Genomic DNA, 57,029 nt, shown 5'->3' with positions numbered 1-57,029 from the left:
CCAGTTTTTCCACCCATGCACTGGATGAAGTGAGAAAACAGGTATTGCCAGACAGCTGACATCCTATTTTTCTCAATCTTTGTGAGGGATTTGAGAGAAGCGTCGGAGTCCTTCTTCATTGGCCACTGGTAGCCAATAGCATCGAGGAAGGAAATGATCTCGGTAGTGGAGGGTTCGCTGTCGAAGGGACCCCTTGGAAGACGGAGAGCTGAGCGAAGTGTAGAAACTCCAAAATTCACTTCCATATGGTTGAAGGTGAAGTGGATTTTCTCCATAGTGCGTCCAGCTTCGTCTTGGACCTCTACCACCTCAGTAGTGTACCAGAACTACTGGAGAAGTTCCTTAACCATGAGAGGCTCATGGTTGAGAGCGTATCCAAGTGACGACTATTTGAGGAAGTCCGCCGCCTCTTGGTAGAAGGCTCTGGTGGAGGGTATCTTTAGCAAGGCAATGTGGTTGTTGGCCTTGATAGAGATCTCGTCAATATTGAAGTTGACGTTCTTGGCAGCCATCTGTATTTTGTTAAAGAAATAACATAAACAGGAAGATATAAGGTTAGAAATGTACCAAGAATGTATGGGTAAAGAGTATAGAAAAAATGTTTTTAAACAAAGAAAAAATTCATTTGAAAAAACCATAAAAAATTAGGGTTTTTCAAGTAGAATGTGTATAAAGAAATAGATTTGTTAATCCAGAAGGAAATGATTAACAATCTTTATAGTTTAATTCATTAAGAGAACAAAGTTCTTAATAAGATTAAACAGATTTCCTATAACGAAGAAGAAGAAAAGAAGATTCGGACCTTTGTGAATGTGAAGAGGAAAGGTCGAAAATGGAGAGTTTGAAGAGAGTTCTTGCTTTGGAAAAATATTAGCAGAGGTTCGTCTAATGATTTTTTAAAGCGTAAAGAGAAAAGTGAAGAAGAAATCTCATATTTATAGGTAAGAGTAGAAAGAGAAGAAATATGAGAGAGAGAAAAAGACGACGGTTCAAAAAGTGGTCATGATGAATAATGTGTCACGTTCTCATCTACGATTGGATGACATTTAATGAGGTAGCATAATGACAGGTCATTTTGTGCATCTCAAAGYKTCGCTCATAGAAAAYAGAGAATGTCGTCATAAAGACGATGCATTTAATATTTTCTTTTAAAAACAAAAAATTATTTTTAAGAATATGAAGAGTCATTCAGTTAAAAAGTATTGAGAGACTTCTTTTAAAACAATTTAACACTGAAAACGAGAAAGTATTCAGTGATGGTTTTAAGACATCATGTTTTAGTGAAAAAATCACTGAAACTGGCATTTAAAAAACTTTTTGATCCCTAAAGAAAAGAGTCAGTGATTGGTTTAGATTTTTTTTTTAAGATAAAGTATAAAGATATACTTTAAGATGTGGTGAGTGTTGAGAATCACTAAGACCACCTTGATGCGAACTTCGTTGCCAATTTTGTCGGTAAAAACCTGTCAAACCAAGAAAAGCACGTAAAGTAGTGAGTGAGGTTGGAGTTGGCCAATTTTGGATGGTTTGGAGTTTTTCGGGGGCTGCAGAAATGCATTTTTGGGAGATAATGTCGCCAAGAAATTGAATTTCTTGGACCCCAAAAGTACATTTGGAAAGCTTGGCATGGTATTGGTTTTGGTGGAGGGTTGTGAGAACGTAATCGAGGTGTGCATAGTGATTTTCCAATGAGTTACTATAGACAAGAATGTCATAGAAAACGATGACAAACCGTATAAGAACATCACAGAGAAGGTCATTCATGGCCGCTTGGAACGTGGACGGGGCGTTTGTAAGGACAAATGGCATGACCTGGAATTCATAGTGTCCATCTATGGTGTGAAAGGCGGCTTTTGGGATGTCATTTGTAGCCACTCGGATTTGATGGTAACTGGTACGGAGGTCAATTTTTGAAAGAAAAAAAAAAGAAGCTCCATGAAGTTCATCTAAGAGCTCGTCGATTGTGGGGATGGGAAAACGATCACGGATGGTGATTGCATTAAGGGCCCGGTAGTCAACACAAAACCTCCAGTTGCCATCTTTTTTGCAGACAAGGAGAACGGATTAGGAGTATAGGCTTTGTCTTAGTTGTATGGTTCCTTCTTTGAGCATTTCGGCAAATTAGATTGGTCATAATCTGCTTCTGAAAGTGAGGGTAACGATAAGGTTTGACGTTGATGGGTTTGGAGTTTGGGATAGTAGGAATGTGGTGGTCATGAGGTCGGGATGGGGGTAAGCCATGAGGAGGGTTGAAAAGGGTCGAAAATTGGGTTAATAGGGCTGTCATTTTTGGGTTGGTGTGGGTTAAAGGTTCTACCGGAGGGATGTTTGGTGGGGGAACATGGTCCACAATCATGGTATAAAGGGAGGCAACGACGTCTTTTTGGAGGAGGGCGGCAAGGGAGCTTGGAGAAACTTGGGTGGAGCGTGGTTTGCCATAAGGTGTGACGTGTGATCCACGATAGGTGAAAGTCATTTCGGGAATAGCGAAGTTGGCAGTGACCGTGCCAATGGTGCTTAGCCAAGCTAAACCAAGAACGAGTTAGGCTCCGGCAACCAGGAGGATGAAGGAGGGCGTGTAGAAGGTTGTGTGTTTGACGGTGAATTGGATGTCGGCGCAAAAACCCTCATAATGGAGAGAGTGATCGCTCCCAACCATGACAGCAAAGGGTGTGATCGGAGTAGTGGGGATGTGAAGGAGAGAGGCGAGACGTGGTTGAATAATGTTGTGGGTACTACTCGAGTCAATCAAGATGGTGAATGGGTGGTTGTCAATGGTTAGTTTGACACGGAAGGAGCGGGGAATTTGATGCCGAATACGGCAGTTGGAGAGAGAGAAAAAGGAATTGCGACAGAGAAATGTCGTGATTATAGGTAGTGGATATAATTGTTTTTGTTGACTATTGTTATCTACTTTTGTTTTTACATAAAATATTTTACTATTGTTTACAATCAATCTATTGTTCTTATAATTTATGACATGTTTTATGGTTTTGTAATTAATAAATAAATTTTTTCTACTAGATGTATTTAGTAATATCTCTTATATATGTAATGTTCCATAAACTTTTAATCTTAACATCTTATTTTAGTTGAGCAAAAAAAGAAGGGAAATAGAATTTAAATATTTTCATCAATTGTTTGACTTGTGTATCTTTCATTAAGATTCCACCATACCACAAGATTCTATTTAAGTGCTCAAACAATCATTTGTTGAGTTTGTAAATTATACGTTTAATTAATTATTTATTCTTATTGGATCTCAATAGATCATCTTTTCTTTCATATTTTTATTGATCCTCATTTGTTTTACTTGTCTAGAAAATCTTGATAATCTTCTTTATTATTGATCTCTCATTGACTCTCACGATTACTTCATTCACAAGATTCTCTTTTTGTATCAAAATAACATATATTTCTTGTTATGAACTAAAAAAATTCTTACTTTTTATAAAAAATTATCAAACATAGTTTCTATATTATTGTTTTCAAATTATCTAATAAGAAGTACGCAAATTTAAGTACTCTTTTATATAATAAAGATAAATAAGATTTCTTTCCTCAGTAAATTATTAGCATTTCTTGTACTCAATTTTATACTAATGAAAAACATTTATTGAATTTTTTTTTTGTACTTACCAAGGGCCAGTACAAGAAAAGTGAGCTTTGACAATGTGCTTTTTAGCTATGACATGTTTCCGCCACAAGTTATAGAGGCGACATGTTGTTATATACTCTTTTATGATGATAAATGGATTTTTAGCAATGACAAAAGTCGTTGCTAAAAGTCTTGTTTCTTGTAGTGGGCCATGTTTATACGTTCGCCCAGTGCCCATAAAATGTCAGGAACGGGCCTGGATAAACCTCATTGGGAAGAGACATGGCTATTATAGACTATGCACGAGTGTCTATAGCCACTTTCTTCCTATCTTCATCACTCCATTGATGAGGGAGCTTTGGAATCTGCCGTTCAGGAATCGCGGCAGTCGTAGCAGTTTCAGGAACCGCTCGAGATATAGCGTATGGAGCATAGGGTCCATTTTCTATAAGTGTGGAATCTCGGGATCCACACCTTCCAAGAAGAACGACATACGATTCTTCTAGAGACTGAAGTTGTCTCTAATGAATCGGGGAGGTTTGATAAGAGATCCATTGCTGTGAAAGTTGGTGCTAGTGTTTTGTAAAGCCATTTGATAAGCAGTAAATTATCTAAAGAAGAAGAGATAATAAAGTGCAGATAAATAACAAAACAATACAAAAGCAAGGTCTTCTCTTATACCACTTGTTGGTCCCAGCCGGATCTACAAGAGTTTAGAGGTGATCAGTTTGTAAGGGGGGGGGGATGAATACAAACACAGTAACTTTCACTTGTAAAAATATATATTGATATAGAAGGATCAATACATATTTTTATAGATTGTTTGCGGAATAGACAAGGTAAAGAAATATCTATCTAAAACAATCTATAGAAACACACAGATACTGTTGATCCCAGATCTCTCAATAACACTAATAATCTAGTTAAGAATAACCAAATTATGGTGATTTAATGAAGAAAGTTATGAACACTCAAGAAAGAATTGTAAACAATTAAGAACAATCTTGAGCATCAAATGTTTCACTTTTATTAAAGAGAAAACGTAAAAACAATGTTCGTGACTTTCGTGACTCTTTGTACAATAGGCCTAATCACCTATTTATACTAGAAGGCTAATAAGAAGATAACTATCTAATGCGACTTTTTAGCTAATCTTCTATTAACAGATATTGTTTATCTAATCTATGGATAAGCTTTAATATTTAGATAAACTCGAAGTCTAGCTGTTGATTTGTCATCTCCAGTTGTCATTCATGATATGATGAATTCATCCTTATCTTTGATTCTTCAACGCATGCTTCTGAATGAATTGCTGGATAATCTTCTAAGTGTTAGTTGACCAGAGGGTCGATGAAGATGCTCTTTCCATCGCATCCTTGGTCATCCATCGGTCCTCTGGTTGTGCTCCAGACTTGGCCAATTCTGCCTTGTTGTCTTCATCAGTCTTCTGGTTCTTCATCACTTGTTGTTTTTCATTACTTTTACACTTTATGAATTATGGGGTTTAACAGATACACTTAGCAAATATAAGAAGATTTGTCGATAAGAAATAAGACTAGACGAGTGTTCTTGGGAGAGCTTCTAAGAATTATAGAGAGAATTCTAATATGCTTGTGTCTTCCTTGTATGTGTATATGCTTGCTAGGTAGAGAGAGCACTCAGCTATTTATACCCATTGCATTAAATGCAATTCAGAAGAGGCAGAACACGCGTCAAGCTTTTAGAATAAAGCTTGTCCTTTGCTACAGTGAATAGTAATTTTGTCTATTCACTAACATACATTCTTTCATAGAGTTGGTGAGCACTAGAGTCGATTAATCAGCTTCGTGCAGTACTATACTCTTGAGAAGGTATGGGTTTGTCATTTGCGTATGGAAGGACAAGACAAAAACAATCGTGTTTCACCAATTCAATTTGTTTTCATGCAACATTCTATTTTAAATGCATTGCCTAAATCAACATGTCAAGGGACTGATCCAACCCCCGACATAATCCATGCCTATCCAAACTACTGTCCTCTCACCTGCACTATTGTGTTTGGCACAATCAGGGGATACCAATGAACTATCCAAGTTAGGTCAATCAATCGTAATAACACATTCAATTTAAACACATACAAATAGATCAATAACTAAATATTTAAAACCCAACAAAACCTGTCATGTTTTGTCCCAAATGACATATTCATACTCTTTATGCAAATTAAAACCAAAATATAACTAACAAAAACAAATCAGGATTGGATTACACATGAGTCTTCACATCTGGTCAACTTTGAAACAAATTTAGCTCATTATCGAGTTGGAAAATTCAACGATTTCTAGATATTTAAGCATTGTCATAACAGTTGAATGTAAGAACATAAACCTAAAATCACTATTGAAAGATCAAATCAATACCCAACAACCACGATATTCAAAGTACTCTCAATAATAACATGTATCTGCCCTTCAAATCAATAAAAACGAAATTCAACCACGAAATTGAACTTGTTAAATCCCGTTGGTTCCTATTATTTGTGGTTGTAGAAAAAGTCCTCCACAACACTCTCGTTACTGGTGTGTAAAATTCCTTAAAACTCAGAAAAGCTTATCTCTTTTTATGCTTGTGTTTGTACGTGTGTGTTGTGATCCAACGCCAACAGCCCTCAATCCCTCATGGGTGCTCTTCTCCTCCCTATATTGCGTCCCTACTTCATGGCGGCTGTATTAATGCATCCCCCCCACCATAGACTCCAATATATATATATATATACACACACACACACATTAAGATGGAGAAGAGGCCCTAAGGCCCACACCTTTTTTCTTTATTCACATGGGCTTCATAAACCAAATCCATTCTCCTTCGCTACGTTGTACCTCATGTTGTATAACTTGTACTTGATTTTTTTTCTAAAATTACTTCTTGTTGTCCAGCACCACTATTTCACCTTCAACATCAGTTTCGACCTAGATTCCTCCAAATTTTCAGAAACTCAAAACTTCAAAGTTGTAAGGCCGTTTGTTAGCTTTCTAGATGATCCCTTAAATCCGATCTCAGACGAGTGAGATATGCTCGAAGTAACATAGCCTCAGAAAGCTATAAAAAATTCTCCTTTTATCCCTTTCTCACTCCAAACTTTTTCGAACCTATCGAAATACAAAAACACATTAATGTAGTTTGGGTTTACCATTTTAACGCATTAATGAGGAATGATTGACAAAAAAAAAATAAACTAGAACGAAATGACCAATCAGCTGACATATTTACCAAAAGTCGATCTCGGCCACTCTTTCTTCTTTTTTGCTCCAAGCTCTGCGTTGGACGAGACACTACGGGCCTGTTTACTTGTGGCTTAATGAGCTTATCAGATAAATGGGCTTATTCTCACAGCCATTTTAGGCTGTTTACTTCGGGCTTATTCGCCCAGACATGGGCTTATTCGCACAGCAGGGTACCATGACTTGTCCACATTAAGCCAAGAAAATGACCTGCCTACCCTTCAACAAAACCACGCCTCTCTTTTCTCCTCCAGTAGTCGCTCCTTCAACAGAACCCTAATCGACAGATTGTGCTGCTCGTTATCCAATCTTCTCTTCTCCAAAGGTAACTCTTCTCCTTATCTATAGATTATACTCGATTTTGCTGCTCGTTGATGCTCGATTCGCATCTGAATATAATTGATTTTATCTGTTGATTTTGCTGCTCGTTGATGCTTGATTCGCATCTGAATATACTTGATTTTATTTGTTGATTTTGCTGCTCGTTGATGCTCGATTCGCATCTGAATATACTCGATTTTATTTGTTGATTTTGCTGCTCGTTGATGCTCGATTCGCATCTGAATATACTCGATTTTATCTGTTGATTTTGCTGCTCGTTGCTGCTCGATATTGCTTCTGATTTTACTCGATATTGCTTCTGATTTTACTCGATATTGCTTTTGATTTTACTCGATTTTATCTGTTGATTTTGCTTGATAACTTGGTTGCTGCTTGTTACACATTGGAGGGTCAACGAGCTCTGTATTAGTTTTCTCATGAGAAGTTATTAGTAGCCCCCTATTAAGGGATTCTAACAATCACAAATAATCTGGAATGTGGCTAGAAATTCTCACATTCAAATTTCTTACATCCTTGTCAAGTTTGAACCTAAACCCAAAATCCTCATCCCTGATAGTTGCAGGAGTCCAACTCATTACATTTTGAGGCCACAGCTCGAATATTGTATGTAAGGCTGCACAACCTAAGTTATAATTTGACCCAGATAACATCAACGTCAACTTAAACCATGCCCATAGTTAATACTCAGGGGTAAATTGGCCATTTCTGTTATTCAGACTGTTGATTCAGATAGAAAAGTAAACAACAACCYAAATTTATCCAGACAGCCAAATTTATCCAGACAGACAAATTTATCCATACAGGACTTAATAGAAAATTTGGTAAACAGCCCCTACGTCTCGCTTGGGGGGGATAGTAAGGATAATGATAGATGAAGTTAAATTTTGTTATGATTTGTTATTCTTGTTTAGATAGGATTATTTATTACATTTATTGTTATCCATTATGTACATATAAATATAAACCCACAACCACCAAAAAGGTGCATGGAGAGAATTCTATTAATAATTCTCGGTAAAGATATGTACTTTTATCAATGAATATATTCATCTATGCATATCTACTACTCCATGCAAGTATATATAATTGATACATTGTTGATCCTCTATCTCAGTAATTTGATGATGATCATTTTATCTAACGAATTTTTTTTCTCTTTATTAAGTTTCATCGATCATCCCTGAGTCTGTTCAGTGATCGCTGAACAAGTATTGTATCTCTCAAGAGATAAGTATTTTTGGAGAAGGCAAAACTCGCACCAAAAGAACCTTAAGTGATATCGAAGATAAAGCTGAAGACAAAGACAAGCAGTTCGTGATCTGATGTGGTTTCAGTGATAACAAGTCTGTCTACAAATGTGTGAAGTCTACTCAAAATTCAGCATACACTAAAGAAACCTTAGGGTTATTCCAATGTCAACAATCAAAATGAATCTTGTTGATGAAGTTTAGTTTTTGTCTTATCCTTGTACACACAAAGAACAAACTCATACCTCCCAAAGTAAAGCACTCGTGCAGAGTCACCTTATTGTCTCCAAACGTGTTTACCTACTTTGTGAAAGACCACTGTTTATATACAACAAAATCATGTATATCTGAAAACAAAGGACAAACTCACCTCTAGAAGCTTGCCACGTGCCTTGTACTGTCTGACTTGCATTTAATGCAATGAGTATAAATAGTTGAGAAGTCCCTCCTTCTTAGTTGCTCTAAGATAAAAAAAATCTACCCAAGAAGAGACACCTTGACAAGCACAAACTTGTTAACCTTGCGAAAGTATATTTACTTCAAGTGAAGAACATCAACTAAACTCTTCCTTTAGAGAAGTTATCGGTTCTTCTTTTTAGCAAGCCTTTCATTTCGTGTGTTGGTCCTAGCCGGATCTACAAGAGTTTAGAGGTGATCAGTTTGTAGAAGGGGGGGTGAATACAAACACGATAACTTTCACTTTTAAAAATATATATTGATATAGAAGGATCATTACAGATTGTTTGCGGAATAGACAAGGTAAAGAAATACCTATCTGAAACAATCTAGAGATACAGACAGATACAGTTAGCAAATATAAGAAGATTTGCCGATAAGAAATAAGACTAGAAGAGTGTTCATGGGAGAGTTTCTTAGAATTATAGAGAGAGAATTCTAATCTGCTTGTGTGTCTTCCTTGTATGTGTATATGCTTGGTGAGTAGAGAAAGCACTCAACTATTTATATCAATTGCATTAAATGCAATTCATTTTAAAGGAAAGCTTGTCCTTTGCTACAGTGAATAGTATTTTTTTCTATTTATGAGCAGATATCCTTTCATAGAGTTGGTGAGCACTAGAGTTGATTAATTGGCTCCATGCAGTACTATACTCTTGAGAGGGTATGTGTTTGTCCTTTGTGTATGGAATGACAAGACAAAAACAATCGTGCATGACAAGTTTCATTTGATCGCTGAATGCTGGAATGACGCTGGAGGTCTCTTCAGCATTCACAGAGGCTTATGCAGTCTTCACACATATGTTGAGTAGGTTGTAATCAGTGAATACCGCTTCAGATCACAAACACGCTAGTCACTAATCTTCAGTTTCATTCTTCGACTTTTGCTGAAAGTTCTTTGGTATAAGTTTAGTCTTCTTGAAATATAATTGTCAATGTAGAGTTACAATACATGTTTTAGCGATCACTAAACAGACTCAGTGACGATCGTTGGAACTGAATAGACATAAACATAATACTTCGATAGTTAAAGGGACTATCATCAAATCAATGAGAGAGGATCAACATCTTGCTTTTTGTATCTCGTGTGTTCCCTAAATTTTTTTAGATAAATTATGTATCTTATCTTATTCCGCAAATAGTCTGTAAATTATGTATTGATCTTCTTTATCAATAAAGGATTTTAAAAAATGAAAAAAATTGTGTGTTTGTATTCATCCCTCCTTCTACAAACTGTTACATTTAAACTCTTGTAAATCCGTCTGAGACCAACATACATAAACCGACTAAAATTCATTCAATATCATACATGATTACATTTCTTTGGATGTGTTTAATCATATATGATTAAACATTTGTGTGTTATGAATGCAACATGTGTGTAATGATATATGATATAGAAATTTCTCATTTTCTCATAAAATGTTTAGCTTCTCATTTGTATCTACCCTTATATTTTAATATATAAATTGTTATTTTTTTAAGGAAATAGGAATAAAATCAAAAGAACACCAAAATGGCCTTACTTAGCAGGATTTTCTTTAAACTGTATCTAACATGAAATCTGTAACCAATAAAATAAAATAAAACAAATGAAGTATAAGAAACCCAATCACAATTTCCACCAAACCAGAGGGACCATACTCAACGTTACGTGAACCGTTTTGCAATTGAAAGGAGTAATAAATACCCTGTGCTGTAAGTCGTCACAAAGCCCTTTTCTGTTGGGTGGGAATTCCTCTTGAAAACCACGTTTCATCAACAGCGACTGTAAAGACTACATGAATCATTCGGCACCATTGTAGATCAACAAAAGAAGAGCTAGAAAGAGAGAGGATCATTCAGCCCCCATTCCTCTTTCTTCTTCTCAAAAACCCACCAAAACTTCCAAACTCTTCACACCCAAATTCTCCAATTCTACCAGATCAGAGCTGTAGATTGATCTCCCCACAATAATATGCTATCGAACCATCTTCAGAACGGTGTGGAGACCGCCAAGCTAATTTGGTCTCGGTTGCCCAACGCGGAAGATGTTAGTGACGCCGAGCCTGATGAAGATGGGGTTTTGAGAAACGATGGATTTGGTGGTGTTGAAAGTCTTGATTATGAAGTCATTGAGAACTACGCCTATCGGCAAGAACAGGTTTCTTTTGGAATTTGTTATCTACTTCAATCGATATGGTAACCGTAAACTGTTAACAACTCTCTCTTGTTTTTTCAACTCCTCGTAACTGCAGGCGCGAAGAGGAAAGCTTTATGTTTGGTACTACGTGGGAGTTAAATGGTTCTTTGCTCTGCTGATTGGCATAGGTAGAGTGATCTTCTGCTTGATATACGTGTTCCATTGTTAGCTATGTTCAATTGATTTTATGCTCTATAGTTTGTGTTTGTAATTATGGCTATGCCATGTGATTGCTTATACTATGTTATACCACTGAACAAAGTTAAAAAGTGACTCCCAGGTATTAGTTCGAGCTTGTGAAGGTACTATTGCAATTTCTATTACAAGACTCATGTATATGCTCATTACAACTAGAATTAGTTAGAATTCTACCGGTATGTACACCCACTTAGCCATTTCAAACTAAAAGTGAGGTGTATCAGGCCAAGAAGGCCTTGGAATTGGTCCCATCCTTAACACTGCGAATGTTTGCTCTTCGCATAAGTTTCTTTTTCTCACTTCTTGCATCCACAGGGTCTACTATTGAGATGATCATCTTATGTCGAAAGGCGTCTATGCATCGATGCAGAATAGATTTGTGAAGAATTAGGAATGAACTATTAGTTGAAGAACAGTAAAATAAATAGGTCCTGGAAATATTGCCCCAAAGCAAACCTATGATCTCTTTATCATCACAATTAGGATAGACTTGGGGCACTATCTGAAAGGTGGACTGCATCACCCGAACAAAGAGAAACTCCCAAAATTTCATTCACATGGTTGTTGCATGATGCATCATAATGCTTGGAACTTGGCGAACGGCTATCATACGTTATATTAAGAAAGGAAACCATGAATTAGGATTCTGGGTCCAAAAATTAAAAGAATAGGATTAACTAAGATTATATAATTCTATCTCTTATGCATAAGCTTACTTGTAACTTTGATTATAAGAAACATGAGCAAAGTAAACTATCAATATCTTCAATTATCGAATAAAAACACTCCTATCCCGAAAGAATAAGCAGCATTCCCTTTGACACATAGTTTAGACTAACGATCAAAGACCTAAAATGGCTTTAATGAGACAACGTTGAGAAACTTTGAAACCACAATTAATCTCACCAATATCTTTTCATGACTGCTGACTGACAAGTAGGTAAACTTGCAAAAAGATCTTTGAGAAAATGAAACGTTGCATATTTGTTGGAACAACACAAAATAAAAGGTGTTGTATTTTTTGGGGATAGAAGGAGTACATAACTGTAGTGTTTTCAACTTAATTGGACATCTCGTATTTGCAAATGACAATCAAAAGTAATTCTTTATACCTGAAATCCAGGAAGGTTCACCTCTTCATGTTTGTTTTTAGGTTGCATGGTGTGCTAAATATTCCTTTTGATTTAATCTTAGCTTGTGATCGGAAGAAATCGTCAGCTTTTCTAGTGTTGTGGTGCTGATTAGGTGTTCGCTTGGTCCCTCACTTTCTACTATATTTCTGCAACCTAACATTCTCTTGTATATAGATTTCTAATCTCGTCATTTGCTGTAGGAACATATATTCACCTTATCCTTTGCATTTGGCTACATTGATCTTATGTTTGTGGTTCAGTGTAAAGATATTGGTTCTTAGATTAAGACAGGAGCCACCATCTTGTAAAACTTATGCTTCAATTTCACAGGGTTTTCACAGTCCTAAGGCCTTTGGGATCATTTATAACAGCTGTCAAACTAACCATGTTAGCACTCGAAGTAGAAATGCTAGTCTTAGAATAATACGGCTGATTGCGTGATTTGATAATAATATTTATGTATGTAGTCAACGCCCAGTTTCATGTAGGACTGTAAGTCCCAACTAGGGAATTGAACTGAACAAGTAGGTCTGCATGTTTGGGTTTTTTAGGCCTTGCTGTTCAGCTTTGATTTACAAAATTTTCGAACCAAATGGTTCAGTTTGGTATGTGGTTGTTGATACCGAACTAAATCAAAGTGAACCGAGCCGACAATGTATATGTATGTATTTTTATTATTTTCTAGATCATCAATAATTATCAGCCATTGGATCTAATACCTTACTAACCATTCATAATTCACAGAGTCTGGCTTATTGCTCCATGAGACTCCTGATTCAACAATTCCTTGTGATGAACTTTAAGCTAACTGCAAGTTCTGCTTTGTTGGATTTTAGTCTGTGTTGTGTTTTTTGATGCTTTTTTAGTTTGGATTCAATCTTCTTTTCTTTTTTTCCTCGTTTTTGTTCCTGGATTTGTACTGGGGAATCTCAAAATGTGGAGTCAAATGATGTTGTCGCCTTTGGTGCTGCTGTAATATTTTTAGTGCTTGGTTTTTTCTAAGTGGACGCATCTAAATGCCTTAAAAAAGAGGGAAAGGGAACTTCTTACTGGGGGCTTCACTTGATGACCAGCATCAGTTCCATCCCTGTTATCACTTTCTCTTGGAACCTGTCTTCTATAAACTACCCTTTCCATGCTGTGTTTGGTATGACTGAATGAAGTGAGGCTGGATTGGGATGATCCATTGAATAAAAATCCTTGTTTTTTGGTATATTTTTATTATTTTGGAATGAATGAATGGATATTTTTTTTATTGCAAGACTACTTTAACCTGCCATATTCTATCTTTTGCCTCATCAGCCTCAATGTGGTATCACATGAAGTCTTGGCTACAAAATTCACTGCCTCCTCTAAAAAAAGACGCTAGGAATTTGAAGCTGAAACTCATATTTAAACCTAAATAATCTTGTTTTAAGAACAATAAACAGTATATGCGATGTGATAAATGCATGTCAAAACCAAAGAAGAAAGAAGAAAGTAACATTGGCAAATAAGAACACCATTTAGGGTAAATGAGAATTTATTTTATGTTTAAGATTAGAGTCTCGTATGAATAGAGTTAACATATGATCTTTAGGACTGAAATGATTTTTATTCACTTACATTTTTTATCAGCTGTGAATGGAATTATGATTAGAATCTTCATCAAATTTTTAGCTCAATTTCTAATTCACGAAGATCGCGAGCCTGATTTCTAATTTGAGTTGGGTTTCTATATAATTTTTAACTGTCAGGCATTTGATGTGTTTGATTATAACTTTGGCTTGAAGAAAATTAGTTGAATATACTGTAAATACAATCTATTCATGAATGTACGAAAAAATCCTCTTCTAATTGAAAAAACCATGGAGTTGGTGGACTAGAGTTCCTTCCATTCCTTTGCATATGTGACCAAACAACATTTTAGGGGCTGTTTGTTTGTGGATTAATTGGCTTAATGCTATGGGGGGCTTATTCGTTCTATATCAGAGTGTTAGTTTGCGGCTTAATGTTTGAGCCCTCAGTTGGTTTGGCTTTATGGATTCAGCCCCGTCCCCTTGGCTTTATTGACTCAGCCATGCCATTTTACGCTCCATACCCTTGATAAAAAACTCGAACCTGATAAAAGAACAAAGTGTGCCATTGACCACTTGCTCTTCATCACACAACAACGCCTAATTCCTTGTGCGCCACCTGCTGTTGCCGTCTCTGCATCGCTGTTTATTCAGCACGAAAATAAAACAACAATTTATCTAAATCTATAGCTTGATTCATATTTATACAGGCCTTATTGAAAAAAAAAACATATCCTTATTTCTTTGAAACAATCCATTCCATTCAGTCTTGGTCCCACACTATGACACTACCTTACTCCTTGTTAGTGATGGGTGGATAATTAATTAATTTAGCTGTAAGGGTTACAATAATAACCTATTATTGTTAAGAAATCTAATAAAGCACTAACTTTAGATGCGAAGGAACTAGAATCCACATTTTCTTGGATTCATTCGTCATTTGTGGAATCTTTCGTTGAATATTGAACACAGAAGCATTTAACAACAATTAGTCATTCAAAAATGGTTCTATGCTTTACCTAATTTGCTACTTGTAAGAAAAAGAATTCCAAGATGGCTATTGCATTTGTTCAAGCATAAGTAGATAGAACCATGGGATCATGGTAGTGCCCCCACCCAATTAATCTCGACTGTTTGAGGTTCAAGCATCACAGGGAGCTATTGCATTTGTTTAGGCTATTAAATCAAAGAAGGTTCTCAAGAAAGCTATGATTTTTTAGTAAGCAATTGTTGCCTATTTTGGGTTTGGATGTTACTATAGTTTTTGTATTCTAGATATTGAAAATAAAGTAATTTTGGTCTTTATCCTGTCTTCTCACATGTTTTCCTTCTTGATTGGTTGAGTTTAGGCACTGGCTTAGCTGCTGTTCTCATCAATATCTCTGTTGAGAATTTTGCTGGATGGAAGTACTCGTTGACTTTTAGGATAATACAGAGTTCATATGTGGCTGGATTTATTGTATATACCGTGATCAACTTGGCTTTAGTCTTTTCATCCGTTTTTATCATTACACAATTTGCCCCAGCAGCAGCAGGATCTGGTATACCTGAAATCAAGGGTTATTTGAATGGTAAGCATTTGCATTTAATGTTCATTATGTTAAATGTTTGATGCTGGTGGCTTATGGACTGATTCTTGTGAAATTGTGCAGGGATTGATACTCGTGGTATCCTTCTCTTTAGAACGTTGATAGGAAAGGTGATAGTACTTTCTGATTTTGAGAAGATTAGTATGACTGTTCATTTTGAATGTTCTTAGAAGGAATTATGTATGCAATATTATAGATATCTGGAAGCATCGGATCTGTGGGTGGTGGACTGGCACTTGGTAAAGAAGGGCCTCTAGTTCATACTGGTGCTTGTATTGCTTCCTTACTTGGACAGGTAGGCACATCTTTCTTCATTTATTCTAATTATCCTAACTACGAATAAGCTATTGTGTTCTTTGATTGGTACGTTGATTTGGTGATCTTTATTGAAATGGTAGTTATTTTCATGGGCAGGTAACTGTTTTAGGATGGTGAAGCTTAACATGTTAACTTTAAAACATTGCTAACTGCAACTGAATATTATGTGGATATACTTTAATGATTATGCAAGTTCTACGCTTAATAATATAGAACTTTTGTACCCGTATTGTTTAGCCCTCGAGAACTTCTCCTTTAATCCAGTAAAATAGGTTTGCTTTGAATGGCAGTCCGATTAAATTCAGCTACAAAGCAGATTGGCACACATTGGTCACTTTCCAATTTCATTGGCATATAGCTAGCATAAGGAAGTTTGTTTACTTAATAACAAAGTATTTACAAAGTAATACATGGCAATATAAGGGGGTGTTTGGTTAGATGTATTAAATAGTCATTAATGGGAATGAATATGAAAGAAACTAATTGGTTATATATAATATAATGAGTTCATTCCTCCACGAACCCAAATTTTCATTCCTGGTTAATCTGGAGGGATTGAAAATTCATTTTCATTCCCATAAATTCATTTTCATTCCCATTCCATGTCATTTTCATTTTCATTCCTCTACCTAAACCTAACACCCCTTAGGTGAATGAAAATAGTTTGAAGTGATCTTGACCGTAAAGAATCACTTTAAAAGGTGAGTGATTTATGTAGAATAGTACAATCGAATAAAATAATTAAGTTAGAAGAAAATAGTGTTATGGTTTAAAATATTTGAAATTACATGTATTTTGAATGATGTAATGGGAGAGGAATGTGATATTCACACACTCACATATGTGATACGCTTTGCTGTTATGGCTGTCAAAATATGAAACCATGGTTAGGACCGCGATTTAAATTAGCGGTTATCGCAATGGTATAGCAGTTAATATAATAATTAGAATTATATATATATGCATATATAACTCAACAAATTATCTCTATTCAATAAAAACATCTAGGAATAATGATGTCCAAGTCCAAATAAAATAATTGAACAATGTGAATACTTTTATTCAAAGCCAGAGGTCAAACTGATGGTGTCCAAATTCAAAAAACAAGAATAATGGTGTCCAAGTCCAAAAAAATAAGAAAAATGAAGCCTTGTACTGCTGGGATAAAAATAAAATCTATTGTAGGTCCAAACTAAAAGCCCATAAAATTACTTTTTAAACACCAAAACAACCTATCTACAGATGGCGGTTATGCGACCGCTTTTTTGCATTCAAAGGGCTATCCTTTAGCGGTCAATAACGCCACTAATCGTGGGACCGTTGTTCAATACCGCTATTGTCCCATGACCGTGAACCGTGATAGCACCGCTATAGCAGCGCAATTAACAACATAGGTGATACGTAATTTGTGAACTCAGATAATGTATAATGCTTATAGAAGCTATATGCTCACACATTTAGCGCCCACTACTAACAGGGGCTTTTGTGGGATAAGGGTTCCGCTAACATCATCTATATGGGATTTGATAATTTTTATTTTCTTCCACGTATATATATATATGTACGTTGTGGATCTCTCTTCTATCTTTCTCTCCCTTACATGTATGAATATATCTATATATATATATATACTTGTATGAATGTATGCATGCATGTAAAATGCATATATATATATATATATATATTTTTTTTTTATGGATTACTGTTGGGCCATTTTGTGACCATGTCAATTTCAACCATAGATCAATAGTTAGAGACTCTAAAATGGATGCCCTGGTCATCTATGGTAGACTGCTTTCAAACAACGTTGGCAACCACCCTTACTTTGTATTTGACTAGCTATTGTGATAGGATGGAGGATGAAAGTTTATTGCATCAATTCACATTTCAAATTGTCATGGTTGTGTCATTATTGTCTCCTTGAACTTCTATTTGTTTTGCATGTTTGCCCCGTTAACCGATCTACCTCTACAAGTTTCTAATAGGAATTTAGTTTGATTACCTACATCTTAAAGATGTCCTCTCCAAGTATTAGGAGATTGGATTGTGCTTGAATTTATAAACGAGGGTAATTTTGTTCGAAGGTGCAACTTGTAGATGGTTGAAGACACATTCTTGAATTGATCTAATCCAACTAAAGAATAGCAGGTCTCAGACTGAATGTCAGTCATCTCTTGCTTTCTGTTGGTGTCTGTTATACACACACCCAATTGGCTAACTTCTGACCTCTCAACCTTAATTCACTGATCCATCCATAAAGAACACGTTATCCAACTGATGTTACCAAATTTGTGGTACATGTTGGTTTGTTTTATATGTAATTATATGTAAATGGTTCATGGGGGTAGTTACACATTCGTTATGCGGTACGTTAAACAATTCAGTTTTTAGGGTAGTTATTTGAAACTGGTTCATGGGGTAGCAACATTTAGATGGTACATCAAATAAATCGGTGGTGCAGTACTATAAATCTCTGTATAAATATATGCCGATTTGGTAATTATATATACCGAGATCCTAAAAGACTGTATATTTAATATAAAAAACTTAAGATAATTATACTAAGTTAGGAAATCAATTTTGTTTCTATTCTGAAGAAGGGAGAATTGATGGCTATTATATATTTAAAAATGTAGAGAAAATAATGTAATTACATTTTGAGATGAAATTATATAAGTTAGCTAAATTTGATTAATTTATGAAAATACAAAATATTTGATGAGCTAGGAAAAATCGAAGATAGTTTTTTGAGTATTTTGGAAATCTAATTGTGTGAAAACCTTGAGTCAATTTAATTAAGAGCAATATGGTTTAAAAATAAGAACAAGAAGAAAAGCAATTCAAACCTGTCTTGTATCTTACCTTCTTTGCGTCATATGAAGATTAGCTCTCGGATGAAGATTAAGATATAAGATACCCCTTTTCACAATGACAAATTTAATACCCAAATAATTGTAAAATTGTGAAAATCCCATATTAAAATTCAAATATGGAAAGGCGGTTACCCTCAAATCCTCCATGTACATGCATACCTCCCACATACATAACTTCATGCATGCTAATAAATTTATACGCACACACACACACACAATCACATACATTCTCATGCGTTCACATAATCACATTCCATGCATAATATATAAACATATGCACCTACATATTAAAATTATGCATATATTCCCATGCATGAAAATACACATACTCACATATTAAACTCATGTAAGCATGTATCCACATAATCAATTAATCACATATTCAGATAATAAATACCTCGAGTGATAACCAGGATCCGGTTATCACATTATCCACCCCTCAAAAGAATTCCGTCCCGGAATTCCTTTAATCAACAAGCCACGGATGCTCGGTTCTCATTTCATATTCAAATTCCCAGGTTGCTTCAAAACCCTTGTGGTAATGCCACTGAACCTTTACCAGACTGATCTCTTTATTCCGTAGAACCTTGGTTTTCCGATCAGTTATTGCTTTTGGTGATTCCACAAAATTTAGCTTACTGTCTAGCCTGACTTCTGGTAGTGGCACTGTCAAATTCGGATCTGCCAAACACTTCCACAGATTAGACACGTGGAAAGTGTTATGAATCGAACTAAGCTCCTGTGGTAGCTCCAACTGATGCACAACCATTCCGACTTGCTTACAGATTCTGGAAGAAACATTTCTCAAAATATAGTTCCATACCAAAACTGACTTATGTCACCACGCTCGGTAGGAACATTTTCCAAAATACAGTTTCATACCAAAATAGACTTACGTCACCACGCTTGGTAGAAACATTATATTCACTTTAAAAGATATAAAATACCCCTTTTCACAATGACAAATTTAATACCCAAATAATTGTTAAATTGTGAAAATCCCATATTAAAACTCAACAATATGACTTGTACGGATAAGGTGTTTCCGGACAAGTTATCCGGCCAACACATGTCCAGACAAGCTTGGCTGGATTCCAAACCCGGATAATACTGAACAACAAACACTCTATCCAGATGCATCCCTTAACCGGATAACAAGAAATAAGAGAATTAAATCAATAGAATCATAATCCTCTAATACGGTCAACACTTCGGCCGGATATACCTTTCTTCGGACAACACTACGGCCGGACTCACACTCATCTGGACAACACATTGACCGGACACTCTAATCCGGTCAACACTGTGTCCGAGCAATCTTCAGCCTAAAATACATAAAATCTAATCCAGACAACACTATGTTCGGATACCCTCAAATCCGGACGACCCAGTGACCGGATATCTTTAATCCGGTCAACACTATGGCGGAGACATTTCTAAAACCGGCTGTTGAATAAGCCAAGAACAGTATGTAATATTTTAAAACATCCACATATCAAATTCAAAACCAGTAGCAAATCGAATTGCAAAGGGTGTTTTAAAGAATACTCACCTTATGCAAAAACCCAGAATTTTGAAAGAAACGCCAAGATGAATCCAACTTCAGTTCCAAAATAATGCAAGCAATTCCCAGAACTCTTTTTCTCTCAAAACAATTTTATAAAAGAGGCAAGAAACTTTTGCCTTTACCTAAACCACTTATTTATACCTTTCCAAATATGGAAAGGTGGTTACCCTCAAATCCTCCATGTGCATGCATACCTCCCACATACATAACCTCATGCATGCTAATAAATTTATACGCACACACACACAGTCACATACATTCTCATGCATTCACATAATGACATTCCATGCATAATATATAAACATATGCACCCACATATTAAAATTATGAATATATTCCCATTAATGAAAATACACATACATATTAAACTCATGTAAGCATTTATCCACATAATCAATTAATCCTATATTCACATAATAAATACCTTGAGTGATAACCAGGACCCGGTTATCACAACACATTAGGGGTAGGGAGCAAACATAAATTGATTAATTACGCTTGCACAATATGAAATCTTTAGTCATGTAACACCTAGGTAATTAAGCTTCCCAATTAGACAAATACACTTTTTTCGTCCTCGCTTTAGCATCTTTCCTCTTTCAACCATGGGTAAGCCAACAAATTTCAACCTAAACACACATACTCTAATAGTAAATCCTAAAAATACCTTGATTGATATAAGAGAATACCTTTTATGAGACCTCAAAACCTCGATTCAAGAGAAACACAGAAGGCAATCTGAATTAGTAAGTTGGAACTGACTTCTAATAAGCAACTTCATTCTAGTTATACCCTATTTGAACATAAAGAACCAAAATGATCCTTTGCATCGTAGATACACTGAGTGATGGTTGTCACTACTAGTTTTACACGTACGTGGATAGAAGGCATTTGAGCAACAGGCGTCTTAGCGACATTGGATGTGTTCTCATAGCCAATACCATATGCTAGAGAACAACCCTTTGCAACAAGTTGCACCTTTAGGTGTTTTAAAGTTCCATTGTGGTACAATTTGACCATAAATTCCCACTTACAACTCACATACCGCTTCCGGACGAGTGTCATATTGTGTAGTAGGTATGGTAGTATTGGAGTAAGTGATGGTTATGGTTTTGGTTATAGAGCTGATAGTCCTCTGGCTTCGTATAAGGTGTGATAATATGCATGGGGCTAATTGGTGTAAAGAGGGTACCATAATCATGACCTAGATTACTGCGTCATGGTCGAGTGCAAACTCATGTGATTGAGATATGCCTCTTGAGATATTGATGATTACACTAGAATAAGTGGAACTAGATTATTAGAATAATCAAAATCATACACTAAAAGGAGATAGGCTAGGAGATGTAGAGGGATAATAAGAGTGTGACATGAAAATTGACATCATAGCACATAATATACACCTTTAGCCTTTCTAGACATGAAATAATCAATAAAGATGCCTTCTACAGACTTGGGATTGAACTTAGTTCTTTGAGGACCCACGTCTTGAGAGAAGCAAACACAACCGAAGGTTATTGGAACAAGATGAAAATGGAAGATACATAAATATAAAAAATGTATAGAGGTATTTTTCAATTTAGAATATAGGACGACATCCAATTGATTCAAAATTAGTTAATACCTCAACCCCTAAAATAGGTGAGGTACATTAGGATGAATGACTAATGTGTAGACAACATGAAGTAGATGCCAATATTTACATTTGGTGACACCATGTTGCTAAGGGGAAGATAAATGAATTTGTTTTATTTTATAATGAGAACTTTCATTATCTCTTTGTTAATTCTCCATCACTTTACCAATACCTGAGTATTCTTGTGTCATTTTCTGTTCTACCTCCATTTCTCTCTTAAACTCTACTCACATCAGAAATTAAGTTCAATAGATTCAAAATATCTTCTCTGTAAACTAATTGCTGAAGATTTATGTTTAGGAAACATGCTGCAGAGAAAATACACTGAAACATTTATATTGATTCCAGATAACCTCATCTTTCTTCTATTTTCTCTAAGTCATTCTAAACATATGTCTGTTGTTACTTCAAATTTTAGTGGTGTAAATGTTTTATTGTATAATTGTGACATTATATAGTGGTTCTTAGTTCGGATGTCACTATTAATTCTAAGGCAACTCTATTTGCTTAAATTTGCTGTTGTTGAATGTTAGTTGGAGGATCAAACATATATTCATCCATGTGTTTGTTTATCAGCCCATTTACTTTTAATGTAGCCCTATTGTTTAAATCTTTTATAATGGATGGTGAAAAGTGTCAGAAGTTACTTTAAGAAAGTGAAACCTGTTTATAAACTACCATGCTTTGCATTGTCACCCCACATGTTTCTCATGGTAATTGAAAGTTAGCAACATGATTTTTTTTACTCCCGTTTTCTGAATACTAAATTTCTCTGGATCTTCCAGCCTGGAAGTTTAAACTAGTTAATTTGCTCTTGCTTTGCACTTTGCAATTAATATAAATTTGTATTGCCATGGTTCTTTCACTCTTAACCTGCTAACGTCCTTTTGTTAATTAATGTGACATTCAGGGTGGATCAACAAAATATCATCTGAGTACTAGGTGGCTACAGGTCTTTAAGAGCGATCGTGATCGGCGTGATCTTGTGAGTGATGTTGATATTGAATTATTGATTTATGTTCTATATATTAGTTTTTGAATATTGAGAATTTAGAGTTGAAGATTTTTCACACAAGAGCAAACGAAAAAGAAAATGAAGACCTTCTATTTTTTATGTTTGATTCTAGATATGGTTTCCTCCTGTATGGACTCCAAAAACTGGAAAGTGCATAAAAACTAAATTATGTAAATTTATTTTCCATTGGTCCTTGGAGGGTATCCCTATATGAACACCCTATATAAGACTTCCACCACAGAGGAAAGGCTGGTTTAATCAAGGAATGGAGGGAAAATATTATCCTTAGAATAATTTTGATGATGTTCAGGTTAGGTAATTGGATGTCCTTCCAATTGAATGCTTTGACTTGCTTGGTCACTTCATTCTCTTGGAAGTAAGGTAGAATATATGTGTAGTATCCTAGCCATGTTTCTTTTAAGGTTGATGTTGCATTGGAAGCTCAGTGCAGGAATTGATCTATAGTTCAGATAGAGATATTAGTCCAGACAGGTCTTAATAAGAAGAAAAAACAAACAGCCCCTTAGTCTGGGTGACTTGTGGTGTAATATCTGTTCATGCCGAAATCATTTTTAGAATAAATGGATTGCGTATGTGTGTATAGGTGGCATATCTATATCAATAGTTTGCGTTACTGTCTGACATGACTTTTTCTTGACAAGAGGTTACCTTTCCTCCCATCTATCACTAAGAAATACCAAGAACAGTTCAGTAACAATACTTGCATGCTTAATAGCACCTCACATGTCACATGAAAATTGTAGAGTTGTTTTACCTTGCTATATAGTTGCCATGGTTCAATTTTTTTAATACCTTTTTATAGTATTTGTGATTGTGAGATGACTATATCCCTGTTTGTCGTGTTTGTGACTTGTGAGCTTAATGTCTTTGAAAGGTAACATGTGGATGTGCAGCTGGTGTGGCTGCTGCTTTCAGAGCTCCAGTTGGCGGTGTATTATTTGCTCTAGAGGAAGTTACATCTTGGTAGATTTGTCCTCTCTTTTGGTTCTAATTGTCAGACTCATATGCATAAATATTAAACATATATGTGGGACTTGCTTAAAGCACTGATCGGACAATGATAGGTCTATCTCCTAAGCAAACACATGTTTCTTGGCATAATTTTTGTATGTTTCTATCCAGTCAATCGATCGTTTAGGTTTTTTTTTGCATTGCGTATGCTTGTGGGTCTTATTGGTTTTAACAAATGTGGCTACATAATTCTGTAAAACTAGCTTGTAAATATGGGGAATGTGACCGTTTACTTTGTAATAACTGGCTTTGATCTTTTATTGAAGGTGGAGGAGTCAGCTTATGTGGCGTGTTTTCTTCACTTCTGCAGTTGTGGCTGTTGTAGTGCGTACTGCGATGGGCTGGTGTAAGAGTGGGAAGTGTGGGCATTTCGGTTCTGGAGGTTTCATAATATGGGATGTCTCAGAGTGAGAACCTGATATTCTCTTGTCTTTAATTTGATTCTACCTATGGGCGATTGTTGGTTTCTCATTAAATCCAATTTAGTGGTCAAGAGGATTACTCATTTGAGGAGTTATTGCCGATGGCTATTATTGGTGTTATAGGTGGCCTTCTTGGTATGTGATAAGTGTACTTATTGATTTCTCTTGCAAGAAAAGAGGGGTATGTATATATACATCTAAATTGGGAATCATGTTTTTCCAGGAGCGTTATTTAACCAGCTGACACTTTATATAACATATTGGCGTCGAAATTATCTACACAAGAAAGGAAACCGAGTCAAAGTAAGTTTTGTCAAGCGTAACTTTTACCCTATGGTTCTATTTGGTCATGTCTGTCTTCGGAATATATGATCGTAATCTTGATTCTGTGGCTTCTTAACAGATAATTGAAGCATGTCTTATCTCCGTGATAACCTCAGTAATCTCATTTGGATTGCCTCTTTTTAGAAAATGTAGTGCATGCCCCGACTCGGATGTTACTAGTGAATGTCCTCGTCCACCAGGAATGTACGGGAATTACGTAAATGTAAGTTGAATTGTTAAGCATTGTTTCTCTAGTATTACAACAAATGACATGGGTTTATAATTGGCTTTGTTATTCCCCAATGGCTATACCGTTTATATTTGCAGTTTTATTGTACCAAGGACAATGAATACAACGACCTTGCAACCATCTTCTTTAATACTCAGGTCCAGTAGATTCCAGGCAGATGCTATAATTTTTTTTTTCTTCAGTTTGTATGTTCAACCTCATCACTTGTTTTTATATCACTGCCATCTTTATCTGGATGCAGGATGACGCCATAAGAAATCTGTTCAGTGCGAAGACCATTCATGAGTACAGCGCCCAGAGCCTGCTGACTTTTTTGGTATAGCTTACCTCCACTTGTCACCTGTCTTCTATATCGTGAAAAGAATGTAATGTTCTTTGTAAAGAATGGCAATTGAAAATGAGATATCAATTGATATAAAGGAACCTTCTAAGCTTTGATATTGTTGGCTAATCTTGTGCATTCTGAAATAAGAATAATAAAATGTGGCACACAGTTTTTAGAATTGTGAAAGATAACACTTTGAAATGCTATGAAGTTTCTATTTATTTTGACATTTGACATTTGAAGGAAGTTTGAATCCAAAATAGTGGATTCTAAATAAAGGAGAAAAAATCTCTTGATTAACCAACCAAACAAATCCCAATTAGTGATACACTAACTAAATTAAAGATCAGCATCATTGTTTTTCCTTTTTGTAAATCCAGTTAGAAAATGGATGAACTGCCTGTAGGGTTTATGCATTCTTTTTCCTTAAATAGTTTAAATTAGGTTTCTTTTTGGAACACTGAGCTGGTTATCTTTTGATGCATGTATCTTGTCCTCAGGCTATGTTCTATAGCTTAGCCGTGGTGACATTTGGTACTGCTGTTCCAGCTGGACAATTTGTTCCTGGCATAATGATTGGATCGACGTATGGGCGCCTTGTTGGCATGTTTGTTGTTAGGCTATACAAAAAGCTGAACATTGAAGAAGGAACGTGAGTTGAAATATCTATTTCCAGTTTTTAGCTTTTGTTTCTAGTATTCTAGGAATATACTCGAATCACATTTCGACATGCTGCCACTTGATAATTTATGGTCTAGGTATATTGTCATTCTGTTACATTTACTTTGCACTCTTTGCTGTGCATTCATATATGTTCATTTGATAGTTGTTTAAGAAAAGTAAAATCTTGTAGCGTTGTTCAAAAACTTGTATGAGAAGGTTTTTGGGCCAGGAATATTTTGTTCCAAGTGTAGATCCCATTTACCTATGGGATTATTGCATCTATATGGCTTGTATCTGGTCGAATAAAATATTGAATGCTTTTCATGTGTAGGATTAGAATTTAGAAGAGCTTTTAAACAGTTTTAGAGCTTTTAGAGCTGAAAAACTTATGAGGTCAAGGGCAACTTAAACAGTTTACCGGAGATAATAAAAATTAAAGGAAGATATCGATAAGGTCCAGGGTCAGTTTGAATTCTTAGACACAAGAAATGGAGGGTTAGGATGAGTAGAGACACTAGCGTCTGAAGTATCTCTTCTGAATCTGTCCGTATGGAGTGGATAATTCTCCCAACAAAGTGATATTTCTGAAATTAACAAGACACCTGCTGGAGTGACAAGATACACAATATAAATAGTGAAGACTAATACAGTCCACAGATAAATAACCGACTCCTAAAAACTGCTCCACTAACCACACTTGTGCGATACTTTGTTCTCCACTAATCACCAACTTTACCACTCTTCCATCACTTTCTCTTCCCACTTTGACTTCTTCAATATCTTGAGATTGATGATATGCATGTTTGTTTCTCCTTACATACGTTTACCATGGTCGTCACCTATCAGATATCCATTATGCATTGTTGGTTAGATGATGGCCAACTTGCTCAAACAAAGTCCATCTGGGTCCTACAGGACTTTGTTAGAAAATTCACAAGTTTCTACGCCACATGAATATCCATGATTGAATATGTGTGTGTGTGTATGTTTGCTTTCTGGCTTCTGCTACTGCTTTTAATGTTCCCTGATGCATGGTTTTAAAAATCGTTTGAGGCTTATGCCTCGAGGCCCGCCTTACCTTAATCGCACCTGAGGCGGTACTTTTTATAAGCTTTGTGGCAATAGTAGTAATTCTCTTTATAGTATAAGAGTCTTCTTTTATTTAAAAAAACAAAGTCAAAGCACAATGGCCTGAATGTGTGCTTTTAGTATTTTAAAACCCAAAAAGCTATTACTTTCTCCCTTCAATCAAAAAGTGTGGTTGGACTCTACCCCTTCCTCCAAGCAACCTTTTTTTTACTCTCTCTCAGCCTCTCTCATGCTGAACCAACACCTCTAAGCCTCTTAGTAATCTAGTATTATAAAATATATATATATATATATGTGTGTGTGTGTAGTATATATACATATTTTGATGTATATATATTTCCACCTCGTTCTTACGCCTTGGACTGCCTCGAGGCTTACGCGTTGCCTCATTGAGGGAAAACGCCTCGAGGCCCGATTCCACCTTCTAAGACCTTGCCCTGATGTATACCTTTTCTTTTACTTTCTAAGCTGCTGTTGTATATTTTCACAGACTTACTTTTACTCTCTTATTTCACATTAGACAAGATTGAATACAGTTGTAGTTTTTGATTCTTGCCATGTGAAGGATTAAATTTAAAATGAGAACTAAAGAATTAGATTTATTTTCTTGGACTATATGGCCTACTGCCAAGTGCTAACATGTAAAATTTAGTACTGCAACATAGTCATTTATCTGAACGTTTGAGTGCATATATTTTTATAGTTTCTTTGTGCTATATATCTTCAATCTCATTAGTATTTAGTGGACTTGTAGTTTTATTAATGTATACATACACAATTATATATGTATTTTTTCTCTTTGAAATTCTTGTCCCTTGCCTCAAACTAGGACCTTTGCACCTCGGTGCATCTCACGCCTTAAAAATCAATGACCCATTATCCGGTAATAACTTGCGATTTATCATAGGTGAATCTACTTGTTCATAGCCCAATACCTCACACCCAGACAATAGATATAACACAAACTTCCTTTGACATATTTAAATCCTTTGTTATGATCATAATACTTTCATGCCCCAAAAGTATTAAAGACGCCCAAGATTGGTGACTTGAAACTAGTTGCCAATATCACTCTTCAATTGAGAGAAGCATTGATGATCTCATGATCATATCCGGTCTGAACCATGTCATCAACGTATACTACTGGCATAACATGCTTTCCATGTTAATGTCAACGGAACATTCAATAAATGTTATCACTCCTTGATAACCGAACTGATACTGAACCGATTGTGATGGACCAAAACAAGTCTAATCCTAGTATTTTAAAGGTGTATTCTAGAAGGCCCACAAGGGTAGAAAAGGAAAGTGGCTAAAGTCAGCTAGAGGAGAGCTGTTGTACCTCTAAAAAGGAGGGGAGGCATTACGTACGGGGTATTGTGAGATTTACATAGATTGTGATTGGCTTTAAGCTTAGCGCTTAGAGAGAGGGAGGCTTCCTTAATTTCCTTTCTGTTATTGTATTTGTTTTCCGTTTCAATCACATCATTTTCCATCTTTCTTTCTCAGATTGTTTAATCCTGTTTCTAGTTTCGACCATTGGTCCGACCTACCTGCCTTGACCTACCACTTTCATCCCAACAAACTCGTTTAGGTCAACATGAAGAACAACATCAGAAGCTTCAATCGGATGATCTGGAGATCAAAACTGTGATTCAAGCTTGGGAATCTGATCGTGCGGAAGAGGAGGAATTTTCGGAAAATTGTGATGTATTGGGTAAAACAAGGCAAACAGCCTAATCATGAAAGTGGAAGACTGTTGGTGGCTTTTGGCGGGTCTCATATTCCATCGACACTTCAGGGAGATGCTATTCCGAGGAGTCCGGGTGGCAGTTCTCCAATTCCACTGCTGCCTCGGGGAGATAATTCTTGGATTTCAGGATCGCATGGCTCTCTCCAGTTATTTCCTTGGGCTGCAAAGAAGATTAAACTTCCAAAGTTCTATGGCTTTGATCCTCAAGGATGGATTCAGAAGGCTGAGTTGTATTTCGATATTCATGGTACGCCCTCTCATCTTTGGATCCGATTGGCACAGTTGAATATAGTGGGCGTCGCTCAACACTGGTTCACGATTGTTAAGCAAATTTGTGATTCACTTACTTGGGAGCAATTGACAAACGAATTACTGCAATGCTTCAGTGGTCCCGAGATTTAGAATCCTTATGAACAGTTAGCCACGATTAAACATGTAGCTTCTATCCACGATTATATTGATGCTTTTGAATACCTGTTATCGTTGGTTCTCCGATTATCTGAATCTCAAGCTTTGGGTTATTTTATTCCTGGGTTACAGGAGGAGGTGAAGTGATCGGTACGTTTACTTCGTCCTCAGTCTCGTCTCGATGCTATGTATTTGGCTAAAGGCATCAAGGAGATGCTCTGACCTTTGTGAGGGAATATTTCTTAGTCTGAATTTCGTTATCAGGGAGGGAGCGGGCCTGGTTCTCTTTTCCGCCTGATGCGAGATCTGTTCCATTGGGCGGACATGAACAAAAAGGGCTAATTTTAATACTAGTGAGAAAAGCCCTACCCAACGGATGGATTCTGGTTGATCGTTCCCTTCGACTCGTACCCCAGGAGCTTCATCACACGCTTTGCCCAATTGTTCAATTGTAATCACAGGGTCTGATCGCTTACACGTAGTGAATGGGAAGAGAGGCGAAAAAAGGGGTTATGCTTTCGTTGTGGACAACAATTGATCCAGCTCATTAAGTGTCCAGAAGGGAAATTATGGATCCTCCTTTTGGGTGATGATGAGTCTATGAATGAGGAAGGAGAGATGCACATGTTGGATGGTCTCGAAGAACAAGTCGTTAAAGAAGCATATTCCCCGACCGGATTGTGTACAAAGTTGGAACTTTTGGGGGTGTCGGCTGATTTGTTGTCTGGTGGTAAGACATTGAAGTTTGAAGGGGTAATCGCAGGAATTCAAGTGGATAGTTGAGCCACCCATAATTTTGATATCGTGAAAATTGGTGACTGTGTTGGGTTTGTCCTCAATTTTTTTAGGCATCAACATTCAATTGGGTGATGGCCATAAAATTTTCATTAAACGATGCTGCTCGAATCTGAAAGTCTTAGTGGGAAATTGTGAATTCGAAATTGAGGCCTTGGTCTTTGATATAGGGTATTCGGATATGGTGTTGCGTATGGAAAGGCTCAAGACTTTGGGCGATGTGATTCATAATCGGGAACAACCATCCATGGGGTTTCTGTTGCAGGGCACTTCAGTGTGCATTCATGGTTTATTCAATCACTAGTTTCTCAGGCTTCCCTTCAAACGTGGTTATCTTTGGAAGATACTTCACACCCTCTTCTACCAGCGAATTCCTTGTCGAGTCTTCCACATCCTAAAATAGTGTTATCATTTTCGTAGCAAAATGATTTACAGATCTTGTTCGGTCGATTCGCTGCCATTTTTCTCGATCCTATCGGACTACCACCAGTCCGTACACATGATCATGGAATCTCATTAGTCACTCCACACAAACTGATTTGTGTTCATCCCTATCGTTATCTGCATATTCAGAAAGCTGAAATTGAGAAACAAGTACAAGAACTTCTTAATCTTTGGATGATCCGCCCAAGTAAGAGTGCGTTTTCAAGTTCAGTAATCTTGGTACGAAAGAAAGATCAATCGTGGCGAATGTGTGTCAATTATAGAGCTCTTAATACAAAGCTACGATACTCGATAAGTTTCCAATTCCGGTGGTCGATGAACTCATTGATGAGTTGAAAGGTGTTCAATACTTATCCAAACTAGATTTAAAATCTGGTTAAAATCAAATTAGGATGCGGCCGGACAGCATTGAAAAAAGGCTTTCCGCACCCGCGACGGTCATTGCAAATATTTGGTTATGTTGTTTGGGCTCACCAATGCCCCGACAACATTTCAAGCGGTTATGAATGATATTTTTCGAGCGTTTTTACGCAAATATGTCTTGGTTTTCTTCGATGATGTTCTCATAAATAGCCCGACGTGGTCGAAACATATGGAGGATTTGGAGGAGGTGTTGCACGTCTTGTTGGAAAACCAATTTGTGGTGAACCGCAAAAAAGTGTTCATTTGGCCAATCGTCGGTTGAATATTTGGGACATTATAATTGGTAATGGAGTAGCCATGGATCTCAAAAAAATTGAGGCTGTAGTAGCTTGCCATTCTCGAAATAGTTGAAAGGGTTGAGAGGATTTTTGGGTCTCACGTGGTATTACCGGAAGTTTATTCGTCACTACGGTAGCATTGTGAAACCCCTTAGTGATTTAACAAAAAAAGACACCTTCGGTTGGAATTCGGAAGCTTAACAAGCGTTTGAACGGTTAAAAACGCTATGGTCACGACTTCTTTGTAGGCATTACCGGATTTTCAACTTCCGTTTGTGGTGGAAGGCGATGCATCAGGCAAAGGAATTGGTGTTGTTCTAATGCAACAACAACGGCCAGTTGCTTAATTCACTAAGTCGTTGAGTGAACGTAATTTGGCCAAGTCTGCTTATGAAAGAGAGATCATGGTATTAGTGTTGGCGGTTCAACATTGGTGTTCTTATCTATTGGGAACTAGTTTCATTGTGTATATAGACCAAAAAAGTTCGCAATTTTTGTTACAACAAAGATAACCAACCTAGGTCAACAAAATTGGGTGGCTAAATTACTCGGGTATCAGTCTGAGATCTGTTATAAACTGGGTCTGGAGAATCACAAGGCAGATGCCTTGTCGTGGTGGGCTGATGATGGGGAGCTAAATTCGATTTTATCATGTCCAGTTTGGCTTCAAGGGGCCCAACTTATTAAAGAAGCTCGAATGGACGCGAATATCCAAAAAAATTATACAAGAGTGGCAAGTTGATCACACTAGCCATCCTGGATATGCGGTTCGCCAAGGCATATTGTATTACAAGGATTGATTGGTTATTCCTCGTACCTCGAAATTTAATCCCATGCTAATCGAAGAATTCCATAAATCAGCCTCCGGTTGTCACTCCGGTTACTATCGAACTTACCATCGAGTAGCTACTAATCTTTATTGGCCAGGGATGATTGTCGCTGTCCAATAGTTCGTTAAGGCTTGTGATGTGTGCCAACGTTGTAAAGCGAGTTCTACACTCTGGGAGGTCTTTTACAACCGCTGGATATTCCTAATGCAGTTTGGGAACTTCTCTTAATGGATTTTATTCTTGGATTGCCCAGGTCCAAGGGATACAATGCAGTCTTAGTGGTAGTGGATCGACTCTCATAATGCAGTCACTTATTCTCTTAAAACATCTGTATACCCCGAAATAGATAACGGATATTTTTGTTCGTGCTTGGTTTGGACGGTTTAATTCCATAGTGACTGAGTTTGGCTTACGGAGGAGCTCTTATGATCATTCAGTGTTCTTTACTACGTCATCTTCCGGATGTATTTCACTTTGTGATTATCGGGAGTGATGAGACTAGGATCAAGAAGGTAAAAGATTTCCTTGCGTCTAAGTTTCAAACAAAGGACCTAGGTCCTTTAAAATACTTCTTCAGAATTGAAGTATCTCGTACTCGGAAAGGGATATGTTCGTCTCAATGGACATATTGTCCGAATATATTGAATGACTCTGTTATGATTGAAACAAAACCTTTTGAGACCCCAATGATTCCAAATATGAAATTGAAAGCGGACGATGGAAATCTACTTGAGGATCCAGAAAAGTACAGAAGAATCGTTGGAAAGCTAAACTACTTGACAGTTACACGTCCTGACATCGCTTTTCTGGTGAGTGTAGTTAGTTTCGGTCATTTCCGAGAACTCCACATTGGGATGTTTGTTAGGCTTATACTGAAGTACCTAAAGGGTGCTTTTGGTCTTGGTATCCTTTATCAAAGTCACGGTCATCATGTTATAGAAGGGTTCACAGATGCCTACTATAATGGGGATCCTACTACTAGGCGGTCTACGACAGGCTATTGTATGTTGGTTTGTGGGAATCTAGTTTTGTGGAAAAGCAAGAAACATAATGTCGTTTCCCGATCAAGTGTTGAATCTGAATACAGGGCTATGGCCCAAACCACATGCGAGTTGATATGGTTGCGTAATCTTCTAGGTGAAATTGGCTTTGCTCAATCTAAACCAATGAACCTATATTGTGATAATGAGGCGGCTATTGACATTACAAACAATCTTGTGTTTCATGAAAGAACAAAACTCATCGAGGTTGACTGCCATTTCACTTGTGAAAAGCTGGAAGATGGAATCATCTCAACTCCCTTTGTTCGAACTAGAAGACAACTTGTTGATGACTTTACCAAAGCATTACCTGGTTCGCGAATCTCTTTTATTTGTAACAAGCTAGGCATGATTAACATCTATTCTCCAGCTTGAAGGGGAGTGTTAGAATGTAAATACGGTATATATTTTCTCAGGCCCATTAAGCCCATGGGTCTTTAGGGTTTCTCTTTTGTCTAGGTTTTCTGTCTATATATATCCTTGTATCCTTTCTTTGTAATATACAAGTTAAAAGCAATAATATAATCCCTGATTACAAGCACCAATGATAAGTAGCAGCAAGAGCTATACGAACAATGACAAGGATTAGCCTTAGGACTAGCCTTTTTCCGTAAGGTGAGCCTTCAATTTGTTAAGTGAGCCAAGGATTTAGGTTCACAGATATATCTACTTAAATCCAACCAATAGCCTTGGCAGTAAGTTTCTAGAACCAAACTCGCTTTTGGGTAACACGTAATAGTAGCTTATATGCCATGGGAAGGTTACAATTTTGAAGATGCACAATCATTGTTCTGTGGGAGATCAATTTTTTTCTGCATAGCCCTCTATCACTCGTGGATGCTATACAACTTCCCAAACATTTATGGGAATAGGATGACTATCTATGTTAGATGTAAAGGTACAAGATTTAGAAGATATTGCAGTGTAGTGTAGGTAGTTTTGTATTGGATGTTGGGTATATTTACGGGTGCCCTTTTGGTGTGGAAGGATCTATACCTCAAAAGGTTATAATGACAAAGTAAATCATGCAAGTATACATGGCTTACAAGTATCGTCCAAATCAAGTAATAATGGTAAGCAATACCAAATATCGTTCCTCAGAGATTTAAATTGCAAGGAGAGTCACAAAAGTCAACTTTAAAGTGAGACTTCAGAAAAGGGTTTTTGGAAGCAATAAAGCTTCAAAGAGAAAGTATCTTTGCGAGAGTCAGTAACCAAATCTTAAAATGCAATAATAATTAAAAGATAGTATGGATGCAAGATCATATTGGATTTCAGCAACGAAGTGAAATGAATATTGCTCTACAAATAGCTCTTTACAATGCTACTTGATTGAACGGCCTCCCAAGGAAGTGCAAATTAGACCATATGTTGGAAGTGGACTTGGTGATGCATCAATCCCAAACTAGTACAGATCTTGCCTTTCTTTCCATACAGTTTTGCAACCCATAAGATTACGACGACTCTTTATAGTCTCTATAACACAACTAGTAAAATTATTTGCTTTGTCTTAATTTTAAGTCCAACTCATCTAAATAAAATAACATGCATCAATTTGTCAAGATTACCAAATGAAATATTGATACCATTTGTGAATAGTGAAATAATTTGTTATTAACGAGCAAACATCAACTAACACTTGGCGTAATCTCACAACCTTCACTTACACCCATACTAAGGTATTTAGCCTAGCATGACTAAATGTAAGTGCTTAAAAGTAAATGACATAAATGGAAATGACTGAATGTAAATGACGTAAAAGTAAATCTTGTATGAAAAGTAAAGAAAGCTGGAAAGGTTAGACAATAACGAAGAACACTGAAAAATACTTACAAATTAACGAAGAACACTGAAAAATACTTGCAAATTAAAAAGTAACAAGGAACCAAAGCTTAGATTAAGCTTTGTTCTTGATGACAATTGTTCCCAAAGTTACAAACGGTTACAACTTCACACACTTGTTCAAGGGATTACCCTCACTATTTATACTAGGAGGAGGGAATCAAAAGTACAAAAGGGGTTATTAAGGGTCAAAAGAAAGATGCTTAAGTACAAGATGCTTAAGGCATCTTGCAGGGGCATCATCTATCTAATTCAGCGTCCAGGAGTACTAGGAGATGCTTCTTCAAAACTTTGACTTTTCACATCTTTCAACGGGATTGAGCCTTGTGGTGTCAATATCAGCGTCCAGTGCTGCAGCAACTTGTACACCTGCTACACAATGCTTATGTTAACATTTTACTCATCAAATATATAAGACATCACCATTCCTGCATCCTAGCTCTACTAAATGTAAAACCATATGATAAGACTAAAAGACTCGATATAAGATTGGAAAAGGTGTAAAATTAAGTGAAATAAAGACACAATTGGGTGCTAAGGTGTATGCTTTTGCACACTTTTGACCTTTCATGTGTCCATGGGTGGTTATGGAGTAAGGGGAAGTGGGCGGATTATCAAGCAGTGTAGCTAGGTGTTCAGGTTGTGTATGACGTTTGATGGGCGGTTTAGTAGTGTATTTTTTTTTTGATTAACCTGGATATCCAACCCGCTATGTGAGCCAACTAATCCCAGGCCACCTGCTTTGCAGATAGCCAGGAGTCACTGCATTTGAACCTCCGTGGCCACAAGGGGATTTTTATTCCTCCTTGGATTTGAACCTAGGACCTCCTGGTACTTTTGACCTTTGGAGCCAAGCTCAAACCAATCAGGCACCACCCTTGTGGTTTAGTAGTGTATTTTTTTTCTTGGGGGTGGGGGTAAATGATGTAGGGCATTCAAGTTGTATGTTACGTATATATCAGTTAGTTTAGTAGCAGAAGTGAGTGGAACTAGAGACTTTGAACACTAATAGCTGTAAGTCTGTTGCCTTGTGTGGGTCTGTGATTGAAGATAGAGGTGCAAGGGTTGAAGGAGGTTCTTACGACTTGTTTTGGATAACTAGTACCAAGATTTCAGAGATTAAAGACTGGGGAAGGAAGTAGGGGTGCGGAAAGACGTCTGATCCAATTGAAACTGACCGACCATAATTGGATCAGATTGGATCCAAAATTTCAACATCCATATTGGATCGGTTGGTCCTTGGATGGAATTCCAGAATCCAATAGAACCGAACCAATCTGATCCAGTGACCATCCAATTAATAAATAAATATAATTGATAGTATTTAACAATATTGTTGTTGACTTGTTGGTTGATATTTGTATGTAGGTTTTTTTAGAGAAAATATGTGAATAGTGGGTTGAAATGTGGATTAATCAGTTAAAAACGACATCAAAATATTGGACAGGTCCAATCTGATCGAATGGATAACCAATGGTAATATCGAATGGATGGAACCCAACCAATCCTATCATCGATTGGATTGGATCCGATGGAAAAATCCAACATCGGATGGATGATTGGATCGGATCACCTACATCCATTGGATTTCAAATGATCAACACAGCTAGAAGAAAGTATGACCCAAATTCAGCAAAATTGCAAGGCACGACAGTAACATCTGTATCCTTTTTGAACCTAAGTGATTGGCAATGAGTCTATGGACAGATTTGGGAACCGATTTAGTTCCCTGGATGGACGCTTGTCGTGGACACAAACAACCGTCTGTCTCTGCTGAAACATGGAACTATGAAGCAGATGAGTATAAAAAAGACAATATAATTTCTAATTGATAACTAAGGAGGGAACTTTATTTACTAAGGAAGTTGTCAAAACAGCATCTTCCCACAATTTGGGAGCATTGTGAGCTACAAGCAGATGGCGGTTTTTCCGTTCAGTGATGCCAGCTGGGGTGTATGAGCACACGAGGATTCATATTAGAGAGTTGTAATAAATATCAAATCTAGATAACTAGAATGAAGATAATCACTAAAGAATTATGAGCTATTATGACTTTTCTAACACTATATAGTATTTTTAGCATACATGTATGAACGTGTGTATGCTAATACACACCCATATCGACAACTTTTTTGTCGTTTTTGGAGTCCTGGTGTCCTCGTACAAAGTATCCATACCCTTGCACATATTGCAACCATTCCTTAGGATCATAACAAATATGCATATAATAGCTCTTTGAAATAGTGGTGTAGAATATGATGTGATGATATATTCTACTCTTTACTTCTTCTATTTTTGTATAATTATTTGTGAGATTCAGTTTATATGCAGTCTCTCTTTTTCTCTCTTCAAACTGAGTGTCACTATAAACTTTAGATAGGTCAATGGAGAGGGGATGGTAGCATGTCTAGTTAACGGACTGCCTGGATACTTTATGTCCAGTTACAAAACAAGTACTTAATCAATGGAAATAACAAGGCATTTATGGTACATGTTGGGTTGTTCAGTGCACTAGGATTTTCCTAACCTGTGGTTTTCTTGCATAAATTTTGAAATGTTAAGAGGAGAACTTAATTACGATCATCCGGTGGAGGCCATCTTCTGTGACGAAGATGCAAGGCTTTTTGTTTCTTCTAACTAAGCATTTTAATGTGTTATGCCTTGTTCTTTTGGGTATGTATTTCTTGATTAGTTGCTGAACCTTGCAAACTGCTGAGTCAGCATTTTCTCTGGACTTTGAAACTACTGGAAAGACGTTTGTCCCTCCTGACTATTGATGATAGATCAAGCATAGCTTGTCATTTACACATTGTCCTTTAGTTTGTTTGCATGACAAGTGGAATTTGCAGGTATGCTTTACTTGGAGCTGCTTCCTTCCTAGGAGGTTCAATGCGAATGACAGTCTCACTCTGTGTTATTATGGTAGAAATTACAAATAACTTAAAGCTCTTACCTCTTATCATGCTTGTTCTCCTCATTTCAAAGGTAAGGATTTTTCCTTGGATGGATGATGTGGCAAAGTAGTGTAAGATTTTTCTTAGCCTTTACTTTCCTCAGGCTGTCGGTGATGCTTTCAACGAAGGTTTATATGAAGAACAGGCTAGATTAAGGGGTATTCCTTTACTTGAATCCAGACCTAAAAACCTGATGAGAAAAATGACAGCAAAAGAAGCCTGTGGGAATCAAAAGGTTAGAGAGTTTGGTGTTGTTGGTTCTGAATGTTTATTTGCTCCATTTTTTATCTGGAAGGACCTTACATTCAGAAACAAGTGAAACCGAGGGTTTTCTTGCATATTTCTGCTAATTTTGACAATGTAGCCCCCTATTATTTGCATGATATCTTGCCTTATTCGGTTATTCTTATGTTTGATAGGTTTCTTACTTCACTCGTGTGGTGAAAGTTGCTGATGTAGCCAATATCCTAAGGACAAACAGTCACAACGGCTTCCCTGTATGTCATTTCCATTTTCTGCACTTGTGTCTTTTGTGCATACCTAATTCCATGTTAGGTAGTGTTTCACAAATCCTTGAAGCTATACTTTTATCTGCCATATAGGTTGTGGATCACACACGAACTGGAGAAACAATGGTCATTGGTCTTATTTTGCGCAGGTATAATATAATATGTTCAGTTTTGATTGCGATGGAATTTAAGCTACAACACTAGAATAATTTGGTTAGATGGAATAACTCAATTTTTTTGTTGGTGATGCAGTCACCTATTGGTACTTCTACAATCCAAGGCAGATTTTCAGCATAGCCCTCTTGCAGTTGATATGAGAAGCCAATCTATACCAATCAGGTATATAGAGTTCATTGAACACCCATATTCGATGTACTAGTATGGTTGATTTCTCATGGATATCCAAACTTGCAGGCACAGTCTTAGTGACTTTGTGAAGCCTGTTTCTAGTAAAGGATTATCAATAAATGATATCCATCTAAGTCCTGATGATCTGGAAATGTACATTGATCTAGCCCCGTTTGTGAATCCATCACCGTATGTTGTCCCTGAAGATATGTCTTTAACGAAGGTGACAATCTCATTCTGCAATATGGCTATCTTGAGTGCATGCATGGAAGTTTTTGATATGGGTATCATCTTACATTGTGCAGGTTTATAATCTGTTTCGTCAATTAGGATTGAGGCATATATTTGTAGTTCCTCGTGCTTCTCGTGTGATTGGCATGATCACCAGAAAGGACTTGTTATTTGAGGTATCTCAATTTTGTGTATGTAAAATTCATGCCATTGAGTTGTGTGCGGTCATTGACAAATTACAATTTTGTATATGCAGGACAATGAGGATTCAGGTCCTGTAGAGCTCCAGTCAACTAGTGTAAGGTCTCTATGATGCCTGTATTTCATTACCGTATTGCATGTAGGAATCACTTTTGATGAAAATTCAAGCGGTTTAGAAGGAAAACTTTCACCCATCAAGCATGTCCAAATATAGGTTATGGGCATCACAAAAAGGGGGAAATTAGATCTCGAGCCTGGAAATGTGTTACACTGCATCAATTGTAACATACAGCCTAGTGTCAACGCCTTTTCTTTCTTTAGCCACACGTTTATAGATTTCGCTAGAATGTTATGGAGCATTGTAGGCAGGGGTGTTTTGCGGTGCGGTTTGGTGTGGTTCGGGGCCAAACCACACCGCATACGCGGTTTGAGCATTTTCCCAAACTGCAAACCGCACCGCATAAACCTCAAATCGCACCAAACCAATACTTATAAGTTTAAAATACATTATAAAAGCAACGATAAAGTGACCGTAGTCCAAAAAGATAAAGAATTTCAATACATCCGATTCCCAAATACATTGTATAATTAAAAGTAGTACAAAACTATTAAGTTAATTTATTAATATTGACAATTAGATCAAACTCAAAGTCCAAAACACAAAGTCCAAAATCATTACATAAATACTAAATCATATATATATATAAATATATATATATATATATATATATATATAGGGGAGCGATCAAATGCAAACCACTCAATTTGTACAAACCGTACAAACTGCATTCAACCAATCATAATTTTTCATTTTGTTCATTTTTTTATAATTATGAGAGGTTGATTAATCATTTTTATTGTGGAGGGTGTTAATCATAGATATTATCTTCATTATTTTAATTTTAGAGAAATACATGAAACTGGTTCATTAATGTTAGAGAAATACATGAAACAGTTTCATTAAGTATTATATGAAACAATTTCACAACCATATATGAAACAACTTCATCAAAAAAAGTATTATATGAAACAATTTCACAAGATTAAACAATTTCATGAAAAAATTTCATAAGATTAAACAATGAAATCGACAGATGAAGGTGGTTTGCACGGTTTACACAAATGAGGGCGGTTTTCATATGATCACTCCTCTATATATATATATATATATATATATATGTTATATATAAAATTACAAAATATGCGGTGCGGTGCGGTTTGAACCGCGGTTTGATAACTCAAAACCGCACCGCATAGCGCAGTTTGGTAAAAATACAAACCGCACCGCGAAGGTTCTAAACCGCGCTTTGCGGTGCGGTGCAGTGTGGTGTGGACGGTTTGGCGGTTTGGATGAACACCCCTAATTGTAGATCCTTGTAGATATTTTATAGCGAGTTACTTTTTATGTGAATATTTCAAATGGTATATGAAGGGTCATGCAAAACCTTTGCAGTTGTAATTTAATCTCAACCGTCCATTATGGGGCTGAACAACTTTAAATATAGGTAGCCTTATTTGGCCAAACAACAAAGCAATTATACATATTCGAGCAAGTAATATGAGTAAGCATCCATTTTTCTCTCTTGCATTCTTTTGCTTTGTTGATATCTAGCATTCCCTTAGTTAAATAGGCGTACTTAGTGGCAACTAAGGCCGCATGTTGCAAATTGCATGATTTTATGAAGTCTGTGACACTAAGGATCGACTTTACAATGATATTGGTTAGGATTTCTTGTTAGTTATGTAAAAGGACTTTAAAACCTAAACCACACCTGTACAAGATTTGTTACAGAGGGAAAAACAAACTTACAACAGTTGCAAGAAAATACAAGAATCTAAAATTGTTATGTTGTTTTAGTGCCTTGATTGTTATATCGAGGAGGATATAGTATATTAAATCTCCAAGTTTATTTTAGACTGAGAATGCTGCTTGATTTGAAACATGTATGTTAATTCGTAGTCTTCAAATAATTAATTATTTTTTCTATGAAAATGCATTATGTGCAAAAAATCAATGATTAAAACCTAACGCAAATATGGATGCTGAGGAAACGCTTGTGTGAAAAGAAGATACAAGAAGTTGTACATGAAAGTACGAACAGAAGAGGTGCATTATGTGGTTGTAGTTTGTTAAGAGGATAGAGAACTATAAACCAGCCAAGAAATGAGTAAGAGAAAGTAAAGATAAAGAATACAAGGAGTTGTTCATTAAAGTAAGAACAAAAGGGGGAGAAAATGATGTAGAGATTAGAGAAGGAAAACTAGAGTTACAAACGACATCAGAGATAGAAATTCGAAGCTCTAACTTGATGATCTTGTGAATCAACACTGGCAAAAATCTTAAGTTTAGGGATTCTGCTGCCTATCTAGTCAATTAGTTGTATGGCATTAGCATGATGTGGTGATCAAATTGTTGGTGGGAATCATCGGAGGAAGAGTAGATAGAAGCAAAATCTACTCTAGTTATAGGGCGGGCAACAAGAGAAATGCTTCCTCTAATGCAAAAGACCAATTCAAAATCATATATCATCCTGGGATCAAGCTTAATAGTTTATAGGCCATACAAACCATTGACCATGAGGTTAAAGTGTATACTAATGTGTAGATTGTTTTCTTGATTAAGCTATTCATGTAGAGATGAATGAAATATAATAAATTGCATGCCGTGTTTATGGCCCGCTGATGTGAAAAATGATGTGGTGGGCTCTTTGAGATGAAACTTCTATTTGCGAGTGTAATTGAAGATACGTGTGACTGTGTACCAATGTGGATTATATGAAGCGAAAGAAAATAGTTAGGAAGGTTGCATTTCATTATTTGCTATCAATGTTAAAGCTAGCAAATGTTTCACAAGATTTGAAACTCGTTGTCAATAGACACAAGATTTAATCAATATTTTATTTAGTACCCCCAAAAAAAGCCATTTCTATGATTATATGGTATTGATGTAGCTTTTAAGCGTTAAGGCTATGGGATCACGTGAAAGTTTCTCCAATAGACTAAAAACATCAAGACATCGATTAGAAGTTGTATGCATTTCATAACGAGAAAATGAGGATTGTTGGGAGTGTTTTTCCGAGTTTCAAGTTTATTGTTTTGCAGGGGTCGGCAACAAGGAGGTAGTACAAGGAATCCAGAGGTTGAGCATCCGCTACTTAATGGTCTTCTGGAGTAACGCTTATGATTTTGCATCTAACCACCCCCGCGATTCTTTTTGGTAAATGGTAATCATATTTTGTAGGAATTGTGTATATAGTTGTATGAACCAAATATACAACCATTGGTGTATCACTTGTGACCATATAAAGATTAGTTAGGAAGGCAGGAGACATTTCCACTCTTGGCATTAGTTTGTGGCTGCATTTACAATATTAAAAAAACACTATATGGTATGTTTTTGATACATGAGGAATGAAGACATCGGTTCTGTTACCTCTTGATGGTGTTTAATTGTTTTTCCCTGCAACATTGGAATGATCCAACTTGCTTTTAATTATAGCTTCAGATAAAAATCAATTGAAGCCTTTATGTTAATTGCATTCAATTGATATCGACTTGTATTTGTACATCTACACTTTGGTTCTTGTATTAACATTTTAATATTTATTATTTAGATTACCGGGTAAAATGTTTACGAGTATTTTGGAAAGGAAGGACTACACTTTGTTTCATATCGGTGAATTTAGAACAAGTTTGATATTTTGGCCGTTTACTAGAACATTCATTGACGAACCATATACACCAACACAAAAGGGTTTCATGAACATTGGTTTTTAAGGAGGGGGCGATGGAAGGCAGAAGGGTTCCAAGAACATGGGTTTTCATGGAGGGGGTGGGGTTTGTCGGTGAAATAATGTTGGGGGATGAACCATTTTGGGCTTCAAAACACGAAAAATGGACTATTGATGTATTTTACGAATTGTAAGGATGAAAACCAAAAAATAGCCACATACTAGGGACCAAAAATGTCATTCACTCTTAAGTTTAGGTATAAAAAAACAAAAATGTCCCTCATGTGAGGAGCACGTGACTAACTTAGAGGAGCCTCTTTTAATGGTGTTAAGTGCACGGACTAGTCTAGACAAAATTTGGACCATCGTTGTACTTCATGAACTGTATGGACGAAAACTAAAACCAGCCATAGAAAAGGGACCAAAAATGCAATTCACTCTTACTTTTAAATTAAAAAGTAAATTACACGATTGATCCCTGGTTTTCAATAAAATCACATTGTACATCTCTAAAATCAAAATAATTATGAAACATGTCTTTGTAGTTTACATTTCACACGCCTTTTGTCTTTTTGTCTTAACACCGTCAATAACATCTGTTAAGTGGGTTAACTCAGAGGGTATTTTAGTCTTTTTATCACTTTTTCATTTAAAAATCACAGAGACCAAGATTGTAAAAGGTTATGTCTCCGGGTAGGGAAGGGGATGGATGGATATGGGGTCACTTAACATGTGTCGTTACCTTATTGGAAGGTATAACATTGTTTTGTCTTTTTAATAGAATAAGTAAGAGATTAAAATACCCTCTAAGTTAAGTGAGCTAACAAAATATCTTAGACAGTGTTACAGCAAAGGGACTAAACACGTGTAAAATGTAAACCACATTTTCCATAATTATTTTGATTTAGGGACATAGAGTATAATTTTATGTAAACCACAAGGACCAATCATATAATTTACTCTAAATTAAATTATCTAAAGCATAATCAATATTTTTAATCAAAAAGCATACCATGAAAAAAAAATATTAGGTTTAACCTTAAGATCCATTATACACACACATATAGAGAGAGATGGGTGAGTTATTATGTAATCCTCTACATTTATATAACCAATACAACTTAATCTCAACTATTCATTTAATTTGATGATTATATGATTTTATAAAAGTTTTGATTGTTTCTTAATATAAAGTATTGATCATAATTAATAAGTCATAGTCATCTTCCATAAATATTCAAATCATAAATAAATGAACTCTCATCATTTCCATAAATATCTCAATTCATTGAGTTGCATTTATTGTACAAATGTGATGGGTTGCATTTTGATTGTCCTCTTTCTCTCTCTCTTTCTCTCTCTCTCTCTCTCTCTCTCTATATATATATATATATATATATATATATATATATAGGATTCGGTTCACGTGAGACCAGCCTGTTTTCGTGAGACTCGTGAGACCACATTTTTACACGTAAACTTCACAGCAAAAACGCTGTGAAGGTTTAAAAAAAGTCGAACCTTCACAGCAAAAACATTGTGAAGGTTTTAAAAAGTTACCTTCACAGCATTTTGCTGTGAAGTTTCAAGTGTAAAATGCTGGTCTCACGGGTCTCACGAAAACAAGCTGGTCTTACATGATCCCAAGTCTATATATATATATATATATATTTCATTATTTTAACCTTAATTATTGTATAAACTAATTATGACAATTGATTTTTAAGATAAAGGGTTGAGATAAATCATCTAATACATTTATTTTATTAAATGTGTAATCTCACAAACATATATGGACATAATTGCCGAAGGGTATTTATGTAAAAGATAATGTGCATTCAATGATATCGGTTACAAACAGTAGAAATCTGTTACAAATCGTATATGTTCAATTGTGTTCACAATTGCCACAAGTGTTAGTGTGGGTGTTAGAGCATTGAGAGGACCTTTCCCTAGTACGAGAGGACCGGGAAGGACACACCTCCGGACTAGACCGGAATAGGGTTATATACATTCTCATATATGTTTAATTTGTGTTCATAATTGTCACAAGTGTTCATATATGTGTTCTATTTGTGTTCATAATTGTCACATGTGTTCATATATGTCAAGTTGTGTTCATATGAGTGTATACATATCAATTTATGTTGTATATGTCAATTTGTGTTCATAATTACCAAACTCGCTTTGGTTATTTACTTCACTTCCCGATCTCGAACTCCAACTATCACCATAAACAATTTTAACCATCTCAATATTGTCGTATTGGTTCTCAATGTCTTTATCCATAATTGCTTGAACGATAACAAACACTTTACTAGCGGATTTTCTCCACCAATCACAAATTTATAAATATTAAAAATATACAAGATCAATATTAAAAATACAAAAATCATGGGTTTTTATGGATCTTGTAACTCCCAATTAATGATATAGGAGTTACAAAAAAATTAGTCATATACACTTAACATTAAATTCTTAGACAGTGAAGAACCTAATACCAAGATGGATCATGATTTGGTCTAAAACATTTACAAAGTTAACATAATAATTTGGGTTAACAGTTGAACTAAGCGCTCTCTCTCTCTCTCTCTCTCTATATATATATATATAGAGAGAGAGAGAGAGATTGGGGGGGAGGAAGGGAGGGTTAGATTGTGAACCGCCTATTTCATGCAAACTATAAAAACCAATTTCAACCAATAGAAAATTTCCAAATTTTATTCTTTATTTTTAATGAATATGGGTATGAATGTCAGTTTACTTTGTAATGGTTAATTTTGGTAATGTTTTAGTTGTTTTTGAATATGAAAAATTAAATATAGTAACTTTTTTATGGAAGCTGTAAATCAATTTATTTTAATATATAATTACTATCATTAATAGTTTATATTCTTTTATTAAATTATACTCCTAAAATTTGAATTGTAAAACTATACTCCTAAAATCATTTTGATTACAAATAATTAACAGTCGAATCTTGTTTCAATAACTATAAATGAAATAATTTCTTATATGGTTCACAACACCTTGTCAAATGGTCCATCTTTCATTCAAGGTGACAATGAGTCTCATAAAAATTCAAGAAACAGTTAAATAGTTTCATAATTGTTTTGTTTTCATTTGTAAAACAAATGTCATTAATAAAACCACGTTATACAGTTTTCAAAATGTTTCAAAAATGAAACTAATTTCATTTTGGTTATGTATGAACCATGAAACTACTTTCATTAATGAAATAATAGTATTCAGGTCTTGAAATGTTTCATTGACTGAACCATATTTTGGTCTTATTAATAAAACCAATTTCATCTTGGCTATAAACCATGAAACTGATTCCATTTGGTTAGGAAACATGAAACAAATTTAAAAATGAATGAAATATTATTATTCAGTTCTTGAAGTATTTCATTGACTGAACAATATTTAGTTTCATATGTAAAACCGAGTTCATCTTGGTTAGAAACCATGAAACCTATTCCATTTTGGTTAGGAAACATTTCAACAATTTTCACTGCTGAAACAATATCATTCAGTTTTTGGAATTGTGGAATCCATGAAACCAATTTCAATGATAAAACGAATTTCATTAACGAAAACATGTTATTCAGATTTTTGGAAAATGTTCTATTGACTGAACCATATCTGGCTCAAATTTCATTATATAGACGAACATTGAAACAAATTTCACTAGCGAAGAAATGAGATACAGTTTACAAAATGTTTTTATTGATAAAATCAATTTCCAAAAAATGAGACGAACAATGGTTTGCCAAATTTGCCCTTTCTTGATTAAATATTAAACCTTTTATTTTATTTTTTTACTATTAGGACTGAATTTCAGTATAAATTTTATTCGTCTTGAAAAGATAAAATTGTCTATAATTGTTGTAAAAGTCATCGTGTTTGACTTTCCTTGAGATGTTTGACTTTGACTTAGAAGGGTTCAACTTTGACCTTATATAAAGCTTTGTGTTTTGTGTAATTAGATGAGGAGATTTTCATTTGTAAATTGTATGTAAAGTTTGAGAGTAATAAAGCATTGACCAAGATTGATTTTCTCTCTCATCTCTTCTCTCAATGTTCTTATATGAATATCTTGAAGATTGTCATGGATTCATAAAGTTTATTGAAGATTGATCATAAAATGGACTATCAATTGGTATCAGAGCAGGAAATGCAAGAAATCAAGAGAAGAAATCAACGATTTTGAAGATTTATCGAAGAAATTTTTTGGAAATTTTATGTGTTCTTCATTTTGTTCTTAGTGTTCTTTGTTTTTTCTTGAGTTTGATCCAAATTTTTTGAAATTTTATGTGTTTTTGTGTTAATATTAGGATCAAAGTGTGAGGAATCACTTTATGAATCTTTGTTATTCACAAAGATTTGTGAATTGATCATCTGATTTCAAGTTTTGGTGAAATTTGTATTTTTTAAAAATATTGTGTTCTTGAATTTTTTTTTCTAAGAACAAGTGTTTGATCTTTTTTGTTTAATTTTTTTTGTTTTTTGTGTTTTTCTTGATTCTAAATCGCTCAATCTAACTCTTCTGCCAACAAAATCAAGGCCCATACTTTTCTTTCAGCCCATTTACCTGCTGTTCATTCACATCGATCGATTTCTTCATTCATCGCTCATCCATCTTCATCGCCAGCTTCTTCTTCCTCGTGTAATCCTTCTTCACAGTATCTTCTGGATTTCCTACTTAGTATTTTTCTTAATCTGTAAATCGCTCATCACTTTCATCGATTTCAACTAAATCGCTCACTGCTTCATCCGATCAACCTTTTAGCCGATTTTCTTCTAAATCGAAGGAAGCTTCATCCGGTTTAACACTTGATTTCTTCATTGCTCAAGAAATCGCACACAGATTCATCTGAATCGTACAAGACTTCATCCGATTTTAAGGATTATCGCTCATCTCTGTGTCCGATTTTGGTTTATCCTCGCTCAACACCACCAGACTTGGTTAGACCGGAAGCTGTCTTAATCTAAATGGGTTGTCTCCTTGTCGGATTTCACACAGAATTTCTCAATCCGCTTACATGGTTGTCCGATTTTGGTTTATATCGCTCAAAGGATTAATCTCTCAACAGCCTGTGTAAATCGCTTAGAACATCACACAAAGACTGTCATCTTCATCGCTCAACTGTTTTGACTTAAATCGCATTACCAGACTGCAGAATTTGTTGTATGGTTTTCTCAAAGGAGAGGTGTACGTTTCACAACCAGAAGGATTTGTTGACGAGTCAAAGCTTGACACGTTTACATGCTTGACAGAGCCTTGTAATGACATTCATCTGAATTCCTTGTGAAGTCAGACTTCTCGAAAGATAATATTGACACAACTCTCTTTATCAAAAAGGAAAAGTCTGACATTATCTTGATATAGATTTATGTTGATAACATAATATTTTGATCTACATATCCTAAATTTTATAAAAACTTTTTTGCCTTGATGGTTTCAAGATTTAAAATGAGCATGATTGGTGAGATGAACTTCTTTTTAGGTTTGCAAGTTAAACAATTATCTTCAGGAATTTTTATCTGTCAAACAAAATATATTTCTGATATCCTAAAAAAATTAATATGGAAAATTGTTCATCTATCAAAACACTTATGGCTCGTGGTTCAAAACTACATGCTGATCCTTCTGGCATAATTGTAGATTAAAAAACCTACTAATGTATGATTGGTTCTCAGCACATCTTTATGCCAGATAGCAGGCTAATCCAAAAGAGTCTCATTTAAGTGCAGTTAAACGTACTTTTCATTATCTTAAAAGGACTGCTAATCTAGGACTTTGGTATCCTAAAGGTACTGGTTTTGAATTGACTGCCTACTCAACTGCAGACTATGGAGGGTGTATGTTGGACAGAAAGAGCACTTCAGGCCACGTTCAATTTCTTGGAGATAAACTGGTAAGCTGGTCATCAAAGAACAAAACTGCGTGTCAACCTCTACTACTGAATCAGAATATGTAGCTGTTGCTAGCTGTTCTCAAGTTATCTGGATGCGCACATAGCCCAGAGATTACGGTTTTTCTTACAATAAGATTCCAATTTACTGTGATTCAAAAAATGCTATTACAATTTCTTGTAATCCTGTTCAACACACCAAAACAAAGCATATAGATATCTGGTATCATTTTATCAAATATTACGTTGAAAAATGAACTATTGAATTATATTTTGTAAATACAGAATATCAGCTAGCTGACTTATTTATAAAAGCTTTAGAAGAAAAACACTTTAACTTTTTAATATCTAAGTTAGGTATGTTGAATTTGAAAATTTGAATTTTTCTAAAAATTTGATCAATGATTTGGAAATTTTTTGTTTATTGGTTAAACTGATAAACTTTTGATTTTCATGAAATTGATTTTAGTTTAAGTCAAATTCAGTATTTCAAAATATCTGTATTTTCAAATATAATCATTTTTTTATGTGATTAATTTTTTTGAATGTGGTATCTATATTTGAGGGGGAGTGTTAAACATTTTTCATTATTTCTATCATTTTTCTAGGAGGAGTAAAATATATATATGAGATACTAACTGATATATTTTTTTACAGATATTTTTAAAGTCTAAGTTTTTGAAAGACAGGGATTTCTAAGGATAAGTGTTGTCCGATAAGGACCTTATCTGGACAAAGTGTTGTTCGGAGAGGGTTCAATCCGGACAAAGGCTTGTTCGATGAGGTCCTATCCGGACAAAGGTTATCCGGTGAATCCTATCCGGATAAAGCTATGATTTTGTGAAGTCTTGGTTCTTTTATGGTGATCGATGAATAGCCTATCGGATAAAGGCTTGTCCGGTGAATAGCCTATCCGGATAAGGCATTGTCCGATAAGAATATAGGTTGAATGTTTAAAATCTATATCCGGACAAAGGCTTGTCCGATGAGAGTCCAATCCGGACAACACGTTGTCCCATGAGGGTGTATTCAGACGTAGCCTTGTCCAGTAAGGAATGTGAATCGTTTTTCCTTACCCTATATAAAGGGTCATCCGTATTTGTTTTCACTGTTTGCATCGCTCATTTTTTTACTCTCAAGTTTCTCTCATCGTTCATCTCGAAGACCTTCATCTCCTTTGCTAAGAACTTTATCGGACACTTTCAAGACACATTCATATTAATCTTCATCTTCATTTTCTTGTTTCTTGGACTGTTACTTTGAATCTTTGGACTAGTAGTCTTTGAATCAAAAGGTTTGTACTTCTAAACATGCTTGGACTTAATGTATAGAACCTAATCTGAACTAAACATGTCATAAAATGATTCTTGGACTTAATGGTTATAATCATAATCTGGTTTTAATAATGGACTTTAAAAGATTTTGAAGCCATAATCTTGAATGAATGATAAAATCTTATGTTTTTCAATGGAGTGTGTTTGAGGGTTACAGTATGATCGCATAATATTTTGACCAGAGAACACAGTTTTTTAACCGAAGAGGAGTTGGTCTCCAGTGTCTTATGTGACCTCTGAGATTTTCACAGAATTCTATCCGGGGAGAGCTATCTGGAGAAAGAGAGGGTTTTTTATTATTTTTTTAAGTTTTTTTTAATTCTTTTTTAGATTTTATTTTTATAGAGTTCAAAGTTGTTTTTTAAAAATTTTGAGCGGAAAAAATTGGAGTGGTTTTTCTAAAACTTTGAAGCAGTTTTTAAAACTGATTTGGGTGAAATAAGTGTGTGTTTGGTCTTTCTGTTAAATTTTAATCGTAAAATTTTATTTCATTGAGGATCTAATATGTTAGTCTTTTACAGATAAAAATGACGACTGCAGAAAACATCCATAATACTCAAGGATCTAATGATGAGAACCCAATCCGTTCCATCAGATCTGAACAATATTCAATTTCCCAGTCACAATTAAACCTGATCCCTTATGAAACACTTTTTCCCAAAGCCCTATATCTATACCTAAAGCCAAACAACCACCATTTCAACTTTGATATGCCTTCAGAATACCTAATCATCCCGACCATTCTTAAAGGACATTCAATTGCTTACGCCTTATTAGCAACAATGGATGTTTCTCTGGTCTTCAGCAGTTTTGGCACACCTTAGCATATATCAAATAAGGAGATTGTTAGGACTGAAAGTCAGTGTAATATTGTATTCATCTTGAAAGTTACTATTGTCTATAATTAAAATAGACATTGTGTTTGACTTTGTATGTAAGGTTTGACTTTGACTAGGCTTTTATTGTTTGACCCTATAAATAGGGTGTTAGTCTTGTAATCTTTGTAGGAGCTCAATTGTAAAAATCTGAATACGTAAATACAGTTTGACCATATTGGAAGAGTGACTTTCTCTCTCTACTTGTTCTTCTAAATTCTTAACTGTAAATACAGATCTGCCATGGTTATGAAGATTTATATTGAAGATTGATCATTGTTAATACTTGTTCAACTCGCTGAATCTCATAAATTTCTTCACTTGAAGCTGAGCAAAGTATATGACTCCGAACTCTGGCTTTTCAAGAATCATGTAGACTAGATAAGCATCAATATCTTCTAAGTCTTGATCAGGTATTTTCAGGTTGATGATTCTTTGGTTGTCTTCAAGACCCATATGAACATCTATAACCATAGCCAACTTTACATGATACCGCATATATCTTTTAATAGCATCAAGAGCAACCAGAGCTCCTTCTTTCCTATTAGTCATGTTTCTGATCTCAAAGTACATATACTCTAAATCTTCCAAATATAAGCTTGAGAAATTAGCTTCACTGAATCTCCAGATTTGTCCATCTTGTCTAGTCACAGTGAAGACCAGATACAAGATTCTCAGAAGTCTTTCAGCATTGATCTGTTTGATTGTGACAACCCGATTTTTGGTACGAACTTCACTAATAGGTAGGCGCTTAGCTTTCAAAGAGTGTTTGTACTCTATACGATAATCTTTGGTTTCYCRSYGGATACCAAGGATTTTATCACCGCTCAGAGCCTTACGGTGACGGAGAAAAATTCCAAAGTAGATGTCTTCCAAGTACGGCTCTCGGATCCTTTCTCTATCATATCCTGGAAAATTTGCTCGAATGTGAAATGGTACATAATTCTTTGTGAAAATTTATGTAGGATCAACAGGTTCTCTAGGAGCAGAGATGTCTGATACACCAGTTACATCTGCAGTGGAGGATTATGGAATAGTCTGACGGTCATCTTGAATAGGAAAAACTGGATCTTAATCATTTATGTTGTCTTCAAAGTCAAAGTAAAGCCCAGTTGACTCGTCAATATTATAAATGTCTTCTCCAAAATCTTGCTCTTCACCCAGCACAGTAGAAAATACATCATTGAAACCTACATTGGCAGACAAGTCCAATAACAACCTTGTTTCTACTGTGGAGTCCGCTGGATTTTCAACCATTGGCCCGATCATAGGACTTGTCTCCATTTCTTCTTCATCTTCTATAATAATAGCCTCAATTATTCTTTCCCGAACAGACTCCGGGGCAGAAGCTTCAGCAATCACATCTTGAGCAATTGGCTCACTTTCAACCCTTGCAGCTTGTTCAGACGTCTCAGCCACTCTCTGTCTCTTCCTCTCCCCCTCATGATGATCTGGATCATCCGGATCATCATGCCTTCTTTTATGAGAGGTGGCCTGAGATCTGCACATCTCTTCTAAAGTAGATACCCGTTCAACAAGGGCATCCATTGAACTTTTAAGATCTTGGGTTTTGGATGTGATTAACTTGCTAACTTTTGTGAAGCTAGAAGTAACCACATCTTGAAAGGCCAAAAACTCTGAGGCTCTAACAAAAGGGTTAACATCCAACTGTTGTCCTAAGAGCCCAACCAAGTCTGCATCTTCAGCGTCAGGATTTTGAGATGCCATCAATTTTGTGTATAGCAGCGATTTAAGTTCATCCACCGTTTGCTCTTGTACCGACGGCTTAGGTACAGGCGGTGGTGATGGCGCAGACGGTTGCTCTTCCATGACTTGTTCTTTCCCCTTCAGAAGTCTTTTCAAACTTGCGATCTGTGCATCCATATTTTCTTGAACAGCCTTTAGGGCGCCGTCCAAATACTCATGTAACAAAGTCTGGTAAGCTAACACCTAGATCACATAGATTACCAGTTGAAACAATAGTTGAATAAACTGTTGTGCCTACATTCAATGTTGGCATGATGGTAGCATTGGTAGGACTTCCGACCTGTCATTGTGAAATGTCAAATGACACCACTCTGGTCGTTCCAGCAAGTTCACTAAGAACTGCACTTGGAGCAACAGATGCTCTAAACTTATGTGTACCTATGTGTATTGGCGCTAGACTCGAGGTGCATAGAATCGATGTCGTAGGCTGGGGCAGCAGCCTACTTGTTTCAATAACTACGTTCTCCGAATGAGAAGTAGTTAGCGGATGTGCTATATCCCCGTGTTCAATTGAAACAACTGGTTGTTGAGAACCAATTGAGTGGATGAGTGGGGTGTGCATTTGCATAGCTGGGCTAGCTATGTCTTGTTTAATACCAACATTCAACGAATGAATGTCAGTAGTAGATGTGGGTGCCCGACTATGTGTTTCGGCTAGATAAGGAGCATGATATTCTTTTTGTGCTCCACTCACACCCTCACCATGTTCTTCTTCGTCCCTTTCACACATCCTCTCAACATTTTCAACTGTATCTCCCTCATCTTCAACASCWACTARAWTACGATCATATTCATCAAATTGAGCTCCATATTCWTCAACATCAAACGACAATGAATGTAGACTTGGACAAGTCTGTTGAGTAGGAATTTCTGGAAATATGTCGTTAATATCATCAACCATCGTTCCGACTGGAATATTCTGTGAATGAATGGTTTGAGCATTTTGTCAGCACCATCATCATCATTATTGTCATCATCCCCATCATGATCACCAAGAGCCGCCTGATTATCAGTTTCAATATCTTCCGAACTAGAAGAAGTTGTGGAAGTTAAAGTACTATTAGTTGAAGTACTATTAGTTGAAGTACTTTGCTGATCAGACGCTCCCCCCTCCGGTTCACCCCTCTCTATTATATTTTCTCTCAACACACTGCCCTGTTCAGGTAACCCCTGTTCCTGAACTCTCTCATCTATATCTAACCTTTCTCACTCAGCTGAGGCATGGGGTGATCCCTGGGTAAGTTCAACCGGTTCTGGTTGAACTATAGGATCTATAACTCTCCTATAGTCTATCACACATTGAGCAGTCTGATTAGCTATGACAAAAAACTCTGGTGGTATTTCCATAAAAGAATCCAAGTCCTCAACCTCTGTATGCTGCCGAATTCTAGACATAATGAATGTCGGCCCTTTTTCAGCATTGGATCTGGCCGGAATGTCTTCATTCACATTCATCATCGCCTTTATGATTAATTGCAGAAATCTCTGGAAGGGCACAAATTTTTTGGCTTTAGAAGGAAAACGCTTTGCGTTCACAAGCTCCACTAATTCATTCCAGATAACTTGGGCATAGTCATAATTGCGCGAGAAGACTATCCCGTGAAAGAATTTTAGGAAAGAAGTACTACAAGTATCTATCCCCGCAGTCTTGGACGTCAGACATCTATTCAGGATGAAGAATAATAGATGCCAGATAGACGGCAGAAAACGTATTTTGAACTGTGTCGGATTAGATAACTCTGCCGAATATCCCAACCTTTTGATGTCTAGGCATAATTGGTTATCTGTTACAAATTATTCATATCCAGTAGAGCCTGGTCTGGGAAGTCGGAGAATCCTTCTTAATGTTAGGACCTGTAAATTCAGCTTTGGTATTTGAACTCTTACTCTGAATGATCTCTAGGACGATTACAGTGCAGCGAAAACAATGATAAGAACAAAACAGAGTAATTAACCAAGAACACACAGATTAATATGAAGAAGATGAACGCAATAGAATAGCTTAAAAGGTTTTTCAATTGATTGAAAATAAAGACGATTACAATTCGGAAGCACACTGAATACAAAGGCCTAAGCTGCTATTTATACTAGACCCTAACGACCTTACTGACAAGATCTTAAAAGAGAAATCATCTAAGCCGTCCAAATAAAGTCTATTAAAATCTAGTCACGTGAGCAGCACATGCAGCTAACAACCTTTGAAAAATAGTAGAACATGATCTTCACAGAAAAGTAATCCGTAGACCCTCTGTGAGCCATCTCAGAGGCTCTGCTGTAGTAGACTTGTATGATCTTATTGTCAGAGGACCATTTTCCAGAACCTCTGTGAGAGACATCAGAGGTTCTGTCATTCTTGACTTGCACGATGAAACAACTTCTGTTGCTGGTCCTCTGTTGTCTTCTGTGGAAGATACCCTTCTGTCAACACTTGCAGAATACTTTTTCATACTTTTACATTAAGTGAATATTAGAGCTAACACTTAAATGTTTCAATGTCAGACGTTTGACATATTCATCCACTTCTCCTTCAAAATAGAGTGTGTCGCCGTCTTTTATCAGTGTAAGTGTACTCCAAAACTGTTGTAAGTACACCATTGGGACAGGTGTATTGGCTGACAAGGAGTAAGCTATAAAGTGTCCTCTCAGAATTTCTGGAATTATCTGGTATTCAGCAGACATATCAAAGTTAAAGGCATGGTTATTTGGCTTTATTTCGAGATATTTGAATTGGGGAAAAAGTGTTTCAGATGGTATGGGTTGGTTAGACGGGATTGGTATGTTATCAGATCTGACCGAGGGAATATGAGATTCCTCGTCAAATTGATGTTGAATGTCCGGCATTTACCTGTAAACAATCTAAAATATTAGAACCCATACTATTCAAAAAATTCAATCAACTGAAAGTAAAAAAATTAAGACTAAAAAAATTAACTCAAAAAGAAAATTGAATTAAAAAAAATACAAAAATTTTTGTAAAATAAAAAAATCTATACTAACAAAAAAAAAATTAAACTAAAACTAAACATAAAAAAAATAACACGAAAAAAAATCTAAAAGAAAAAAAATAAACTAAAAAAAATAAAACTAAAAAAAAATTAACCGGATTCCAAATCCGGTCAACAAAGAAGAAATTTTTTTTTTAAGTCTAAATTCCTAATCCGGACAACATCAACTGGATTAAGGTTGATCGGAGTTTTCTCCGGTCACCTTCTCCGATGAGAAGTCCGGTCAAAACCAATAAAATTTCTAAAAAACAAAATGAAACAAAAAGAAACAACGATATTATGAGATTAGCCTGATTTTTTATTATTCAACAAATTGGTTCAAATTAGATTCAAAGATTTTCGATTCAGTCCAATAGTCCAAAAAAAATTGTTCATCAAGTCCATCGTAAAGGTATAAACAGTAGTCGACAAGATCAAACAATCATAAACCTTGAGTAGAAGAAGGATGAAATAGAGTAGAGATTCAAAGAACTTTGAGCGATTAACCAGGTTGAACAGCCGGAGACGAAGATGAATAGTAATAGGAGTAAAAAGTGAATAGTAAAATTTACTCGATTATTTATAGTCAAAGTCAAAAACCGTTCAAATTCTAAACCGCTCAAAGATTGTCCGGATTAGAATAAATCGGTCAAGAGGTGTCCGATTTATAGAATAAGAATCAACTAAGTGTTAAACCGGACAATAAATCGCTCAAGGCATAGACGATTTAGAAGAATACCGGTCAAGACTTGTCCGGTTTAAGAATAAATCGTTCAAGGTTCAAATGATTAAAGAATAAATCGCTCAACGAAGAAGACTTAATCGCTCAAAAGAAAGATTAAATCGCTCATGAAATGAACGATTTAAGGACTTGAAAGAATAAGAGTCAAGCGATTTAAGAATCCGGTCAAAGCAAACAAGCGATTTACTAATCCGCTCAATCCCTTGTAAAACATATCTAACTTTATCCGGATAAGAGTTTATCATATAGCCTTTTGTCCGGATTAGTCTAAATCGGACAAGTGTTGTCCGGATTTGTAATAAATCGGACAAGTTTTGTCCGGATTAGACTAAATCGACCAAACACTTATATTTCTAAATACTATATCTTTCAAAAATTAGATAATACTCAAAATACCTGTAAGAAAAATATAAAATGTTAGTTCAAAACAGATAAAATTCACTCCCCCTCAAAATATGATAAGTTATTCAAAAACAGATAAACTTTCACACTCCCCCTCAAATATAGATTTCCACGATCAAGAAATTTAAAATCAGATAAAAAA

The 57,029-nt window shown here is 35.8% G+C and overlaps 1 protein-coding gene across 1 annotated transcript; it reads left to right on the top strand.

Annotated features, from left to right (window-relative positions):
• The first annotated feature begins 10,580 nt into the window (after positions 1 to 10,580).
• Positions 10,581 to 42,569, top strand: LOC112500228 (chloride channel protein CLC-d). Its single transcript, XM_025103614.1, has 23 exons — positions 10,581 to 11,049; positions 11,144 to 11,216; positions 15,325 to 15,546; positions 15,628 to 15,674; positions 15,761 to 15,859; positions 22,869 to 22,943; positions 23,869 to 23,957; positions 24,272 to 24,412; positions 24,492 to 24,562; positions 24,651 to 24,730; positions 24,831 to 24,974; positions 25,079 to 25,138; positions 25,243 to 25,317; positions 25,827 to 25,978; positions 37,741 to 37,876; positions 37,949 to 38,080; positions 38,265 to 38,342; positions 38,448 to 38,503; positions 38,607 to 38,693; positions 38,769 to 38,925; positions 39,008 to 39,109; positions 39,190 to 39,236; positions 42,237 to 42,569. Exons 1-23 carry the CDS (start codon positions 10,864 to 10,866, stop codon positions 42,307 to 42,309), a joined length of 2,382 nt encoding a protein of 793 aa, XP_024959382.1. The 5' UTR covers positions 10,581 to 10,863; the 3' UTR covers positions 42,310 to 42,569.
• The last annotated feature ends 14,460 nt before the right edge of the window (positions 42,570 to 57,029 follow it).

This window comes from Cynara cardunculus (assembly GCF_001531365.2).
Source record: "Cynara cardunculus var. scolymus isolate 2C chromosome LG 17, CcrdV1, whole genome shotgun sequence".
Taxonomy (NCBI): Eukaryota; Viridiplantae; Streptophyta; class Magnoliopsida; order Asterales; family Asteraceae; genus Cynara; species Cynara cardunculus.
The sequence above is the reverse complement of the archived record's forward strand: the minus strand, read 5'-3'. Positions and strand labels throughout refer to the sequence as shown.

Coding starts and splice junctions, on each gene's coding strand:
- LOC112500228 (XM_025103614.1), top strand. CDS start 10,864: ATGCTATCGAACCATCTTCAGAACGGTGTGGAGACCGCCAAGCTAATT. Junction 15,675..15,760: donor TTAGAACGTTGATAGGAAAG/GTGATAGTACTT, acceptor GCAATATTATAG/ATATCTGGAAGCATCGGATC. Junction 25,139..25,242: donor CCATCTTCTTTAATACTCAG/GTCCAGTAGATT, acceptor ATCTGGATGCAG/GATGACGCCATAAGAAATCT.